Source organism: Quercus suber, unplaced genomic scaffold, assembly GCF_002906115.3.
Source record: "Quercus suber isolate HL8 unplaced genomic scaffold, Cork oak 2.0 scaffold_446, whole genome shotgun sequence".
NCBI lineage: Eukaryota > Viridiplantae > Streptophyta > Magnoliopsida > Fagales > Fagaceae > Quercus > Quercus suber.
In genome coordinates this window covers 121,334-193,422 of record NW_027069897.1, presented here as the reverse complement: position 1 = coordinate 193,422, position 72,089 = coordinate 121,334, and the positions used below count along the sequence as shown (strand labels likewise).

The window sequence follows — 72,089 nt, the reverse complement described above, 5'->3', positions numbered from 1 at the left end:
AGAGGGAATTATCCTCTGCACACGCTGCATAAAATATATATATTCGTTCAGTGTCTCAGCATTTAATCACAAAACAAATCCTAACTAATAAATTTAACTTAAGTAAATGTCTAGTGCACTTAGTACACACACATTTTAAAAGAAAAGGGAAATTGTGACAATTTTGAATTTTGAAATCATGACTTGAGTTTGCGATTTCTCTGGTTTTGGAAGACTGTGTATACAATATGTATACAGTCCTTTAACTTATTATTTTGTGAATGTTGGCACCAATCAACTATTTTTTTTTAGTTGGGCAAAGGAGGATTCAAAACGAAAAATTGTACACTTGCTTTTGAGTTATAAGACTGTTGACATGACACCAATCACATTTATTATTACATAAGTTTGCAATTTTTATAGTAAAATTGGTAACAACTTTTTTATTAAATGGTAATTAATAGTTTTTGTCATTTTACAAATGTAAAATAACATAGGCATCAAGATTAATACACCAGATCATACCTAACATAAAGTTTTTAGTTCTTCAAGAGTTTAGTAAAATACTACTTCTCTCTTACGTGAATAATGTTATTATAAATTTAATTAATGAGATCCACTATTATATAAGGAAATAAAATATCATGTCATTATAGTCCCAAATAAGTACTCATGGCTAAGAGGTATATGATTCTAAATTAGTGGAGTTCAAGTAGGTGCTATAAAAATTCTAGATTTTAATTTGTATTTAAAATTTTTAATTGAGGATTCTATTGTAAATATCACTTAGATAATGTTATCAATTTGGCTCTTACACTTTTAGTTTGGACAATTTAACTCCAAGACTTTTTTTTTTTTTTTTTGAGAATCAAATTCATAATTTAGACCGTCTGTTAATATTTATTTGTAACATAAGGGTCCAACCATATGATATGATGTGCATTGGTAGGTGGTAGGATTAGTATTTTAAATTTTTTGATGATGGGACAAAATCTTTGTACACATTGCTTGAAATTGTATTTCTAAACCTAAAGGAATAAGCCAAATTTGGTAATCTCGTATTCACGGAAATCTTCTCACATTCAAAAGCATATTTTGAAGGGATAATTACAATTTACCCACCTGTGGTTTGACCCGATTTCTATGTGGCCTACCNACCTCTCCATTTTCCGTTACTCTAACACAGAATAAGTAAAAAACAAACCTAAAACGGATCAAAAACTCTCACTCAAATCTTGAACATGAAGAACATTAAGAATATACCCAAATTTTGAAACTTGAGTTGGCTCACTAAATCCAGAACACGAAGATTAACCAAAAACTAAACCCAGATTTTTCTGATTTTCATATTCAAACTAATTGTACCCAAACTAAACCCACAATCATGTTTTGGGTTTAGTGAGTCTGAAGAAAAGTAGAAGAACATACCCAAAAAACTAAACCCAGAAATCTTGAAGATTAACCAAAAATTAAGTTACAAATTTTAGAAATCTAAAATCACAAAGAAAAAGAAAAAAAAAACAAAATAAAAAATGAAACAAATCAAAAAACGAAACTGACCTTCAGGCTGATCATTCTCGGAGAACTCCTTCTTGAGGACTCGATCGAACATTTTGGCTATGCTACCATCGCTGGAATCTAGCATTGTCTCCACCCAAAATATTAAAGTATAACTGGTACTTGACGAGGTCTAAAAAATAGACGTCTGGCGGAAAAACATCCCGTTTTACATTCTTGAGTTCTTTTATTACATCTTCATCAATGTATGGGTTAGTGATATTGAATTCGCCACCAAAAAAATACAATTTGGAGCCTAATTGAACACAGCACATGCGGTCAGGGTATTTGCCGGTTTTAAGTGTGAGAATAGGGCTGAGTGGGCTTAGCTTCAGGTCTTGGGATGCTGGAGGAGGTTGGGGACGTCTTGGTATGTCAATTTTATATAAGGTATACATGACTGGACTATATACGTGCCAGAAAAATAAATAAACCTGGTTCGATATTGCTGTTGATGGTGGATCTGCGAAATGCGATTGTGGCAGCGTCGACTTGGATTTCGATGGTAAATGTGCAAGAGACAAACGTGGGCTCTTTCTCAATTTTTTTGCTAATGGCGCTTCTAGTGTATCTGACGGCCGTGGCTGGGCTTCCTTCATTTTCGAATTCATCTTCTCCGACAAACGAAAACCTCTTGTTTGATCTGACAATTAGTTTGGGTACAATTAGTTTGAATATGAAAATCAGAAAAATCTGGGTTTAGTTTTTGGTTAATCTTCGTGTTCTGGATTTAGTGAGCCAACTCAAGTTTCAAAATTTGGGTATATTCTTAATGTTCTTCATGTTCAAGATTTGAGTGAGAGTTTTTGATCCGTTTTAGGTTTGTTTTTTACTTATTCTGTGTTAGAGTAACGGAAAATGGAGAGGTGGGTTACGGCACACTCACGGTGAGAACCACAGGTGGGCAAAGTGTCAAAGTTGAAACCACGGGTAGGCACATATTTTTTTACTTATTCTGTGTTAGAGTAACGGAAAATGGAGAGGTGGGTTACGGCACACTCACGGTGAGAACCACAGGTGGGCAAAGTGTCAAAGTTGAAACCACGGGTAGGCACATAGAAATCGGGTCAAACCACAGGTGGGTAAATTGTAATTATCCCTATTTTGAAATAATGAATATTATATATGGAGTTCAGTACCAAAAACAAGGACATACCTCGAACCATTGCAGCTCTTCTTGCAATTGGAGAACAGGACCAGGCAGGGTACCCCCTTTGTAATACTTCATGATTCCAACATGGTGCAAGATGGTGCACTGATCCTCATCAATCCGTCGAACTAATCTGGCCATTGGTATGTCCATCTTCTTCACAAGATGAAAGATTTCCAATTGACGATGGCTAATGGCCACATGCAGTATGTTCCAGCATTTATCAGGAGTTACGTGATCAACCGCCTGGGGATACACTCTGAGTATCTCCTCAACAATCTCTACTATTCCTTTGCTTGTTGCCATAAGCAAAGAGGTAAGACGTTCAGCATTCACTACAAAAAAAGGGGTCTATAGCTGCGTTTAAAAAACGCGGCTATAGATCCCAAAAACGCGGCTATAGGATAGAGCTGCGTTTCCTATAGCCGCATTTACAAACGCGGCCTAATCACCGCAGCAACAGGCCTATGGCCGCGTTTTCGAAAAACGCAGCTTTAGGTATGACCTATAGCCGCGTTTTTCTAAAACGCGGCCATAGGTCATACCTAAAGCCGCGTTTTTATCCCTGTAAGGTGTATTCAGCCCTATAGGCTTATGGCCGCGTTTTAATAAAAACGCGGCTAAGGCTGCGGACCTATAGCCGCGTTTTTAAAAATGCCGCTATAGGTTGTCTGAAAAGGGTTCTATAGCTGCGTTTGTACAGAAAACGCGGCTTTCAAGCTACATTTGAACAACCTATAGCCGCGTTTTTTTTTTTTTCTTTTTAGTTTTTCCTACCCCCTCCAAACATCACAACTTCCTGCTATATATATACAAGTTCCCAACACAACTCCCTGTTACATCCCAACATCATAGGTTCCAGGAACAAGTTCCCAACAGCAAATCAAGAAGGATATATACAAGTTCCCAACCCAAAATTGCCAAAAGAATATTCTTCAATGATTTTAATTAACTAATAATTGAAGAGCAACATGGACATGAAGTAAATTAAGCTTTCAAAATGTGTACACCACAATCTAAGAAGCCCTAGCTCTGAAAGAAAAAAAATTTATCATCATTTCACCACAATCAAGAGGCTCTGCCTGTTTGGTGAGCATTGTTACTCAAATGGACAAAGGTAGATAGTTTTTTCCCATTAATCCTTGCAAAGATCTCTATTGATTAATTTTGTTGCATCAACCACCAGGTACTTAACACTTTAATTTTTTACCACAAAAAAAGTAATCATCATCAAAAACATCTACTTGGCCACTATCACTTATTAGTAAATCAAAAGCACACAATTTGATTTAAAATATCAGTAAATGGTAAGGGACATGATGTGGATCTTCTAAAGAGGCTTACCTCCTGTCTTGTCAAACTTTTCTCACTTTTAGCCTTTATTATGGGTACAAGCAACTCATTCACGAGCTCTAAGCAGTCTTCTGTTGGAGTCGCCACATTCATGACATGAGAAAGATATCTACAAATAAAGCCAAGGTAAGTGAAAGCATTGAGAGGCTTAGAGCTCAGTTTAAAATTTATTAGTTACTTCTTTAAAAAAAAAATGTGAACTATAATTAGTAACTTTGAACTGACTTGACAGAATTTAGATTTGTGTAGTACCTCAGCTTAGTATATGAAGCAGAAACACCATAATAGTCTGCAAATTCAGTCAACAAAAAATAGAATTAAAACAGGTAATCGGCCAACTTAGTATTAAAGCTCGAATTAAAACAAAAAAAAATATAAAAATTAATTTTCAAAAATTGCTTAATTGTAAGAAATGTGTAACTATAGTATGCAATTCACATGGGTTCTGATAACTCTTGCAGATTGACATGATGACTCATAGCATAGAAAATAGTGGAATGCTTCCCAGCCATAAACGTGTACACTTTGGACTTTGGAGAAAAATATTAAATTTTTTAAAAGTCTAATAAAATGACCTGTGGTGGTGAGTATGACTAAAGAGTGTTTAGCTCCAATTCCTTAGAAAAAAGAAAAAGAAAAAAGAGAGGTTATGATAAATGTTTATCCCACTTCTAGCCTTTTAATGCTTTAGTTAGCATTTTTATTGTATTGATTTGCAATAAAATTTTAAACCAATAAAATCAACTGAACTTTATCTTCACTACAAAAAACGCAAATTAGAAGAGCAACTTTCTTCCTTCAGCCTACCCATATTTCTTAAGTCTTGTTCATTTTCCTTTTCTCTTGGAACCACTAAATCAAGCCAAAGAGAAAATAAGACCCACATATCTGCAACTTCTTTTTAATTAGATACATATCTGTAGCTTCTAATGGAGAAAGAAAATAATTCACCATACATTTCATGTCAACAACTATACATAAGCATATATCCTATTCCTCATCAAAACCCTATTTCCAGTAATAGTATTGTTTAATATTCTCCTCTGCTACTGTAGACTTCAACACGCATTTGTATTGTCTTGCTCTATTGCACACATCCTAAACAATGAAAATTTGTTCTCCCTTACTTTGTAAAAGGTTTTGTTCATTCTATTTTTCATAAACATGGCAAGTCAAGGTTTTAAGTCCTCATCTCACAATTCCATCATTCTCATTAAATAGCCTATGTAACCACTAATATACAATATGTGAATTAAAAATTGTATTTCACAGAAACTCTTACAAGACAAGAATAAAGTACAAATAATACAAGACAAATATATATACTATTTGTTGTAAATTTCTTGACCTATTGTGGTCTCTTCGAATTGATCACAATATTGTCTCTTGCTATTTCAATAGTTCAACTTCCTACTCCAGTGAAGATTTGGAGTACTGAGGCAAATGAAGAGGCCAAGGTGACCGAATATTCCAGCAAGAGCTATTGCAGGTAGGGGCTGTCCTAAAAGGAGAAAATGTCTTCACAAGATTCCCAGAAAAAATAGGGAAGGGAATGAATGTTCAGCAAGGGAAGGAGTATGTAGATGATGCTGTAAAACGCTTCTTTGAGGCTGGCCTTTATGCCAAGAAAATGGGAGGTGATGAAGAACAAATTGTCCAAATGAGGCCCTCTCTCACTACAAGGCCATCAAAATCTCCAAGCAAAAATCCATAAAGAGGATGATGCTAAATGAAAAAAAAAAGTGATAGAAATATTTGTTGAGAAAACTAGTAGTGTATCATTAGGTACATATGTACAAAACCACTAATAGTTTGTATGTATCTATTCAAATTAAAAGAAAGGTGAAACATAATTCTCTTTCCATCCCAAACATAATTAAGGAGTTCAAAATTCTTGATTTTGCAAATCATTCCTCATTGACTTTCCAAACTCAAAGATATACATGACAAAACAATTATTATATCCCAAAAAATTCATTTGTAGACAATCTGCCAAATCCTATATGTATCCCACAGATCCAGAAATTTTTGTCAAAGACAGAAATTCAAACTTGAAGCTCCACTTACCACTTAGGTGTCCTTGTAGCCACCACTTGCAAGGCCTCCACTCCCCCATCCCCTGGACACTCCATGTGTCCGATTTCCCTCTGCATTCATAAATTCATATATCAAATGAAAAAAAAAAAAATCAATAAAACTGCTTATTAATGATTTCTTGAGAAAACTAGTAGTGTATCATTAGGTACATATGTACAAAACCACTAATAGTTTGTATGTATCTATTCAAATTAAAAGAAAGGTGAAACATAATTCTCTTTCCATCCCAAACATAATTAAGGAGTTCAAAATTCTTGATTTTGCAAATTATTCCTCATTGACTTTCCAAACTCAAAGATATACATGACAAAACAATTATTATATCCCAAAAAATTCATTTGTAGACAATCTGCCAAATCCTATATGTATCCCACAGATCCAGAAATTTTTGTCAAAGACAGAAATTCAAACTTGAAGCTCCACTTACCACTTAGGTGTCCTTGTAGCCACCACTTGCAAGGCCTCCACTCCCCCATCCTCTGGACACTCCATGTGTCCGATTTCCCTCTGCATCCATAAATTCATATATCAAATGAAAAAAAAAAAAAAAATCAATAAAACTGCTTATTAATGATTTCACCCTTTATGTTTTTTTTTAGAAGAGATTTCACCCTTTATATAAAGGCTTTATCTCATTATAAAAAGGTCCAAAATTGCAGAGTGATGATGGAGATATTACATTCATTGCTACATCAATTTAAGTGCCTTATGTGGTAAAATTTATAATACCTTTAGCATTTTTCAAGATTATATGATAATAAGTGTTCAAAATTTATAGAGGGAATTTCAGATACAATTTAGATTAGGTTGGAGTCAGATTTATTATAAAAAAAATTAAAATTTTAAATTAAAAAAAATATCTTTGACTGGGCTCCTGAGGGCCAACTACCATGTTGTTAGCTCTATGGGCTGGGCTTAAGCAATAAAGTGAAAGAATTCAACGGAAAAACAATTGGATTTTCCACACTCATTCAATCCCAATCACAAACCCATATTAAGCATGCGCACAAACCCATAGTTCGTTCTTTGCTTTATACTTTTTCTGATTAGAAAAACTGAAAGCACACACCCATCACCCATGTGTCTCTTAAACAATGACAACCTTTACTAATTTTAAAAGCATTTTCTTCTAACTACATAGTGACATTATCTTCCAATAAATTAGGCCATATCATATCATGATATTTTGTGCATGACAATTTTGACAATATATCTTGTTAGTTTCGTGCATGACATTTTCTTTTCCTTTTTCTTTTTTCTTTTTTTTCACTAGATAAATCATCAAATTATTAAAAGAGGGAAATTGCCAACTCCTTGTCAGCCATGCTTAGAAAATATGCCTATAAGTACTATAAAGATAAGACAATTAATAAGGATAAAGAAGACAACCATTGCAGCATGTACACCTACTGAATTTCAAGAAACCATCAAAGTTCAGAGGGGAAAAAGAGACTTACCTTTGGGGTATGAGTGCTCCACTTGTAGAGTTAACAATATATACATTTCTTTTTACACACTGAAATAATATTTTTATGTAACCCAACCAATTAATTCAAAGTTTGAAATGACAAATTTGACCGACAAAAGATATGATCTCAAAGGTATGGTCCCCGTGCTGCAAAAAGAGGCTATAAGTTGTAGTCCAGATAGCTAACTACCAAATGTCAAATGCACCAAAGGGAGGAGGTTCCTTCAATGGTAAAGGGTGTAATTTGAAATAGAATTTTGAGATTTGGCAGGAAACTAAGAAATAATGAACATTGTTAATATCTGAGATTAGTATAACAAATTCAGAAATTAATCTGGAAAGTAGCACAAACAAGAATATACTCAAATGAATGTGTGCAGAAGGAATAAAAAAAATTGTAGTTTTCAAAGTATCAGAAAGGTCACTATAATATCAACTGTAGTTAGTATAGAAATTCCCATGAATAATTAATTACTTGAATAATTCACAATAGTGATGGAAGAACCATCCTCAAATGAAAAATATTTGCATTTCAATTTGGAATTAATAAATCAAAAATTAAACATTTCACCAACTGACTAATAACTACATTCTAACTGCCAAGAGGACAAACCTCAATACTTATTTCCCAATGGATACAGTATTTTCCAGCAAGTAATATACATTGGAGGAATATAAACAAAACCTAATGCAAAAACATATAAATCTGCCAAAAATATTAAATATACTTTAGTTAACCTTTACCAAGTGTAGTTATCACATTATCCTTAAAGTTAGACTTCATTGAGGAATTTTTCCTTTGGATAACTCCTTGGCCCTGCATCCAGGGAGGAAGGAAACCAAAAGCAAAAATGAAAGGAGTCAAACATTTCAAAAGGAAACAAATTATATCAAAACTAAAGGTTCCAATCAATTGATAGCCAATGGAACTAATCCAGAAGCCAAGCTCATGAAACGCAAAGAAGCCATTCATTTACCCAGTCAAATATTAAAGCTTTGAGTTGTTTCCCTGCATTTAAACCAAAACTTAAAGTTCCAACCAATTGATAGCCAATGGAGCTAATCCAAAAACCTAGCTCATGGAACAAATGGAAGCCATTCATTTACCAAGTCAACTATTAAAGCTTGAGCTATTCCCATATAAACATCACTTAAACACCAGATTTTACTTCTTTATTGAAACGCATAATTAGAGTAGGGATTTCAGCCAGCGTAAAGCCAATCTAATCAATCTAAACTAGCCCTCTTTACTTTGCTACATGTCAAAACCTTATTTGGTTGCAGCAAATCATCATAAGGCTGATAAAAACCCTGATGAATTCTCCAGTAAAACAATGTAAACTCAAATTAAGGCTTGACCAATTGAGAATAAAAAAATCCTACCATGAACCATGCACAAGCTAATACATTAACCACAGCACCAAAACCAAACACTTTGTGACAGATAAACAAAGCAATAAAACAAGAGACTCGCTTAAACGATTAAACTCTCCATCAACAATGTAGTATTAAGCTAAAGTTCAATGCAAAGTCCCATTTCTGAATTAGTGTAGAAGAAAATAAAACCAATATACCTGCAAGATGAACCACGCAGGCCATCTTCTGTGGTGGCACAAACTTGGGAGTAAGGAAAGCAACCCTTGCATCGTGGCACTCAAGAGGCAATGCACTTAGGAGCTGCTCATTCTTAAACAAGCAGTCTTGGTCTCCCAAATTGTGTTCCAAACAGGTTTCACCATGAGAAACCCAGAAAATTCTGACCAACCACTTATGAGAAACCCAGAAAATGTTATTCACAATAGTGAATTAACAAAAGAAAATTTTGGGTTAAATGTCTATCTAAAGCTCAAAACTTTTACAAACAAACAATAACAACCCATTAGTCAGAGTATGAAAAGAATCAGATTTTTTGAGAATTTCTAATTAATTAGTAGATCTAGTCAATCAAATATGACATAAAATTTTGAGAAACCGAGTGAAAGTAAAATGAAATCAGATAAATCATAGAATGAATGAGAAATTCAAATTCGAATCCAAGAATAAAAAAATATACCTGTAAAGCATAAAAAAATTATTTATTTATGTCCACTTTCACGCCAATGTTTTGGAAGCAACAATGAAAACCACGTAATAACATTTTGATCTCTCAGAAGCAAGATCTTCAACCAAAATATGAAAAGTTTATTCAATCTTTCAATTTAATTGGCATGACATAATTGGCATCCACTACCAAACTACCCCATCTAAACATTCAAGACACAAAAATGAATACCAATTCAATTTTCTCAGTACAGTTCATAACACAAACTGATTACCCTTATCTATCCACATAAATCCCAGCCAACTCAAGCAATCCAATAAAGTAAAAATCAAAGCAGAACCACCAAATAATAAATTTTAAACTAATCTAATCAAATAGAACTTTCAAAGCTTAAAAAAACCAATCTTTAACAAATCCCATAACAAAAATGCTTTAAAGATTATAGTATAAAGAGAACCACCAGACGCAGCCACCAAAACCCAACACCGATCTCACAACTAGAATCACGCCAAATTAGCAACCACCAGACCCACGCCGATCTCGCAACCACTAGACACCATCATGGCAACAACCCACCCCACAACCACGACAACACCATCAGAAACCCTAAACCTAAAATCGAAACCCTAAACCCAAAATCAAAACCCTAAATCGAAACCCTAAACCAAAAATGGAAACCGTAAAACAAAAATCAAAACAAACAATTTAAAAAACTTACTGTTAGTCGGCCTTGTGAGTGTCTTGAGTGAGATTGAGAGTTGGAGAGAGAGAGAGGGAGAGACCCAAGGCAGCGCCGGTGATGGAAGACTGGGCTTTGTCGGCGCCGGTGAGTAGGATACTAGGATCGGTGGTGGAGATTGTTGGGAGTCGCTTAGGGTGTTCGAAGGGCTTAGACAAAGAGTGTTTTTTTTTTGGGTAAAAATTAGAGTGTGTGGAGTATTTATGATTTTTTTTTTAATTTATAATAGATCTTTAAGCTGCGTTTAACCAAACGCAGCTCCAGACATATTCGAAAAAAAAAAAAAAAAAAAAAGAACTCCAGTTGGGTCTGTAGCCGCTTTTTAAAAACGCGGCTTCAGTCCAGGGAGGTAAACGTAGCTCCAGCTTCAGAAAACGCGGCTTCAGACCTGGTCTATAGCCGCGTTTTACAAACGCGGCTATAGACCGGTCTGAAGCCGCGGGGCTCAAAAACGCAGCTCGAAGTCTTACCTAGAGCCGCGTTTTTCAAAAACGCGGCTAAAAAACGCGGCTCAAACCAGCGTTTTTTGTAGTGATCCTGGAGGACAGCACATGCGAGATGTGTAGGCAAGGTGCTGAAACTGTTCTTCATGTCTTGTGGGAATGTGGGTCGCCCAAGATGTATGGGCGGGTAGCAAAGTTTGCTTACAGAAGTGTACGACGGCTAGAGGAGATATAGTGCAGCTGATTGAGGATTTGATGGCTCTACTGAATGTGGAGGACATGGAGTTATTCTTTGTTCAATGTTGGGTGATATGGAACCAGAGGAATTCGGTGTTACATGGAGGCCGTATACAGGATCCTTCTCGGCTGGTTCGACGGGCAGAGGACTATCTGAAGGAATATCGGGATGCTCAAGACCATCTTTCGGTTCGGGTGTCTAATGAATTAGTGCAGCAGCAAAATAAGTGGAATCCACCATTGGGTTTAGCATACAAAATTAACGTGGACGCAGCTGTTTTCAAGGAGTTGAATGCGTCGGGATTTGGTGTGGTGGTTCGCAATGACAAGGGTGAAGTTATGGCAGCTTTGGCAGCAAGAGGACCCTCTGTGCAGGACAGTGAAGAGACCGAAGCACTGGCGTGTAGAGGGGCTGTGGAGTTTGCAATGGAAGCGGGATTTACAGAGATAATATTGGAGGGGGACAATGTTACTGTCATGTCATGGAAGGANGTTGAAATAGCATCAATTACATTATTTATTACCTTAATTTATAAGTTTTTTTTTTTTAAATAAAATTTATAGTACTAAAAATTTTTAATACTCAAAAGCACACAATAAGAAGTTGGCTTACGACTAGGTATTGGCTGACAATTTTTTATTTCTCTCTCTTTGAGGAAAAGGTATTCGCTAACATTTAGGATCTATTTAAGATCCGCTTATTTGCTAAAAACTGAAAAATAAAAACAATAAAAATTTTACCGTTCACTCTTTTTACTGTTCATATGCCTTGGTGCACTATTCAGCGCTGGTCTTTAAAAAAAAAAAAAAAAAAAAAAAAAAAAAAACGAAACAAAACACAGACGTAAAATGTGCTACGTTTCAGCTATCACAAACCACACCTTAGAGTTGAAATCTATATAATTACTAATGACACGAAACGTTTAACTTTTAATCAACCACACTCCTCATTTCGTCACATGGCCTACATAAATTGCTGACACGTTCACTTAAAACATTAAACAATTGTAATTTTGTTAGTTTCGCTTATTTAGTTTCAGTGGTAACTATTTTATTATATGTTTATATAAACTGTTTACTTTTGTTGTTTTCTTCTTTCCATTTTTCCTTTTTATTTTTTTTCCCCCTCTGTCAGAGACAAAACCCCAACGAAGGTTGTGGACAAAAAACAGCAGTACCCTGACGCTATTGCTATTGAATTCTTTCTTTACAATCATGCTATTTTTTTCTGTTTTTAAATTTTAATTTTTATAATAACAAACATTTATAACTAAGCATTAAAATATTTGTGCACACCATGTGTTTGAGAAAATTTGTGCCAAGTAAACCAATTGCCGATAAAGTGTTTTGCCCTTGTCATATTTGCTGTGTTTGCTCTGTGTCTGAGATATTTTCCAACCATTGTATAAGTTGTTTTGATGCTTGACAGTAGTGGTGGGATTAATTAAATTATATATTATTAAGATATTTGTCTTCTTAAATCTTTGTTTGACTGAGCATGGTCTATATATTTGCTGGTTTGTGCGTATTGTGCCTGCGCTGCATTGTTTGGTTTTGAAATATAGTTGGCTTATAATATATTATATGATATTAAGCCTTTTGTCTGTTACGGTTTATTGCTTGGCTGGGCATTATTTAGATTATGTACTATGTTCGTACTGTGCTGCTCTTTTTCTGCAATTCGGTGATGAAGTCAAAGCAAATGTTTTATTTGCATCTCTTGGTAAGTGGTGATTGGTCATTGTAGTACATACACGACAGTATATGATAAGGCAATAAATAACTGCCTTAAGATTTTATGTTTCATACATTTTATGGATAGTTGAGAATATTTAAGATTTAATTCTACATTTTATTTTAAATTTAAGTTTGATTTTATTTTTCATTAAGTAATTTAACGTTTCATCTTTATACAAAATAATTTTCCTGTGTATCGCACGGATTAGCGACTAATATAATCTAAAATATGAGAGAAAATTTTATAAGGAATCTTAGAGGGTCTTGTAAATGGAGCCCGCAGTAGTGTTCTTAAACCGACTTTGGAGGAAACAGCTAGAAAAACTCTCCTAATAACTTTCCAAGAGAACCTCAAAGTACTCATAAACGCAACATACAAAGGGAACTGCAATAATGCGAAAACAGAGACTGGAAGGAATGCAGCGGTATAAATGAGCGTAGTAGTCCACCGCTTCTTCAAATGAATGATAAGTATAATTGTTGCAGCAAAAGCAAGCATAGTCACCGCCACTGAGAAGAACAGGAAGGTGAAGCCGAGTGTAAGTCTCTGTGGAAGAGAGATGCGAAAATCCCGTAGCTCAAATGGTGAGGTAAGGATAGAAAGGAACATGACTACGGAAGTCAATGAGCTTGCGAGAGAGAGGACGTCCATGACAGTGAAAACCAAGAAGAAAGGGTCTTGTAGTAGGATGGGAACCCCAGTGTCCTGATTGGAACCTCCAGGGACTGTGTAAGCAGCTGCAAAGGCAACAGTGGCAATAAGGACAGCAACAGCAGAGCAAGCCTCGGAGGTTCGCTTCAGCCATTCTTGTGCATCCTTGAGAAGTACTGCATGGGTTTTTCGAATAACTCTTGAGCGGTTTGTCCAGTTTCGGGGTCTTCATCGGTTTGTTGGGTTTCAGTGGCTTCATCAGTATGATGGGTTTGAGCTATTTTTGCAGGTGCAGGCGTGTCCTTAATCTTGCAGCGGTACATCTCGTAATGAGAGGGAATTATCCTCTGCACACGCTGCATAAAATATATATATTCGTTCAGTGTCTCAGCATTTAATCACAAACAAATCCTAACTAATAAATTTAACTTAAGTAAATGTCTAGTGCACTTAGTACACACAATTTTAAAAGAAAAGGGAAATTGTGACAATTTTGAATTTTGAAATCATGACTTGAGTTTGCGATTTCTCTGGTTTGGAAGACTGTGTATACAATATGTATACAGTCCTTTAACTTATTATTTTGTGAATGTTGGCACCAATCAACTATTTTTTTTAGTTGGGCAAAGGAGGATTCAAAACAAAAAATTGTACACTTGCTTTTGAGTTATAAGACTGTTGACATGACACCAATCACATTTATTATTACATAAGTTTGCAATTTTATAGTAAAATTGGTAACAACTTTTTTATTAAATGGTAATTAATAGTTTTGTCATTTTACAAATGTAAGAATAACATAGGCATCAAGATTAATACACCAGATCATACCTAACATAAAGTTTTTAGTTGCTTCAAGAGTTTAGTAAAATACTACTTCCTCATCTTACGTGAATAATGTTATTATAAATTTAATTAATGAGATTCACTATTATATAAGGAAATAAAATATCATGTCATTATAGTCCCAAATAAGTACTCATGGCTAAGAGGTATATGATTCCTAAATTAGTGGAGTTCAAGTAGGTGCTATAAAAATTCTAGATTTTAGTTTGTATTTAAAATTTTTAATTGAGGATTCTATTGTAAATATCACTTAGATAATGTTATCAATTTGGCTCTTACACTTTTAGTTTGGACAATTTAACTCCAAGACTTTTTTTTTTTTTTTTTTGAGAATCAAATTCATAATTTAGACCGTCTGTTAATATTTATTTGTAACATAAGGGTCCAACCATATGATATGATGTGCATTGGTAGGTGGTAGGATTAGTATTTTAAATTTTTTTGATGATGGGACAAAATCTTTGTACACATTGCTTGAAATTGTATTTCTAAACCTAAAGGAATAAGCCAAATTTGGTGATCTCATATTCACGGAAATCTTCTCACATTCAAAAGCATATTTTGAAATAATGAATATTATATATGGAGTTCAGTACCAAAAACAAGGACATACCTCGAACCATTGCAGCTCTTCTTGCAATTGGAGAACAGGACCAGGCAGGGTACCCCCTTTGTAATACTTCATGATTCCAACATGGTGCAAGATGGTGCACTGATCCTCATCAATCCGTCGAACTAATCTGGCCATTGGTATGTCCATCTTCTTCACAAGATGAAAGATTTCCAATTGACGATGGCTAATGGCCACATGCAGTATGTTCCAGCATTTATCAGGAGTTACGTGATCAACCGCCTGGGGATACACTCTGAGTATCTCCTCAACAATCTCTACTATTCCTTTGCTTGTTGCCATAAGCAAAGAGGTAAGACGTTCAGCATTTTCAGCTTTTCCCGGGTCCTTGGTTTTGTCATGTGTTTGATGTATACTGTTTTCTGGACTTCTTGTCCACCACAAACGATCTTTTACTATTAGCAACTTGGCTAGTTTGAAAGCTGATTCATGCTTTCTCTTTTCTCCATAAAGTCTTGCCATCATTGGCCATACTGTTAAAGTTCAAAAAGTAAGACAGGCGTACGGGTTTAAAGAGGGGATAAGGATTTGTTTTGAATTGGTGAGATTCCAATTATTTTTCATTAAGTTGAACGTTAATAAAGCACCACATTCTTCATTTTGATGAAATTTGAAATGGCCTAAAAGTATCTACACTTTAAATTCATGAAAAAGTAATCTCACCATAAAATAAATTCTCTTCATTTTTATTTTCATCTATAAGAAAGAAAGAGAGTATTGTACCTCGACAAAGAAATCCCCAAATTGATATGTTTATCTTCTTTGCCACTGCCAAATAAATCCCTTATCAAACTTTAATAAAATGAATACATATACTCGGAAATGAATGGTATTGAAAAGTTAAAGGCTGATAAATTTTGGATAAGATATTCTATTTTGACTTTATTTGAGTTTTGGGTTTGCAATATAAGTTAACCCTCAGGGATTTTGATAGAGATGATAGAGGAGGTTAGTTTATGGAACTTGATGCAATTCAAGCAAACGTGAAAATTTATTAATAAATGGCATGAATTGAGTGCGCATAAATTGGCATCACATAAGTATAACCCAATGTAGTGATGATTTGACTTATGAGGCTAGGAAACCCCTCCCAACCTCTACTTGGTTTGTAGCCTTTATATTTTGCCTATGAAATTCTACTTGGAAAAGTTCTATTAGCGGACTAGTAGTCTAGTACTCATATATGAAGTCTAAAAAAATGCGTGCCTTTTGATTTATATATATATATATGATGCTTTGGTTAGGAAAATAGGTGCGGGATGCATGAGTGAGAGGCATCTTTGAAGGGGTTTGTATGTAGTGAAAGTCTACAGACAAAAGTTTTGACAAAAAAATTTACACTAGCTAATGTGTCAGATTGTTAATGATAAGAAAAAAATGTGATGTTACCTAAATAAGAATTAATAAAAACTTATCAACTCAACAAATATGTAAAAAGTTATCAAATTTTTTATGAATGTAACAATACCCATTGCATGGGAAAGAGAAAACTTGTCTTTATTCAAGGGAAGGGAAAACCTGTCTTTCTTTTAGGTACGTCATCGAACTTTGTATTAACCTCAAACTTTATAAAAAGTGACAAAACTCTGTAATTTTTTATAAAATAATTTTTGAGTTTTGTGAGAGTGCATTTACATTATTTTGTATTTTTTAAATTTGTGAATGAAACTTTTTCTTGTCACCACCCATAAATAAGGGTGTCCACGAAACCACACAAACTGGAAAAATCGCACCAAAATCACTTACAAAATGGCATAATCGCACCGCACCTCAAGTAACAGTACACTGCACTGCACCACACCTTCTATATATATTAATATATTTATTTTTTAATATTAAATATATTATTAATAGTTTAATAACCCTGGTTTTCAAAAGAATAAATAATAGTTTAATAACCCTAATAAGTGTTGATTAGGAAAGTCAACTCAAAATAAAGAAAAATTAGCTCAGTAGTTAAAAACTTGGTCCAAAATAAAGGGAAAAATTAGCTTTGGGCTAGGCAAGAAAAGCCCAAAATTTGAAAAATATATCGGCTTCAAACCATTCAAACCGCATCTTAATTACTGCACCGTACATGTGACTGCAAAAATAAAGTGTAGTACGGTTATAATTTTGGCTAAACCGCACCCACACCACACCGCAAACATCCTTTCTCGTGAACATAGACCAAAAGCCAAATCATGAAAATTATTGGTGTTCTTTTATGTGTATTTGTGTTAATTTTTCTTTTTAGTCCGCTTTGTTCCTATTATTGATTTTGTAGATCTTTCAAGCCCATGTAACAACAAGGACAACAGCGAATTTCTTGCCGACAATCTATCATTTTTATTCTAAGTGGCATTCAAAGGATAGTTTCCAACACCCAGTTTTCAAACCGGCTAAAAAATAAATTATGCAAAATGAAAAGGTTTTCATTTTTAATTTTTAATTTTTAATTTTTTCACGTGTTTAAAACAGGAGCGGACTTAGGATTTCAAATAGGTATTCATATCTATTAACAAACTAAAAACTAAAATAAATACACAAAATCACTGTTTCTTTATACATTAAAATGCAATTATCTACCAACAACGACAAAAAAACACAAAATAATATTGTTTTTTAAGAACATCAGCTATTGCAAAAAAATTTGTTTTCACAAACCAAAAATTACTTTTGTTACTTTAATATAGCATTTGAAATGTCTCGTACAATAGTGTTTTTGATATTTGATATTCTAAATGTTAAATATTTAGCATTTAGAACAATTGATGCTAATACTTTAATACTGGGCCGATTAAGATTTTTTATTTTTTTATTTTAAAGTTTTATTTTTGTTAAGTTTTTGAATTGAATAATTGCTAGTTGAACTAAACTAATTAAAATGGAGGGGATCTAAGTTTTTAGAAAGGGGAGGCGCAACTCTAAAATATATATATATATATATATAAACAATAAATAAAAAAAATTTCTTCTTTTTCTTTGAGCGGGGGGCCCAAAATTATTTTCCTTAGAGAGAGAGAGAGAGAGAGAGAGTTTTTTTTTTTTTTTTTTTCTTTCTTTCTGTTGAGAGAGAGAGAAAGAGTTAAGTGTGGCTACGAGAACGCCCTCATTGGCGAATATATAGTATTATAGTTCCAGAGGACAATGGCCCACTGGACAGTTACGCCCTCATTGAATAAACATTTTTTTTTCTTTCTTTCTACAGTAATGTTCTTAGTAATTCACTTTGTTACCTTTAAAAGTATGAAGCAAAGAATTAAACGTAACCAAAAAAGAAGCAAAGAATCATGTGCATATAACTTTTATGAAGAAAGCGAATTGTACATTACTGGAACCTCACTGTATCTATGATCCCATTGGCGGAGGATAATAATCCCAGAGGGAGAGGACCATGGCCTCCCCAAAATTTCTAAAACAAAATCTTGCGATTCTGCTAAAGAGGGGAATCTCTTGCAAAAAAAAAAAAAAACCAACCGTCACCCTCCTCTTTCTCTTTCTTCTTTGCCACCACTTTCCCTTTATTTCCTCCTCAGCATAGGCGGCTCAACAGTATAGGCAAATGACGCCATCCCCTAAAGCCCTCAAGTAAAATAAAGCTTTCATATTTTATCAATAGAGTTTTTTTTTTTTTTTATATTATAATAGAATTAATTAAGCCTAAATATTAGCAAATAAATAAAGCAATATTTTTTTATCAAATGGAAAAAAAAAATGAGAGAAATATTATGTCAACAATATTTTTCACAACAAATTTTAAATAACAGGTTCTTATTTGCTGTTATTGGTAAGAAAAAAATTTAGTTGTGAGTTCAAATTAAAATTAGTAACAACTTAACACTAAAAATTTGTTATAAGTATTGTGACTATAGTACTTCTAAAAGAAAAAAGAAAGAGCAATACACAAGTCTTAAGTGACAAGTTGTTATTAGCTGTTAATGGTGGACAAAAAAGTAATTTTAGTGGTGGGTTCAAATTAGAATTAGTAAAAACTTAACATCTAGGATTGTTATGAAATGTTATGAATGTAACACTTTCAAAAAAAAAAAATATATATATATATATATATATATATTATATATAGATAAAATCTTCACAATATTTTTCACAGCAGTTGAGTTTGAAAACTTTTATTAGTTCTCATTTAAGTCCTTTGCTAACATTACATTTTTACTTACCACTATCAATCTATCACATCAACAAATGCGAAAAGTTTTATCAATTTTTTGTGTTTATAGACTTTCTCAAAAAAAAAAAATTTAAATTACGTGGTTAATTAGTAATTTTGCATCTAAAACAAGATAATAGAGTTTAAATAATATTTAATTTTTTTATAAGTCACATTTAAGTATATAAAAAGTCTCCATTTAACTTTTGCCTAAAGCCCTCAAATGCATCAAGTTGCCCTGCTCTTAGGCAATCTTTTTCTTCTGTCTCTTCTTGTATCACTCCCAAAATGCCCAAAGTCATAGACTGGCCAGCAAATCGCATGAGGAATACGTACATCAAGTTCTTTGAGGACAAGAAGCACAAACAATAATCCCACTCTTCCCCTCGCTAACAATTTTTCCTAGCTATCTATCTATCTCATTTCCAACCAAAGAGAATTTGGTTTTTTATTTGAGTATTTTTAATTATGATTTATTCATTGTTCTCCTATTTCCTGCAATATTCTAATCTTTTGAGTTCAATTTAGGTTCTTAAACTGCATTCACATAAATTTAGCATTTAACACTCTAAAAAATTATTTTATCTATTTTAACATACCACTTAATAATACACCCTACATCATATATCCTATTTTTTTACCACTTCATTTAAATATTTTTTTCTTTATTATTATTTTATTACCTTTAAAAAAAAATCTTTGAGCATAAAAAAGAGGGAGAATTGAATAAAACATTGTGATTTAATATTTAGCTTGTTGCTTAGAAACTTACTGTAGCAACGAATTAAAAAAATTTAATTATAGCTCACTAGGCGTAGATTATTTTTGGTATTTGGGGTGCTAAAATAGCAATGTAAAAACATACACATCAGTATTGCTAAAACTTTTAGCATATAGCACCTCAAGAACCAATTTTATCTATTTTAACTCACCATTTCACAACTCACCCTATATCAATTTTCTTACTATTCATTTATTTATTAATTTGTTTCTCACTTTCTCTCTCTTCCTCTCTGCCACAAAATGATAGGAGTTAGTTAGAGCAATTAATTGGCAAGAACTAAAAAAATTAGTAAGTTACAATGTCACGCCCCAAACCCAAAAGGGTCCAAAGCATGAGTAAAACATCTCAAAGGTACCTGTAGATTTTTCTTTTTTTGACAATTCAATCCAAATGATTCATAACAAGTACCAACATCAAGATTTATCATAATAATTTCATTGACAATACTCCCAAAGTAAGTCAGAGCTCTATGCAAAAATTACAAGGACCATTGGTCACAAAAGAATGAAGGTCAGAATAAATACAATTACATATCAATAACTTGTCTCATTAGTGGAAATAAAGTCATAACTACTATAATATACAAAAGAATGAGTCAAGTCTACTCTATGATGCACATTATCCAAATATCTTCATCACAAAAGTTCAGCCTCCATTAATAGTTAGTCTAACTACTACTAGCCTCCAAAGAGCTGTCTCAAAATGATTGTTACCTACTCTAAAAAGTTTGTAAAATAATGGGATAAGACAGAGCCCAGTAAGTAGCATAATTAATGGGGGTGATTGAAATTCAAGTTTCATGATGATGAACATATTACAAAATATGTTATAATTTGGGAATTTCCATTAGGATCACACATGTCCATTTTTCTTAATAAATTGACATGAATGATTAAAACAATGTAGCACCAAGCTTTCTCAAAATATTTCAACTTGAAACTACATACTATTTATTGCGAGTTATCAAAATGCCATTTTAAAACCTAAAAATCCAACCCAAGGCCACATGACAAGTCGCCATAAAGACGTTAAGTATACCATAAAGACATCAGTTATGTCACGAAGACATCAATTGTACCACAAAGACATCAATCCACCATAAAGACAGGTTGCCAAGATACCAATGTCATAAAGACTACAGCAACTAGCTGGGTAATCATCGACTAATCACATGTCACAACCAAAGGGTAAAAACATGAAGAGCTCACAGTTTACATGAAATCAAAACATGGTTCAATTTTGAGTAGTTTCACAAAAAACCTTTGAAATACCCAAAATATTCACAAGGTTCTCAAATTTTCTAAAATAATTTCTTGTTAATAAAATTTTCCAAAATAATTTCTTGTTAATAAGATTTTCTATCAATTTCCCACATATCATAGATCAAGATAAAACATCTTTAAAATTTGCAAATAATGCAATAAATCCATAAAATTCATTCCCAAGAGTTTTATAAAAGATGCTTTTCTTTTCCATGCTAACACCTCATACATTTTCCAATATACATTACCAAATATGATGCACTATTCATAAATAGTCATATATAATAGGGTCACAACACAATACTTTTAGGAAAACATAGTTCCACAAATAATTTTCCAAAATGTGTTTGACCCAAAAATGATGTTTATGCAATATGATTATTTTTGAAAAAAAAATCCGATTGAAAGCTACTTATCTTGCAACCCCCAAAGGCCTAATTCTCCAAGCTCTAAAGGAGATTAGCTAGAACCTAAATAATATCAAGCAAACCTATCACAATAAGCATAAAGTTTGAAATTGTATCTAGCTACAAATTAAGAATTTCCAAATAAGCAATTAATTAGACAAGCCTAGTATAACCTCACAAATAATGTATTCTACTCCTAAATTTTCTCAACAAATTAATTTACAAAGCATAGACCCAATTTATAGACGTAAATCATGTCATTCAAAGCCTTCTCCTTTATCATAAGAGATCCTAACACTTTATGAATTTCTTCCACAATATACATGTACTATTTTCAAGAGACCCAAGAAACAACAACATATATAACAATATCCACCATTACAAACCTAAATATAAAATCCTTCACTAGCTCCAAATAAACAATAAAAAATAGATTTACCAACTATCTCACATTAGCAAGCAAAAACCCCCGAATCCTTCTCATGGGTAAACTTCAAATGGCTACCATTGTACAAAATTCACAACCATTCACCAAATATGTCCACCAAAACAAAGCTCATATACATAAACACATGAATAACACTTCCAAAACGTAGATTAGAAGAACCTCTAGCAAAATATGAAAACCCACCAAAATATAAGAGCTCTTACCTTAAATAAGATGAGATGTAGGAGTTTAAGAGGTTCTTATGGAGTTTTTCCAACAAAACTCACCGGAAAAATTAGTGTGGAGGTGGTGGATACTGGTGGGACTGTGAGAGGCAGAGATATAAATGTGTGTTTTGATGAGTTCTGAAGGATCAGTGGGCTGAAAAATCTTCGGATGCTCTTGATCTTGAAGAATGAGTCCTGAAAAACCAAAGAAAATCAGAGAAGACCAGGTGGAGCCGGCCTTTAATTCTCCGATGGTAAAGTTAGTAGATAGAGGGAGAAAGAAGAGCCCTTAAAGACTTAACTTTTATCTAGAATTCCAAAAGAGAGAAAAAGCCCCCTTACCTCTGCGTAGAAGGGTCTTTATATAGTGTTAGAAATCAGTTATTTCTCCTAATCGTCGTAGAGTTTGGAAGATTCAGAGGGTAACTTTCTTAACTGTCACAAGAGTCACCTCATCGGGACTTGTGTTGAGATTCAATCAATGTGACTCTTGGTTGAAAGTATGTCAAGTGTAAGCCTTGGTGAACCTCACCCGTCCATCATTAAGGAAGGACGAGATTCATTGCTCACTCGTCCTTCATTGGACGAGCAAATGGAGAATGAAAGAGGACGGTTATGGAAGGACGAGTGTACCAACCATTCGTTCTCCGCTCTGTACATTGATATGGACGACCATATGGACGAGTAATTGACTTGGGATGGACGAGTAATTGACTTGGTGCTTTTCTTACACCATCAGTTGCCCCCTTGTCCATGTGTCGTCCAAGAAAATATAGCAATTTACTCCTCTGGATGGACGAGTTTTTCTAACGATCAGAGATGCCACGTGTCACAATCTAATTGGTGATTCATTTCGTCGATTCATTTTTTCGAGACGAAGACCACGTGTCAGCGTCTGATTGGTCGTGTCGTTTCATATACTCAAGTCAACCATCTATAAATAGTGGAATGCCCCCATTACCCTCTTACTTCTGAGATTTTTCCTCCTTGACATTCATCGTCTAGAGCCTTGTCTAAGAGTTTCCCGCGTCCATAGTTTCAGTGCGTCCTAAAGCCAGGTATTCCCTCTCTCCTCGTCTTTTAGGTTTTCAAAATTTTCTTTTTTGGAAAATGTCAGGAATCACTATTTCCTCGTCTAGCGATAGTACAGAAAAAGCCATAGACGAGTACTATGACGAGAGTAGTGATAACTCTAGTGATACTAGTAGTAGTAGTAGTAGGGGAAACACTACTAACGAGGAGTATGTCTCAGGGGTCCCTGGGCTTCCTTTAGAAGAAGTACAAAAACAACTTAGGAAAACAATAGGGTCCCATGTAGGTACCTCGTCTTCCATCCCTCCGTCCAATCCTTTGGACAAGACGGAGGTAACTGTATATAGCTGTGCTGTAGATATTCCTTCAAAAACGGATGAGGAAAGATTAAATAACCTTAGGGAGTGGTACCAAATCCCAGACGAGTTTAATCCTAGATTACCCGTCCGTGGAGAGTGGTGTTGCAACCCTCATTTTGGGATAGGTGTATACGAGGCCTACCTTCTTGGAGGTCTTAGATTTCCTTTAAATTCTTTTACTAGAGAGTTGTTAGTTAGGTTAGGTTTAGGGGTATGTCAGTTCAACCCAAATGCATGGAGATTAATCATCTCTATGCAAATTTTGTGGAGGGAAGTGTTTGGAGGGGACCGTCCTATTACCGTGGACGAGTTCCTCTACTGCTATAAACCTTCAGAAATTCATCAATCTCCTGGTTTTTATCAGTTCATAGCTAGGAGTAAAGATTGTAGGCTAGTGAAATCCTTGGCCTCGTCTGACAGAAAATGGAAGACGAAGTTTTTCTTCGTCTCTGGATTCTAGGCTGGAAATTCCGTAAACGTTGGCCGGGATTCTTTTGGCCGTTTTACTGGGGACCTAGGGAACCTTCGTCCTGAGGGTAAGTCCCTTAGCTTTCCCCTTCTCTCTTACCTTTTACTTACTATTATCTCATCTAACCTTTGTTTATTCTATTACAGCTGTTGGACGACCCACTTTGAGCAAGTTGCACCGTGACCGCGTCCACAAGGCTCGTCTACACTTAGACAGGGATTTCCATTCCTTGGTCAACCTCAGACGACTAGCTAAGTGGGGGTTAGGTCCTAACCCGTCTGACATTGCACTTGCCCACGAGATTACAGTGAGAAAAAGTAAGTATAAAATTTTTGTATTCCTTGTATCTTTTATTTTCATCTTTTATTTTTATTTTTCTAAGTAAATTCTCCTCGTCTCTCTATAGGAATGGCTACCATGAGAGGTAATAAGGGGAAGGAGGTAGGTGTTGAGGGGAGTCGTCCTGTTGCTGGGGAGAAACGGAAAACCATCTCCAAACACTTGGATTTGGAGAACCTCCCCAGCAGGCGTGGTAAAAAGGTTAAGCATGTCTCGTCTCAGGTAAACAAGCCCACTCCGTCGTCCCAGCAACCTACCACAAAAGTCTATGACGTCGACTCGTCCACTCCTGTAGAGTCTACTCCATCCAAGACTCCACCGTCCAAAACCACGCCCACCTCGTCTCAACCATCCCAAAGGGCCCTTTCAAACATCATTGAAAATGAAGACTTGGCCTGGGAGCGTTTTAAGAACGCTGTGACGGACGAGGATATAAACGTCTGCTATGACATGTCCCTCAAGGACTTCAAGCACTCTGGTGTTCATGACCTTTTCAAGGTAATATTTCTTCCTCCGTCTTGGCCAAAATGTACATTTTCCTCTTTTCTTCTCTTTTTTTTTTTAATTTTTTTTAATTTTTTTTTAACTTATATCTGTTGTTGACTTTTTCAGGGCATGTCTAAGTTTATAGCCGCATCCAGACAGGCCACTGGGTTGGACAAGACGAGGATCCTGCTAGAGACGAGGATACAGGAGTTGAAGGAAGAGGCTAGGCAATGGGCTGAGGTAGTTGCCAAGACGACGAACGAGGCGAAGGACCTTAAAACCTCGGTTGAGGAGTTGAAGGCTAATGCTGCAATGAAAGATGCTCGTCTTGAAGACTTGCAAAGGAAGAGCGACGAGCAAAGCATTCTCCTTTCCAAAGCCAAGGAAGATGCAGTGGCTGAATTCAAGGCATCCAAGCAATACACAGATGCTATGGACACCAACCACGCAGCAGGGTTTGAAGACTTCAGGATGGACGCTGCTGAGAAGTTTCCTGATGTGGACTTCAGCTCCATCGTGCTCAATTTGAACCCTGCCACCACTAGCTCTCTCCTTGGTCTTGACTCTGAGGACGCCAATATAGAGGACGATGCCACGACTCAGCCTCAGGACAACCCCATTCCAGATGCCTCAATTTAGAACTTTGATGATTTAGTTCATTTTTTTTTTTTTTAAGAAAATATATGTAACTCAAGTACATTCAATTCGTCCATGTTTAAGGACGAATTTTGACAAAACAGTTAAAGGGTGTTTAGGACGTTTCTTGTCCGCCCTTGAAAAACAATTTAATGTGAACTGTTTATTTTATGTGCATGGACGAGTGTTTATTTTCTATACTTGATTTCCTGTTTTACTCGTCTACATTTTGATACACATTCAAACCATTTTTATTGGAATTCCCACTTGAGTGTGATTTGTCCATGTGAAATGGTAACAAAAACTTCGCTTGAAATGGTTTAAGTAAATAAGCACTACTCGTCCTTAAACTTGCCTGTGCTTTTGTCTCGTCCATGAGATGTCCTCTTCTTAAAAGTAGGTAATTTAAACAAGTTCAAAATGCCCATGTTGTCCCTCGTCCATGGTATGGTTGGGTATTATCTTCTACCCTGCCCCATTCTATGGACGAGCATGCCTTGGTTTTACTTGTAATTTGATCTGTGCCAGCTCTATCTCGTCCTTCGCTTTGGACGAGAATGCTTTATTTCATCCTTTGCTTAGGAAAACTTGAGATTACATCTCTGCGTCCAGAGAATTTTCTCGTTTTAAGCTTTTCAGCTATATTCAACTCAATATGAACAAAAAGCAGTGCTTGAATTATGGATTTACGCAACATTATGTACATTCCACAAATATTGTTCACAATGCATTGTTCATAGACGAGGCGTGTTTTAAGAAACTAACGCCTGCCTTAAAAGAAAAACAAACACAAGCCAAACCATAATCTTTTCCTTAACATAATAATAAGACAAATTAAATAAACAAAGTCTTTTATGTAGAATAGTTTGTCTCCAGACTCGTCCGAAGTCATGTTTGTCTAAGCTTGCATTTTATTGATAGTACTTCCTCAAGTGCTCTACATTTCAAGGATGCTCTAACTTCCTCCCATCAAGGGCTTCCAAGTAATAGGACCCTTGTCTTTTGCAGTTGACGACTCTGTAGGGGCCTTCCCAGTTTGGTCCCAACTTCCCATGAGCTGGGTTTTTTGTTGCTAAGGAAACCCTTTTTAGGACGAGGTCCCCTACGCTGAAATGCCTTGGCTTCACCATTGCATCATACTGCCTGGCCATAAGGTTTTTGTACCGTGCCATCCTTTGTTCAGTGTCCATCCTTACCTCGTCTATGAGATCAAGGTTCAAACGGAGTTGCTCCTCATTATCTTTGTCTTGATACGCTGCCACTCTATGATTAGCCATATGCACTTCTGCAGGTATGACCGCTTCTGTTCCATAGGCTAGCTTGAAAGGAGTTTCCCCTGTAGGAGTTCTTGCTGTCGTTCTATATGCCCACAAAACACCTAGTAGTTCATCTGGCCATACTCCCTTAGCCCTCTCAAGCCGAGTCTTGATTAATTTTAGCAAGGATCAGTTTGCAACTTCTGCTTGGCCGTTAGCTTGTGGATGGGCTGGTGAGGAGTAATGATTTTGAATTCCGAAATGCAGGCAAAAATCTCTAAAAAGTGCATTATCAAATTGTCGTCCGTTGTCCGATACCAACACCCTGGGTACTCCAAACTTGCACACAATGTTCTTCCACATGAAGTTTTTGACATTCTGCTGTGTAATGTTAGCCAAGGATTCCGCTTCTACCCACTTGGTAAAATAATCAATACCAACTACGAGGAATTGTTCATTTGTCTCACGCCTAGTGGAAATGGACCTAGAATGTCTAGTCCCCATTGTGCAAAAGGCCAGGGGGCCGTCATTGGAGTCAAATACTCTGATGGTTGCCTGGGGACATTGCTAAACCTTTGGCATTGATCGCAGACCTTGACATAAGCATTAGCGTCAGCTTGCATGCTTGGCCAATAATATCCTGCATGGACGATTTTGTGGACGAGTGACCTGGCTCCTGAGTGATTGCCACACGCTCCTTCATGAATTTCCCTTATTATGTAGTTTGCTTCGTCCAGTGCCAAACACCTAAGATAAGGCTGGGAAAATCCTCTTTTATAAAGAATCTCGTCCATAAGAACGTAACTGGCCGCCCTTACTCTCAGCTTTTTTGCTTCGTCCTTCTCTTCTGGGAGTCGTCTGTCCTTTAGGTATGACACAATTGGAGTCATCCAACTTGGCCTACCTTCCACCTGTTGTACTTCTGGGATGTCTATACTTGGCATATATTGTATTTCATCAACTTCATCTATGGCTTCAATCACTGAGGCTTCTTTCGCCAAGGCATCAGCTTCCATATTTTCCTCCCTTGGAATTTGAACGAAGTTAACTTCCTCAAACTTTTTAATAAGGCGCATCACTCTATTTAGATACTTCCTCATCCGCACTTCCTTGGCTTCAAACACGCCATTCACTTGGCCTATGATTAGCTGAGAATCTCCCAAGACGAGGAGCAACTCTGCTTCAACGGACTTGGCCAATTCCATTCCCTTGAGAAGAGCTTCATATTCAGTTTCATTATTAGTTGTCTGGTACTGCAAACGAACTTTGTGTTTTAATTTATCCCCCTCTGGAGATTGTAAAACCACACCTACTCCTCCTGCATACTGCGTAGATGAGCCATCCACATAGACTTCCCACTTAATATTTTCCTTCTCACCCACCTCGTCACAATTTAAAGTAAACTCTGCAATGAAATTTGCCAGAGCTTGAGCTTTTATGGCACACCTCGGTTGATACTTTATGTCAAACTCATTGAGCTCGACGGCCCATTGGATCTAATGTCCTGCAGCCTCTAGTTGTTCATTGCCTTTTTGAGTGGGTGATCTGTCATAACATTAATGACGTGAGCCTGAAAATAATACCTTAGTTTTCTAGAGGCTGTTATCAGTACAAAAGCCAATTTCTCCATCAACGGATATCGTCCTTCTGCTCCCCTCAGTGCTTTGCTGGTATAGTATACAGGTCTTTGTACCTTGTCTTCTTCCCTCACTAATGCTGAACTCACGGCGTGTGGGGTGACTGCCAAGTATAAATACAACTCTTCTCCTTGCACGGACGGGCTTAACAAAGGGGCTTTAGTGAGGTATTTCTTCAAATCTTCAAAAGCTTTCTGACACTCGTCGGTCCATTCAAATGCTTTTTTAAGAACCTTAAAAAACGGCAGGCATTTGTCAGTAGCTTTAGAAACAAACCTGTTGAGGGTGGCGACTAGCCCGGTGAGGGACTGGACTTCTTTGACACTGCTGAGAGGCTTCATATTCAATATTGCTTGAATTTTGTCAGGGTTTGCTTCGATTCCCCTGTAGAAGACCATAAACCCCAGGAATTTTCCTGATGATACTCCAAAAGCACATTTGCTAGGGTTCAACTTCATGTGATACTGTCTCAGTGTATTGAATGTTTCCTATAAGTCTTCCAGATGCATATCTTCGTCCTAAGTTTTCACCAACATATCGTCTATATAGACTTCCATATTTCGCCCGATCTGTGGACGAAACATATGATTGACCAACCGTTGGTATGTTGCTCCAACATTTTTCAAACTAAAAGGCATCACTTCATAACAGAACAATTCCTGACTGGTGACAAAGGACGTCTTCTCTTAGTCTGCTTCATCCATCCTAATCTAATTGTATCCAGAGAAATCATCCAGGAAACTGAGTAATTTGTGGCCTGCAGTAGAATCTACCAGCTGATCAATGCATGGTAACGGGTAACTATCCTTGGGACAAGCCTTGTTTAAATCAGTGAAATCAACGCACATTCTCCACTTGCCATTCGTCTTCTTGACCATGACTACATTGGCCAACCACTCAGGATAGTATACCTCTCGAATGAACTTCGCCGTAATTAGCTTTTGAACTTCCTCCTTGACTGCATTGTCTCTCTCTGGGGCGAACACCCTCTTCTTTTGCCATACTGGTTTGTAGGAAGGGCATACACTCAGACGATGGGTAATGACACTAGGATCTATACCCAGCATGTCTTCGTGACTCCATGCGAACACATCTCTGTTTCTTTTCAAAAAATAAATGAGATCTTCTTTGATCTTTGCTTCCAAATCTGCTCCAACCCTAGTACACCTCCCAGGGTTATTATCATCTAAAGGAATATCTTCCAACGCTTCAATAGGTTCTGCCATAACTTTCTTTTCTTCGATACTCATTGTTTGAATTTGCTCGTCCGCAGCCAGCATGGCCAGGTAACACTCTCTTGCTGTTAGTTGGTCTCCCTGTACTTGGCCTACCCCATGTTCCGTCGGGAACTTAACTGACAAGTGGTAGGTAGATGTAACTGCCTTCCATCTATTTAGGGTTGGCCTCCCAATTATTGCATTGTAAGAGGATGAACAATCGACCATAAGGAAGTTTACCTCCTTGGTAACTTGCTGCGGATATGCCCCCACTGTCACTGGTAACAAAATGCTGCCCACAGGTTGTATCTTCATTCCACCGAAACCCACTAGAGGGGAGCTCGCTTGTCGCAGCCGATCTCGTCGTAACCTCATCTGCTGAAAGGCTGGATAATACAAAATATCAGCCGAGCTTCAGTTATCTATCAACACCCTTCTGGTCTTGTAATCAGCGATAAGGAGAGTGATAACAATAGCATCGTCATGAGGATGGTGGATTTTCTCTGCGTCCTCGTCCGTGAAGGTGATCGCCTGCTCGTCCGTAGTTCTTTCACTTGGCAATCGTCCAGAGAATTGAACGTTCTGTACTGCTTTCAAGTATGCTTTCTTCGACTTGGACGACTGCCCAGTAGGACTTCCCCCTAGGATGATCCTTATTTCTCCAAGCGGTGGTCGTGATGACTCTTCTACCTTCGCTTTCAATTTCTCATCCTTGTGGTCTCGTCCAAGGAAATTTTTCAACTTTCCTTGCCTGATGAGATTCTCAATCTGCTGCTTCAAATCAAAACATTCGTCTGTATCATGCCCATGATCCCTATGGAAGCGACAATACTTATTCCTATTGCACTTGTTGGGATCTCCCTTCATCTTTTCTGGCCACTTCAAAGAAGGCTCGTCTTTAATTTGCATAAGAACTTGCTCAAGTGGCACGTTCAAGGGGGTGTACTGTTGATTTCGCATTGAAGGGCCTGCTTTCTTTTCTCGATCCCTCTTATCCTCCGTTCGTCCCTTCTTTGGACGAGGGCCTTGCTCCGACTGACGCGATGTGTTGGCTTCAACCTTCTCAACTCTCTTCCTCTTCTTGGCTATGATAGCATCCTCTGCATTCATAAAGTTCTGGGCTGAATGAACTAGCTCAGCCATAGTTTGAGGCGCCTGCTCATATAGCTTATGGATAAATAAATTGAAATGAACTCCATTATAAAATGCTATCAGGAGGAGTTTATCATCCACCTCGTCCACCGCTAAGGCATCCCTGTTGAAACGCGTGATGAAGGACCGCAAACTTTCATTTTCCCCTTGCTCTATAGTTAGCAAGCTAGACGAAAGCGTTTGTGCCTCTGCCCTCCAATAAAATTGTTGACAAACAACTTGCTTAACTCTTCGAAGGACGTCACTGTATTAGGAGGTATTTTGCTAAACCACACCCGTGCAGGTCCTTTGAGAGTTGTAGGAAAAGCTCTGCACATTATTTCATCTGGAACTCCTTGGAGATGCATAGTAGTTTTGAAGGTGGCAATATGGTCAAAAGGATCTCGTGTCCCGTCATACGAATCTAAAGGAGGCATCTTGAACTTAGGTGGCAAAGGATAGGCATTGATGGATGCCACGAAGGGGGAATCAGTCCTGTGAACTAAGTCTTCCACAGGGTTTGTTTTCCTTATGTTTTCCCTCATCTCGTCCATGACCCGTCTCATTTGATCCATTTCTCTTTCTAAATGAGGTACCCTCCGTGAAACGGTACCTCTTGATTGATTTTCAGTTTCAACATTCCTTTCCTCCTCTTGACTCTGGGCCCGTTCTCCAACATTCCATTCACGAGGTTGTTTCCTTAACTCAAGTTGTCTAGCCAACTCTTGGTTTTGACAAGTTAACTCTGCCATAGCAACGGCCATGGATTGCATATGTTGGAATGAGGGTAGTTGCATAGTGGGTGCTGACTGACGGTCGCGGTGAGGGTTACTAGATGCGTCCCTGCTTTGTTGAGGGCCTGGACTCGTAGCCCTAGATCTTGTCCGAACTATTTCAACCCTTGATTGGAGAAAGAAACTATAGAACTTAATAAACTATGTTCCAAAGACAACAAATTTCTTACGTTTCAATTCCCACAGACGGCATTAACTGATGAGTTCTAAAGGATCAGTGGGCTGAAAAATCTTTGGATGCTCTTGATCTTGAAGAATGAGTCCTAAAAAACCAAAGAAAATCAAAGAAGACTGGGTGGAGCCAGCCTTTAATTCTCCGATGGTAAATTTAGTAGATTGAAGGAGAAAGAAGAGCCCTCAAAGACTTAACTTTTATCTAGAATTCCAAAAGAGAGAAAAAGTCCCCTTACCTCTGCGTAGAAGGGTCTTTATATAGTGTTAGAAATCAGTTATTTCTCCTAATTGTCGTAGAGTTTGAAAGATTCAGAGGATAACTTCCTTAACTATCACAAGAGTCACCTCATCGGGACTTGTGTTGAGATTCAATCAATGTGACTCTTGGTTGAAAGTGTGTCAAGTGTAAGCCTTGGTGAACCTCACCCGTCCATCATTAAGGAAGGACGAGGTTCATTGCTCACTCGTCCTTCATTGGACGAGCGAATGGAGAATGAAAGAGGATGGTTATGGAAGGACGAGTGTACCAACCATTTGTTCTCTGCTTTGTACATTGATATGGACGACCATATGGATGAGTAATTGACTTGGGATGGACGAGTAATTGACTTGGTGCTTTTCTTGCACCATCATGTTTATGTTAATGTGAAAAGAAGGAAAAGAGAAAAGAAAGAAGGGTATGGCCGGCCAAGGGAAGGGAGAGATATTCTAGGAGAAATGAGTGGTGGGGAATAAGGGGTAGGTGGGGGTCATGTGTGACTCCATAAAAAAATCTAATCCTTTTTTTTTTCTTCCTTCAAAAGTTCTAGGATGCTACATACAATATTTATTTCGCAAGAGCTAAAGAAGTTAGTTAGAGCATTTGTAGCAGTGGTGATATAAAGCAATAATGCTATATTTTAGCTCCATTTTCATTAAAATGATGCTCCAGCAGTGGAACAAAAGAAAAAAAATTTAGCTGATTTGCTACAGTGCACATCGAAAGATAGATGTGCACTGTAGCTCACGGGTAAAAAAAAAAAAAAAAATTTATTACACCCTCTCTCTTCTCTCATTAAATATACATTTGCCATTCTCTTTCTCTCTCCGGCTTCTCTCCTTTCATCTTTCTTCCTCCATTTTCCTCATCTTCTCTCTTCTTCCTCCACCACCATCTCGATCTCACAACCTAGCTGCCAGCCCAGCTTCGACCCATCACCGACGCTGACCCATCTTGCCGATCTCCCCGCCTATTCCACCAACAAACCCATCTCACCGATCAGACCCAAGCTCTGGATTTCGGATTTCGTGGGTTTCATTCGTCGATTCAAGCTCTGGGTTTCATCATTGAATCCGCCACTACCTTCCTCCGCCCATTGCTTTGGTTTTCCATCGATCCAAGCTTTGGTTTTTTTTTTTTTTTTTTTTGCATTGCGTGAATTTGATTGTTTTTTCATTTTTTTTTCTTGCTGTGGATTGGTGGTGGTGGTGGTGGTGGTGGTTGTGGGTGTGGGTGTGGCTGATGGTAGAGTGGTTGTGGTTGGGGCTGTGGTTGTATTTTTGGTAGTATGATATTTTATTTTATTATAATATTTATATTATTTTATTGTGATGTGTATATTATTTTATTGCGTTGAAAGTTAAAATAGATCCACTGCTGCAACATGTGTGTAGGTAAAATAAATAAAGTGGCTTTTTGTATAACTAAATAGCTAAAATTTTGCCTTCACTGCTATGAATGCTCTTATGATGATTGGATTCAATTGATCAAGACAATGAAGATTAGTTAGTTAGCCATTGATGTAACTAGTTGTAATTGATTTTAACTAATTGTAATTAAGGGTCTGTTTGGTTCGAGAAGTAGAAAAGTAGGAGGATGGAAAATAGAGAAGGGGTAAAAAAGTAGGAAAATAGAAAAGATTTAATTTTCTTTCATGTGTTTTATTTGGAGGGTAGAAAAGTGGAGAGATGAAAAACTCTTTTATTTGATTGAGAAGAAAAATAAGAGAATATAAAATAGAGTTTGTATAAATTTACTATTATGTCCAAATGAGGTAAAACAAAAAATAATACATTAAATTTTTATTAAAAAATTATGATGAATGATTACTTTATTAAAAAAATATAATGAAAAGAGGATAAGAAGTTCAAGAACCCAAAACATTTTTCTCAAAAAATAAAAAAGAGAAAAGAAAGGATGAGCACAAAACAAAAGAATTTAAAAATAAATAAATAGAAGAAGGGATAAGAAGAAGAAGGAAAAAAAGAAAAGAAAAAATAAGGATCTCCGCACATCTTCCCATAAATAAATAAAACCACATATAGATATAAGACCACAACTAGGAGGGTAAATGTGTAATTCAAGAGGTAAGCCCCTCTTTTCTCCTCTTTCTTCTCAGTTTTCCTCCCAATATCGGAAGGAAAAAAAATTTTGGGCCGGGGTGGAATTTTTTTCCCCTTTGTTTTTTCTATCCTCTGTGTTTTCTCTCCTGAACTAAATAAGGGAAAACGTCAATTTCTTCCCTATTTTCCTCCTTCCTTTTTCCATCCCTCATATTTTCACTCCAACCAAACAAAGTTTATGTAGAGAATTATATAAAAGAGATGATATTCATTGTAAAGAGATCATATTAGAAATAAGAAAGCTATTCTTTCCTCTCATTCTCTTCTTCTCTCTATTCTTACTTTTCACTTCCTAGGAGGCCTAGTTCCCTTGAAGAACTACTTCAATCTCGTAAGAATCAATGATTCTTATCAATTGGTATTAGATCCAATTTTTTCATCATGAAAAAAACTTGATCCCTAGTTGCTCTTAGTGTCCGATTGGGAATAGCTTATTTAGCTGAAATTGAAAACTTGTTGCTGAAAGTACTATAAATAAAGGTGAAAATTGGCTAAATAGTGCAGTGGAACCCATAAATAGTAGCAAAAATAAACTGAAAGTGGAGATAAGCTAAAAAATTTAGCTCATCCCAAACAAACACTTAATGAGAAAGTCAACATCCTTTCATTGACGACTAACCAACATAATCATGAATTACGTGAGATTCACCAGAAATTATGGGTGGCAATGGGGAGGGGCAAGGTCTAAGGATGGGATCTTCAACCCCGTCTTACATGGTTTTGTCTTTCCTTATCCTCGCCCCACCTCATATGATAGGAAAAATGTCCTTACCCCATCCTTGCCCCTTAGGGCCATGCAAGGACCCACCCGGCCCCTATAAAATTCTATTTTGTGCTAATTTGCATCACAACTTTTACAATTTTTTTAAAAATAAAACATGTTTCATCAATATATATATACTTGAAATTACAACTAAATTTATCCTACCAAATCAAACTAATTTTTAATAAGAACTGAATAATATTATCCAAGTGTTTAACAAAACAATATCACAACAAAAATAAATATCTTAATATACATGCATTTAAATAAGCTAATGTTGATAAATAAAACATGTTTCATCAATATATATATACTTGAAATTACAACTAAATTTATCCTACCAAATCAAACTAATTTTTAATAAGAACTGAATAATATTATCCAAGTGTTTAACAAAACAATATCACAACAAAAATAAATATCTTAATATACATGCATTTAAATAAGCTAATGTTGAATTTTTTTTTTTTAAATAATAGGGATTTAGGGTATGAAAAATTTACAAATATAGGCTTTATCAACGCGAGGTGGAGGGGGGATGGCAGATAGGGTAGGGCTAAAATGTCTAAATCCATCTCCGCCCTATCCCATGGTGGAGGTTAAAATCTCGCCCCACCCTCACCCCACCACCGATGCGGGTGGGAAAAACCCACACAAGGTAAAGCGAGGAGGGGCAGGGCAAAATTGTCATCCCTACAGAAATTGGATGTTGTGACTGTAGGAGACAAAATTTTAAGCCAATTATAAAATGCCACATCAAAATTTAGTGAAAAAATTTAGATTAGTATGTCATTAAATTAATTAAATTAAATAATGACATGTGTCATCCAAATTGATATTACATTGGCATATTGAAATTTGCCATGTGACACTTGGCCCACAAGATAAAGATAAATTTCCTATTTAAAGTTTATAGATATATCTTTATTAGAATAAATAAAATAAAGATAAAGATAAAATTTCTATTCAAAATTGATGGATAATTATCTTTGTTGATCTTTATTAAAATATAATCTTTACAAAATAGATAAATAGAGATAATTATCTCTAAGTAAAATTTGGGCCAATCAAGAGTCTACTACATATTTTCAAGTATATCAATTCAAAGTGGAGCTTATTCTTTGAAACCACTATAAATAGAGGACATCCCCTCTCATTTGCATGACCAAGTTTTCAAGAATTCTTTGAAGAAATTATGTCTCAAGTATCTTTGAAGAAATTAAAGAACATTGAAGGACTTGAAGAACTTGAAAGACAACAAATCTCTAACAAGCTCAAAGCCAGAGATTCGTTGTAAAGACCATTCGATCCATCTTTCAACCAAAGTGAAGGAAAGTTTGCGTTCGAGTCAAGACCAAAACGACGATAGAATCGAAGAAGCACTTTTTGTATTAAAAAAAATATAAATAATAATAATAAAATAAAATAGAAACCATAGATTGTACTCACTACTTGATTAATGCAAAATTATATTTGTGGAACACCTTTTTCAATTTGTTTGATTTTCTACTATTGAAAAATTTGTGCTTAGAGTGACTTCTATGTTAAAAACATTCACAAAAACTGTGCAAGGTTTCACTAATGCTGGAAATCAATTGCAATGAAGGACCTCATCTTCAATCCCTATTACAACAACTCAAATGGATTCAACTTTAGCAATTCCAAAAATAATGAGACTGGAGTTTCCCAAATTTAGAGGAGAATCCTACAAGTTGGGCCTATAAGGTGCATTTTGCTGAGAGAGTTTGAGTCAGAGGAGAAGAACAAGGAAAAAAGAGATAGAAAAATATTTTGAGAAGAAGAAGAGAGAGAATATGAACTTTTTTTTTTTTTTTTTTAAGTTTGCTGTTAACTTGATGGAAAAATATACACCACGTAAAAAGACCTAATTGCCCCTCTTCTCAATCTTAAAAACAAAAGAAAAATTACACTTTACCACCCTAAATATACTCCTTATTAAACTTTGAATTTCCATCCAAGTTAACAGCAAATTTAATGGCAAGGTGCAAAGTGTAAAGGAGTCATAATTTAGGGTGCAAAACATGCATTCGAAAAGTTTAAGGTTAAAGTATAACATGAGTATAGTTTAAGGTGGTAAAGTGTAATTTTTCCTTATATATATATAACTTTATACTACAATAAGCTATCATCTTTGGAGTTTACTGTAATTTGGGTGCTAAAAGTTTTAGATATAGCTCACACTTATTATGCAAATCATTGCTATTTTATGTTTTTTTTGCTTCATTTATCTTGTCAATTAATATATGATTTAATGTTTATGCACATCATTTGTCATGATAGTCATTTTCTATAAGTGAGTCGTCAATAGGGACTAACTTGAAAAAAATTAAAAATAACAAAAACTAAATTGATGCTTAAAAAAAGTAATAATTTCACCTAATTGACTACTAAATTGAAAATAACCCCAAAATATAAGAACTAAAATAATAATTTCACCTAACTTATATAAGAAAGTATAATGTTGGAATTTACGTTTCTGAAATTTATATATCTAAAGAACTTGTGTGTACAATTTAAGTTGAAAACCTCATGTATGCGAATGTGCCCAACCCAACATTTTACAAGTTGCCAATGTGGTTAGTCTTTACATTCATGATCAAGAAACTTGTCATTAGCAGCTAGTATTTGATTTTAGGGAAAATTACAACTTACCTACTTGTGGTTTGACTAAAATTTAAATTATCTACCTATGATTTGAAATTTGACACTTTATCTATTTGAGTTTGACCATAATTTAAGTAGCATACCTGTGGTTTGAAATCTCATAATGCAAGTGTTCCACTGATTATTATTGGTATTATATTTTTATATTTTTTGTGTTTTTAGAAGAGAGAAACATAAAAGTGGAGCAAGATTACATATTTAGCCCTGTTTTAAAAAATATGTGGGTTACGGAACTCTAACTAAGCTAACCTTAGGTGAGTAAAGTGTCAAATTTCAAACCACAGATAGTAACATAAATTTCGGCCAAACCACAAGTGGGTAAGTTATTATTTTTCCTTATTTTAACATTTGAGAGGAACAATTCTGTTTGAAGAAACTTTGTGGTTATGTTAATTTAGATGATGCTAGTGATCTAGATAAGCATCATTCTACTACAAGCTTCTTGTTTCAATCTATTAAAACTCTAATGAATTATAGTGTTAGATTTTAGACCCTTAAAAAAACAGTGTTTAACCTAATTGTATAACCAAGTTGATACTTAAGTAGTTATGTAGATCTAGATTAAACATGCATCACACATCATGCAATTGAAAAATAAATAAGGCACAGATATGATGACACAAGAAAACTAATGAAACAAACCAATTTCAAAGTGAAAAACCTAGGGAGAACTATCCAAAATAACAATCCACTATATTAGATAGAAGTTTACAGTTAAGAATATTTAATTCGTAGTAAACTAAATTATGATTATCAAACCTAGCTCTAAAACCCTCACACTTCTTTGATGTGGATCTGCTCCAACACGAACCTCTAGTTCATGCCTTTGATCTTCAGTACGCCTAATATTTGAAACTTGGGATACAACTTTATTCCACTGGTACTTGTAGTATGTGAGTGAACTCTGTAGATACTTGAAAGTAGAAGGAACAAAACCTCTTAGATCTCAAAAGAGTAGCTCTTCAAGAATTGAAAAACGTGCTTTAGGGTTTTCTTTATATACCAAGTAACTCTAGACTGAAACCCTAAACATTTAATGGGCTAACGAGCTTTAATTAAAATCTACAGATCACGTCTCGATCAATTAAAGTTTTCTCTCGATCGGTCCAACTCTTCAGCTTTTTAATTCTTTTTTCTACAGCTTGTATGTTCTTGAATTCTGACTTGTAGCACTTTGAGTAATGTCTAAAACACTTTATAGACAGTAAGATCTATTCCTAAATAAGTATATTTACTCTGTTTGCCAACACACAAAACATTTAGAACCTAAACATTTATATCTAGATATTTAGAATTTAACATATAGGTTGAGACAAGAGTCCATGGTTACATTGTCAACCATTAAGGTTGAATCTATGGTTGTGACCAAAGCCATCAAGTAGGGTATTTGGCTTAATGATTTTATTATTTTTTATTTTTTGAAATCTTAGGGATTCAATGGCAGCACATCTGGGTATTTTGTGACAATTTGAGTGTCATTCTACTAGTGATCACGGTAAGCATTATTCTACTACGAGCTTTTTCTTCAAAGATTAAGATTATAGATAATCTAGCAAATATTATGACTAAGTTAGTTCCTTTGCATTGTCAGAATTGGGCTTCCATTTAAAATGGGTTGGATGTGACTCAATTAATATACCTAAAAGGCCCGTTAATATGCTGTGGTCAAATTCAGTATTGGCCTTGGTACACCTTGTTTTATTAGGCTTATACCATAATCTGATGTGAGGTAGAGTGTAGGGTTTTAAGCCTAAACTATGATGGGTGAATATTTAATGTATATAATATAAGGCGAGGCCCCTCTCTACTCTGAACATTAGACAAAACACTAGATCTCATATTTTGGAGATTAGGATGGCTTGCCCCATCAAAAGCAGTCATGAAAGGAGGAGCATGGAGAGGAAGATCTGCCTAAGCCATGTGTCGAGTGTTCACGTGCGTGTCTATTGCTATTGGTAATCTATTCAGGTTTGCTCAAAGTATTTGGAGTTACGCCCCTTAATCTTATAGATTAATTGATTATCTATCTTCTAATATTTAGTACGTATATATCTTTAATTCTTACATGCATATGTTCAAGCACTATTTGGAGTTTTGACTTGATTGGTGTTGTAATTTGAGATAGACCTTAAAGGCTTTAGCGGAGGTAATAAAGAAATTTCTTTTGCGAGTCTTAATTTAATTCCAGCAAAGTTGAAGATTCGCTATATGTGGCTTGAATCTAATTATCATTGAAGTCGGTTTATATAAGTTATACCAGGACTCCAATTTAGGTATATATACTAGGGTCCTTCCTTAGTGCGGCAATATATATATTGATAAAAAAATCTCAACTTTATTGAGAAGAAGATAAACACATGCAACTAGCTTTTTGTTTTGTGTTTAAGCAATAAACCTTAAACTTTGGTGGCAATATATAAATATGCAGCTAGCTTTTAGTTTCGTCTTAAAGCGATAAACCTTATATTTGTGAGATAGTTTTTTGGATTTGTGAGAGTACTTTTATAGTTTTATGTCATTAGTGTAATTTCCTTAATTTCTTATTAGTAAAGTTTTCTCCTCATCTCACTTGTTGACATAACCTATTAACAAACCATGGAAATTATTAGTGTTCTTTTCTTGTATGTAGCATGTCTCTTTTTGTATTTTTCATTGCTTCTTTTTATTGTTCGTTTATAAAAATTTTAGTTTAGTCCATCATAATAATGTTCAAAATCAATCATGAATTTCCATTAAAAAAAAAATTTCCAAAAGCCGCAGAACGAATATGTGCATGTGGATGTGAAAAATACTTCATACTGTATAGGTAGTTAAGGAAGGATAATTGAAAATCTCCATTGCAACCAAAATTTGCCTATTGAATGTGCAAGAGGAATTTACAATCTTTAGTTCTTTACAAACAAACATTTTAGACATAGTCAACAACAAAAATAAAATGCAGACAGGCGACAGGCAACAAAAAAAACAAACTCTGCAACTACTTACACAACTTCATTTTTTTCATTTGTTTTTTTAACAACTTGTTTAAGTAGTAAGTTTTTAATAGTTGACAATCATTTTCAAAAAGCTTATCGATATCATTGTCATTGATATAAACTTTATTGTTCACCACTCATTATTTGTAAGTTGGGATCATAAAACTATAAAAGTTGTATTGGTCAACTTATTCTAGAACAGGACATTTTATGAATAGCTACTCCACAGAGCTTACATTTCCCAAGAGGAAGAGAGTTAACGAGACTCTGCAGCACATCACACAGAGTAAACCACGAAATATTGAGATAGAGACGGAACTGAAGCGCAATAAAAATAGTGACTGGGCAGCAAGTGACGGTGTAAATTGGAATTGCAGCCCAATGTAGCCTCTCTCGCATCATAAGCACTAGTGTAGCAGCAAAAGCAACCATCATGGCTGCTACGGCATAGAACAATGTGGTCAGTCCCAAGCCTAGCTTCAATGGCAGAGACCTCCTGAAATCCTTTTCGTGCATTCTCGATGTCATAATGGAAAGGAACACGACCACAGAAGTCAGGGAGAAACAGAGAGATACCGCATCTGAGATTGTGAAAACGTNGGTGTGGAAATTACATTTTACCACCCTAAACTATACCTCATATTACACTTTACACCATAAACTTTTCAAATGCGCTTTTTGTACCCTAAACTATGACCTTTATTACACTTTACACCCTAATGGTAAGTTTGCTGTTAGCTTAGATGGAAAAATATAACACCACGTAAAAAGACCTAATTGCTCATCTTCTCAATACTTTAAAACAAAAGAAAAATTACACTTTACCACTCTAAATATACTCCTTATTAAACTTTGAATTTCCATCCAAGTTAACAGCAAATTTAATGGCAAGGTGCAAAGTGTAAGAGGAGTCATAATTTAGGGTGCAAAACATGCATTCGAAAAGTTTAAGGTATAAAGTATAACATGAAGTATAGTTTAAGGTGGTAAAGTGTAATTTTTCCTTTATATATATATATATAACTTTATAGCTACAATAAGCTATCATCTTTGGCAGTTTACTGTAGTTGGGTGCTAAAAGTTTTAGATATAGCACCACTAATGCAACATGCTTTTTAGTGTTTTAGTGCTAAAATTGCATTTAGCTATTTTAGCACACAATGTGAACACTATAAATTCTCTTATGCAGTTACCCCCACTCCACAACTTCATGTTCAATATCTGTGTGTACCTAGATTAATTTCATGCATTTTTGGATTTAATTCCTTTTTTTTTTTTTTTTTTTTGTCTTTTCATTCTTTAAAATAGAGATTTTTTTTTTTTTTTTTAAATTTCAAGTGCTGATGTGAATTTTTTAATGTCAATAAAAATATTATTATTTAGTAGCCACGTAATCTTCAAAAGTGTTATTATGCACATCATTTGTCATGAGGCATTTTCTATAAGTGAGTCGTCAATAGGGACTAACTTGAAAACAAATTAAAAATAACAAAAACTAAATTGATTGCTCAAAAAAAGTAATAATTTCACCTAATTGACTACTAAATTGAAAATAACCCCAAAATATAAGAACTAAAATAATAATTTCCCTAACTTATATAAGAAAGTATAATGTTGGAATTTATGTTTCTAAATTTATATATCTAAAGAACTGTGTGTACAATTTAAGTTGAAAACCTCATGTATGCAATGTGCCCAACCCAACATTTTACAAGTTGCCAGTGTGGTTAGTCTTTACATTCATGATCAAGAAACTTGTCATTAGCAAGCTAGTATTTGATTTTAGGGAAAATTACAACTTACCTACTTGTGATTTGACCAAATTTAAATTATCTACCTATGATTTGAAATTTGACACTTTATCTATTTGAAGTTTGACCATAATTTAAGTAGCCTATCTGTGGTTTGAAACTCATAATGCAAGTGTTCCACTGGATTATTATTGGTATTATATTTTTATATTTTTTGTGTTTTAGAGAGAGAAACATAAAAATGGAGCAAGATTACATATTTAGCCCTGTTTAAAAAATATGTGGGTTACGGAACTCTAACTAAGCTAACCTTAGGTGGGTAAAGTGTCAAATTTCAAACCACAGGAGGAACATAATTTCGGCCAAACCACAGTGGGTAAGTTATTATTTTTTCCTTATTTTAACATTTGAGAGGAACAATTCTGTTTGAAGAAACTTTGGTGGTTATGTTAATTTAGATGATGCTAGTGATCTAGATAAGCATCATTCTACTACAAGCTTCTTGTTTCAATCTATTAAAACTCTAATGAATTATAGTGTTAGATTTTAGACCCTTAAAAAAACAGTTTTAACCTAATTGTATAACCAAGTTGATACTTAAGTTAGTTATGTAGATCTAGATTAAACATGCATCACACATCATGCAATTGAAAAATAAATAAGGCACAGATATGATGACACAAGAAAACCAATGAAACAAACCAATTTCAAAGTGAAAAACCTAGGGAGAACTATCCCAAAATAACAATCCACTATATAGATAGAAGTTTACAGTTAAGAATATTTAATTCGTAGTAAACTAAATTATGATTATCAAACCTAGCTCTAAAACCCTCAACTTCTTTGATGTGGATCTGCTCCAACACGAACCTCTAGTTCATGCCTTTGATCTTCAGTACGCCTATATTTGAAACTTGGGATACAACTTTATTCCACTGGTACTTGTAGTATGTGAGTGAACTCTAGTAGATACTTGAAAGTAGAAGGAACAAAACCTCTTAGATCTCAAAAGAGTAGCTCTCAAGAATTGAAAAACGTGCTTTAGGGTTTTCTTTATATACCAAGTAACTCTAGACTGAACCCTAAGATACCGCATCTGAGATTGTGAAAACGTGAAATGGAGTTTCTGTGTCGAGCAATGGAAGTCCTGTTTTTGAGTTGGAACCGCCAGGGATGGTGTAGGCACAGGTAAAAGCAACGGTTGCTATTAGGACGGCAACTATAGTGCATGCCTTTGCTGTTCGCATTAGCCATTCTTGGCCATCTGCCACCAGTTGCTTATGTTGGATGGTGAACAGTTCTTCAGCAGTCTGACCTTCTTTATTTCGGTTTTTGATCAAATATGGAGGTACAAGTTTCTGCACTCGCTGTATTGATTGAAATCTAATATCATTATGCAATTGGATGACAATTAGTTCATACTTGCATATATATATATATATATATTGGTGTTTTACCTTAGATTCCTCGATTAAATTCAACCATGTGGTTAGACTCACCAATAAACTATATGGTTGAATTTAATTGTTTTTGGAGAACATAACACTATTTGTACTATTGTGGTCAATGCAACTATATGGTTGAATTTAACTAAGGAACACTATAAATAAGTTTTGCCCATTTAGAATATACTCTTATAAATTAAGGATAATTATTGTAAACCCACCTGTGATTTGACTTGAATTCACATTGTCTACCTATGGTTTGAAAAATGTCACTTTACCAACTTAAAGTTTGCTCCATTTGTTTCCCTTAACTCACATATGTTAAAAATGAAAGTACATATGTATTTTTGCTCCCTATTTTATGTTTCTCTTCTCCCAAAACAAAAAATACAAACAAAACCCTTACTTCAAACTCCAGTATTAGGCTAATCAACAAGGCAAGCAAAAAATAATTAGAGAGAGAGAGAGAGAGAGAGAGAGAGTCAGATGTTATTAATTTTAACAAAACCCTAACTTTTTGATCTTGTTTTTATTTTTTTATTTTTTTATTTTTTGTATGTGTTTTTTGTTTTGGGATAGAGACATAAAAGGGGCTAAAAATTCATATTTACCCTTGTTTTTAACAATGGTATGTTACAGAGGACAAACAGAGGGAATCTCAGGTGGATAAATTGACATTTTTCAAACTACGAGTAGACAATGTGAATTTGGACCAAACCATAAGTGGATTTACTGCATTTACCCCTATAAATTAACATATTTCAAAAACTTTCTATCATATTGAGTTTTTAAATCGAACTGAAATTCATGTACTTGTAAAATTGTAAACACCCCTGCTTGAGAAAAATACATTTATGAGATGTAACAGAAAACCCAAAATTTGATAATTAGTGAACGGAAGCAAATTATCAAAAAAATAGTGAAAAGTATTAGAAACTTAGGCCCCCAGGATCCAAGGGCTCAAGGCCCAAACCATATCCTGTCTATGTTCTGTGTATCAGCACTACGTTTGTATTGCTGTTGTACCTCTGTACTACGTCATGTAAAATTAGATCTCTTCTGTATGCCAATACAAAGGTCTCCTATGCATAGTTTACACACAATAAAATAAAGATATTCAGTATTTTCAAGAAGGAATGAGGGAAATGCAAGCAAAATAAGCACCTTGAACCATTGTATCTCGGACTGCAAGCGGAGGGCTTCCCCTGGCCTGTCCCTCAACTTATGCTCACCCAAGTATGCAGCTTGATGCAAAATGGTGTCACCATCGGCATTGATCAATATTTTAAACCTCGATATTGAAACAGGCAAATGCTGAAGAAGATCCAAGATTTCTATCCTTCGATATCTTGCTGCAATGTGAAGTATGTTCTCATTTTTTTTATTTCTGTGTTCAATTGCTAGAGGATTCCGTTTAAGAATGACCTCTACCATCTCTGTGATCCCATTTCTTGCAGCTGAAATTATTGGATTATTAGAAGATGAAGTAGAACGGGAAGGTTGCTGATCTTTCTTACTTTGATCTTCTTCTTTTCTTTCATCCTCAAGCTTTTTAACTATCCATGTCTCGTAATTTACAGCTAGAATTGTAGCAAGTATCAACGCTCTCTTTTGTTGCTTTTTTCTGTCCCAAATTCTTTTAATTGCTGGCAATCCTATTAACATCCCATTACAGAGCAAGATGAGACTAGCTTTCCACAAAAACCATTAAACGTCAATTCTAGGCATAACACTTTGACAGAAGCAAATATAGATTTAAATTGACTTATGTTACAAAGCCACCAATTTTTTTACATATTGAATGACAAGTGACAACTGGTGATTAGTATTTTATACATTTGAAATTGTATCAAAATTTTGATTTGCACTGAGAGTGGCAATAGTGCATTGGAATGAATATATGTAACCAAAAAAAAGCAGGTTGTACCTTGAGCTATGGACCTCCAAACAGTGCGGTATATCCTTGATATGGCTGCAATTTCGTGTAACTCAGGTCATTAAATAAAGGCATGTATCGGATAAAAAATAAGAAGAGCATCATAAATTAAAATAACAGAATGCTCTAAGCCTCTAATTGAGATAAATAGAAATCTAGAATGGTATGACTTCAGGTATCATATGGTTTGTTTTTCATCAATGATGAATTATCTAGTAGTGCAAAAAAAACAGCCCAGTTTCAAATTTTGCTACCATACTCTTTTTGCAAGAATTTGATGACTAACAAAAACGGGGTTTGATCAGACTTACTTGCAGCAGGTGCGTCCAATATCATTTTGAGACTTGTAAAAAGAGTACTTAGAAACACAAGCTTCATTTTATTGATGTTCCCCCAAGGTAGTTTCTTTAGGGTCATGAATATTTGGAAAGATCAAGTCCATCTTAATTAGTACAAAGTGTGTATCTAAACTTTCAAAAATCGAGACAATGAATACTCCTTTAAATTTGTAATTTTATTGTAAACTATAAACAAATTTATTTCAAATAGAAATGATCTTAATTTCCCGATGAATGAAAGTACATTGGGAGCAAAGTTTCTTCTGTATTGATTACCTTTATGGTCACCTAAGCAGCCAAATGGGCGGGGACAACTCCAGCCACGGCCACATTCAAGATCCTCTATTGGACTTGAAGTGTCACTGTGAAGATGAAGATCATCATCATTTGGAAGCCCTGTATTGGACATGCAGGTTCAGTTAGCCCCTGTGTACACAGTAGGAAATTTTAATTTTTGAAGCTGGGTAACATATATATTTTGTTTGGCATACAAAGATAGATTAGTCCCTCCAATATGCCCATGGGATGTCCACTCTTGAAAGCAGAAGGCATCTTCGCTAGCAGTTGAAAACATGCCGGGCCAAAGCGTAGAAGAGATTTATCCCAATATAGTAACCCCAAAGCTGTATCTGTAATTGAGAGAGAGAGATTTTAAGATTTAAACCCCAAAAAAAAAAAAAAAAAAAAAAACAGAGAGATTTTAATCAACATATATAATGAAGAGAGACAAAAGTCTACCAATGTAGTTGCCAAGGATAGCTATTTCAAGAATGGATTTGGAGTCATTTCGTGTGCAGTGACTTTCCTTAATCGGGTTGCTTTTCCCAGCATCCACAATCAAAAACTTAACCATTTCTGTCTTACCAAATGCAGCGGCTATAAACAAAGGAGTTTCACCACTATTGTTTTTTACGTCAAGTTGGCTTTCGCCAAAACTTAGTAAGTGTTCTGCCATTTTGACAATCCCAGCTGCTGCCGCTTCATGAAGTGCTGTGTTTCCAAGTTCATTCCTAATATCAGACAAAAATGGTGCAACTGCAAGATCAAGTAAAAAACTAATCAATTCCTTGTTGCCGGTGTACACTGCAAAATGAAGTGCAGTGTCCCCGGTGTCTGTCAGAGGATGACCCACGTTTTCATTCTCCATGTAGTATCTCTTCACGGCCTCCAAATCTTTTCCCATGATTGCTTGATAAGGTTTCGTCAATATTTCAAAATTATCCTCCCTTTCCATGTCTCTCTCCCTCGGGCTATGTAAGCAATCATGCGTTGTTCCATAGACACTACTCACAATTTAAAGAAACTTACTGGTATCTACCTTGCTTGCGCGAATACCAAAGGTAAAAAAACAGTTCTAGGCTGTAATTTTTTCCCCCTTTCGGCAATGCCCAACCTTTTTTCAATGGATTAGCTTGGCTTTCCTTATAAGAAAGTATGGACTCAATAGTTTCTATTTTTCAAGTACAGAATTTAAATTGAGAACTATGATTTAAACACTCTTTAATTGTTAAACTCTCCTACTAAACAAGTTTTTTTTTTTTTTTTTTNCACACTTTTTTTTCTTCTTAACTACCTATGTCTCCTACATAGGGCATATGTAATGTAACATACTAACATATCTCTCACAATAAGTGAATCCCACCTGGTACAAGATAATTAATTATGTGTCAGATTGGATTGTCTTTGACTCTCTTCCAACATTGGTTGTATTTGGAACTTGGTATGGTTTTTATATACTTGTTCAAAGCTTTGAAGTTTGAATGCTGTAACATTTTTCACGCTTCATCGATCTCATACTCCCGTGCCTCTCTCCCTCTCTCAAGCCATGAGAGCAACCATGCTTTGTTTCAAAGATTGCTTGAAGGCACCCGTATCAACTTCGCTTGGTAGAGTAATAAAGGTAAGCATATAACCATAAAGAAAAAAAGTGTTATGCTGCATTTTCTTTTCCTGTTTCAGCTTTATCCTATCCTTTTTCAACTAATTAATTATTATGGCATTGGTTTTCCATGTTTCTCAATCTCATACTCCCGAGAAAGCACTCCCTAACACAGCAAATAAACATCATAATTATGTTTATGATGCAGTATCAATGATACTTGATTACCTATACTGTTTACCGACTACCTCCACAATCCAAGATAAAAGTTCCACCCAATCATAGTTAGTACTTAAGGCGGAAATTTGATATCTCTAATTCTAAACTAATCTATATATATATCTATATATTACTAAAAGCTGAAGCATAGCGTTTAATGTTACTATGCTCACATTGTGACACATCATTAGCCACGTCATCATTTTTTATTTCCAATTTTTGTTATATATATATTTTAAACATTTTCTCATTTAAGTTGACTTAAAAACTCCATTATTTAAAATTTAAATATCTTTTAACCATTATTTTTATTATTAATTTTCCAAAACTCTCCCTCCCTTTTACCTCTTCATCTCCCCACTACTTTCTTCCTTAATATCATTTTTTCTCTACCTTTTTGTTTTCCTTTATTTCGACTATTCTTATTCTCAACATCTTACTATAAATTTAGCATTTCTCTTATCATTCTATGCATAGTTTTCTACAAAAAAAATGTTACCTCTCTCTCTCTCTCTCTCTCTCTCTCTCAATTTGTTTTTCATTTTTTGTTTGAATTTTTTTTTTTAATATTTTATTTTCATTGCATCAATCCTTTAGGTTGATGAATTTTTGTGTTAATTAGAATTCTATTTTAGGTTGATGCAATTTAGTTTTGTATTTTAAGTTGCTATCTTTTATACTCTATTTGATTAAATATTATCCTACTGCGTTATACATATAGTACTATATAATAATATAATGTTATTATATTACATAGAATAACTTGGATAATTTGATGTTTACTGCTATATAGTTTATTTTTACTCTTTTTTCTTCTCATCTTATTTTATTCAACATTTGAAACCAGTCACATCCTCCATACTATTAAATTATGCAGCACAAATCAAGAAAATGGCTAGACACAAACCTGCATTCCTTTACCATACATTAGGGGAATCAATATATTTGTATGACAAAGGGTCATATAATTTAGATAGCACCATTTGAATGTGTCTAGGCCCATATATTATGTATCATCTTTTTAGGATACCAACAATATTGATCTTATGGGAAAAGTTACATAAAATATTGAGAAGCAGATTTATCCCAATATAGTAACCCCAAAGCTGTATCTGTAATTGAGAGAGAGAGATTTTAAGATTAACCCCCAAAAAAAAAAAAAAAAAAAAAAAAAAAAACAGAGATTTTAATCAACATATATGATATGAAAGAGAGACAAAAGTCTACCAATGTAGTTGCCAAGGATAGCTATTTCAAGAATGGATTTGGAGTCATTTCGTGTGCAGTGACTTTCCTTAATCGGTTGCTTTTCCCAGCATCCACAATCAAAAACTTAACCATTTCTGTCTTACCAAATGCAGCGGCTATAAACAAAGGAGTTTCACCACTATTGTTTTTTACGTCAAGTTGGCTTTCGCCAAAACTTAGTAAGTGTTCTGCCATTTTGACAATCCCAGCTGCTGCCGCTTCATGAAGTGCTGTGTTTCCAAGTTCATTCCTAATATCAGACAAAAATGGTGCAACTGCAAGATCAAGTAAAAAACTAATCAATTCCTTGTTGCCGGTGTACACTGCAAAATGAAGTGCAGTGTCCCCGGTGTCTGTCAGAGGATGACCCACGTTTTCATTCTCCATGTAGTATCTCTTCACGGCCTCCAAATCTTTTCCCATGATTGCTTGATAAGGTTTCGTCAATATTTCAAAATTATCCTCCCTTTCCATCTCTCTCTCCCTCGGGCTATGTAAGCAATCATGCGTTGTTCCATAGACACTACTCACAATTTAAAGAAACTTACTGGTATCTACCTTGCTTGCGCGAATACCAAAGATAAAAAAAACAGTTCTAGGCTGTAATTTTTTCCCCCTTTCGGCAATGCCCAACCTTTTTTCAATGGATTAGCTTGGCTTTCCTTATAAGAAAGTATGGACTCAATAGTTTCTATTTTTCAAGTACAGAATTTAAATTGAGAACTATGATTTAAACACTCTTTAATTGTTAAACTCTCCTACTAAACAAGTTTTTTTTTTTTTGTGTGTGTGTGTGGGGGGGGGGGGGTGGTGTATATGTGCTAACATTTGAAAAATATTGTTTATACTCTCTAACCAAACTAAACCTTATACACCTTTCCTCCCACCTCTGCCCAAGATAATTGTCTTTTTCATTTTTTTCATACTTTTATATATTAAGTATCTAAGATTATTTTTTCCCAATAAAATGTTTCTAAAATTAGTTTCTAAAGGGCATTGGTTTACATTTTCCTATTTTATATTTCTATTACAAGTAGTAACACACTTTTTTTTCTTCTTAACTACCTATGTCTCCTACATAGGGCATATGTAATGTAACATACTAACATATCTCTCACAATAAGTGAATCCCACCTGGTACAAGATAATTAATTATGTGTCAGATTGGATTGTCTTTGACTCTCTTCCAACATTGGTTGTATTTGGAACTTGGTATGGTTTATATACTTGTTCAAAGCTTTGAAGTTTGAATGCTGTAACATTTTTCACGCTTCATCAATCTCATACTCCCGTGCCTCTCTCCCTCTCTCAAGCCATGAGAGCAACCATGCTTTGTTTCAAAGATTGCTTGAAGGCACCCGTATCAACTTCGCTTGGTAGAGTAATAAAGGTAAGCATTATAACCATAAAGAAGAAAAGTGTTATGCTGCATTTTCTTTTCCTGTTTCAGCTTTATCCAATCCTTTTTCAACTAATTAATTATTATGGCATTGGTTTTCCATGTTTCTCAATCTCATACTCCGAGAAAGCACTCTCTAACACAGTAAATAAACATCATAATTATGTTTATGATGCAGTATCAATGATACTTGATTACCTATACTGTTTACCGACTACCTCCACAATCCAAGATAAAAGTTCCACCCAATCATAGTTAGTACTTAAGGCGGAAATTTGATATCTCTAATTCTAAAATAATCTATATATATCTAAAAGTTAAAGTATAGCATTTATTATTTCTACACTCTTGTTCAGCCACATCAACAACCACATCATCTACCTATTTTCAACATTTCTCTCTTTTTTTTTTAACTTTTTTTTTCTTATTAATTTCTCATCTTATTGTTATACTTTCTCTAACTTTTTCCCTCTCTTTTACATGTTCATCTCCTCATTACTATCTATCTTAATATCACTTTTTCTTTATCCATGCATCTTCCTTTAGTAACTACATTGCATATTTGTAGTCTTCTTAAAGTAAGATTTTTTTTTAAAAGAAAAAAAATCGTGAAACCATAAATAAATGCAAAAGAGTAACAGGACCATGAAAATCAACTAATTTGTATTATGTTCACATATTTCATACCATGAAAAAGTATGCCCAACTCTCTTATCGTTTTTCACTCATCGATAGTGCGACATTAAGACATGGTGTGGGCAAGTGTGTATGCATGTGTCTTATAGATGATTTAAAATTAAACCATACTAGAATATGGCTTTACATTGAGCATCAAATTCCTCAAATTCCTCTTTCTCTCTCTTTCAAATGTTTTGTTAGTTTCAAGTTTTTTTATTTGGTAATATATAGTGAAATAGTGTGTTTATTTAACAATTCACAACATTTTTGTGTCTCTCTATCTCTCTCCAAGGCTTATAGATGATTTAAAATTAAATCATGGTAGAATATGACTTTACATTGCACATCAAATATTCTCTCTACCTATATACCCAAAACAAAAACTATCCAACCAAATTACCTAAACCTAAATCATATTTAAGCCCCTAATTTAAAAAAGACAAAATGAAAGAAAGAAAAAAATTACCCGTCAGAGTTTCGGCGTCTTGATGGTGGTGGGAGGCTAGTATAATGGAGATGGTGATCCCTCAAATTCATCTCTCTCTCTCTCTTTTACAAATGTTTTGTTAGTCTCAGGTCTTTTTTTTTGATAATATATAGTGAAATAGTGCATTTTATTTAACAATCCACAACATTTTTGTATCTCTCTATCTCTTTCTAGGGTTTTATCTGATTAGTTATTACTATTAGTCCTTACTTTTTTATTTATTTATTTTTTTAAACACTAAAATAGTAGATATGCTAAAAGACATGAAGAATAGAGAAATATGTGGTGTAAACTTAAGCAATTAATGAGATATTAATGAGATAACAGTAAAATAAGTTAATGTGAACTTTTGGGCAATAGTAAAAAAACTTAATAAAAAAGGTTAAAAAAAAAAAGGCTAATAGCAAAATTAGAATGCCACTTGGCAGAACCTCATGCACTCTCACATGAGGTCTCTGCTTTTATATATATATTGATTTACAATTCCCACACACACAACAAGTTTTTTCTCTCTCCCAAATTTTTTTTTTCTCATTTTTGGTGGATTCTATTTTACTTGCATCGATCTCTACTTTAGGTTGTTGAAATTTTGTATTATTTGGAACTCTACTTTGAGTTGATGTGATTAAGTTTTGTATTTTTAAGTTTTTATCTTTTTTAGTCTCTTTGATTTCTTAGATGTTATCATTTTGCATTATAAAGATAGTATATAAGAATATAATGTTATTTTATTACATAACATGACTTAGATAATTTGGTGTTTATTACTATATTTTTTATTTTCCTTTTTTCTTCTTATATTATTATTTTCAATAAATTTCTTATTTCTCTCGCTCACATTCTCTCTTGAAAANTCTCTCTCTCTCTCTCTCTCTCTCTCTCTCTCTCTCTCTCTCTCTCTCTCTCTCTCTCTCTCTCTCTATCTCTCTCTCTCTCTCTCTCTCTCTATTGCAACTCTACTTTATATATTGATGAACCATTGTGATTTTTAAAACTCTATTTTGGGTTCATACGTTTTGGTGTTGTATTTTTTAGTTCCTCATCACAAGTAGTCTCTTTCTCTCTACAATAAAATTCAAATAATAAATTACAAATATTTAGAATAAATTTGATATGAGTTTCAATTATTATGAGAAGCTTTTTAATAGAATGAATAGGTTGAATAATTTATTTAAATAAAAATTATACATACATACATACATATCTATCTATCTGTCTATATATATATATATATATTAAATTATACATACATATATACCTATATATAATATGAAAGCGAAAAAATTGACTTTTTGTTTACTACTCTTTATTGCATCACATGGCTATATAAATTTTTGTCACGTATATATTTAAAAATACCGAACAGTTGTGCCTTTTCATTTTTCAATAGGCATATTTTTGGTCTATATGCATTTTTTCATTCAATGAGCACATTTTCGATCAATGGGCACATTTACATTCAAAATACACATTTTTCATTCAATAAGCATATTTTCAGTCAACAGACACCTTTTGGTATATCCAATATGAAAGGTGTAGGAGGGAAAGGCATAGGAGCCCATATCTATGTATATATTGGGCCAAGGGCCCAACCCGAGGACGCCAAACAATCCGAGGATGGGTAAAACACTTTTATAAAGGTCTGCATTAGTAAGTGAAGAGAAAAATCCTATTAAAGCCACCCAGGGGGGTACCCCGAGGAAGAATCCCTCCTCAGCTGGGCGAGGCCAAGGTCAGAGGGTATGGTCTGCCATTAAGAGCAACGCTCCGGACCATTCCACTATAGAGGATAGGTATCAAGAAGGAAAAGGACAAAGGAGAGCTATGAAATATATAAGAAAAAACAGCTAACATCGCATTGAATGCTTTACAGCTGACTGAGCAATGTTTTTTAGCACTACAGCTACCCCCAAAGACTTTAGGGAGGGATTGATGGGATAAGTATCAATACTATCAATCCAAATCTATACGTGGAAGGATGAAAACAAGGGGATGAAAATATAAAACTGGAGGGAGACCCTCCATGATAGGGGGGGAAACAGGGAAAGGAGACTGTAACAATAAAAATCGCACTTGTACTTTGTTTAGTGGATTTATATGAACACTTGCCTCCTCGGACAAGAAGTTCGTCCATATCAGTATTTCTTATTTGTGTATGATTGCCATCCAATTCCATATTAGCTGTTGTCCAATTCATTAGGGCCTAGTTCTTTGACCCATTCTCTACAAATTCATTGTTTTAGGCTTTTTGAGCCTAAGTCCACTCATCCTAGACTTAGCCACAAATCAAGTCCTTACAATTGGCGCCGTCTATAGGAAGAACTTGTGTAATAGTGGATTTAACACTTAACTATGGTAGGATTAGGTCCACGCCAGGCAGAGTATTTGGGATCCTAGCATGGCGATCCTTTTGTCAGTCTTGAGCAAAGAGGTGACCGTAAAGGAAGTATGCATACTACACATACTGATAGCAGTCAACTTCGATTAACACAGGGAGGATTGCTTGAGGGGGCACAGTTCTAGGGGCTTTTGACATCAAGTACATGCCTTGTACCTCTACCAAGGCCAGGTCCTCACGAACTTGGTGGGCGAGTTCACTAAACCTCCGTCAGAGGAAGTGGCAGTGACATAAATCATGGATGGAAAATTGCAAATCAAAGGGGCTCCGGAATGGGGCTAGTGCTAGTTTCTCCATATCTTTACAAGAAAGCAAATACATGCCTTGTACCTTTGTCAAGGCCAGTTCATCGCGAACTTGGTGGCCGAGTTCGCTAAATCTCCATTAGAGGAAGTGGTAGCGACACAAATCATGGATGGAAAATCGCAAATCAAAAGGGCTCCAGAGTGGGGCTAGTGCTGGTTTCTCTAGATCTTTACAAGTGTTCAAACAGAACCCAAGTCATACTTGAAGTCCTCGGACCAGATGCTTGGGGGAAATTAAAATTATGACATTTTTATAAAGTGTTCAAACAGAACCCAAGTCATGCCTGAAGTCTTCGGACCAGATGCTTAGGGGAAATTAACACTATGACATCTTTATAAAGTGTTCAAACAAAACCTAAGTCATACCTGAAGTCCTCGGACCAGATGCTTGGGGGAAATTAACATTATGACATCTTTATAAGTGTTCAAACAGAACTCAAGTCATGTCTGAAGTCCTTGGACCAGATGTTTAGGAAAAATTTATACTGTGACATCTTTATAAGTGTTCAAACAGAACCATAGTCATGCCTAGAGTCCTCAGACCAGATGCTATGAAGAAATTAACACAAATTAATATTTTTATAAAGTGTTGAAACAGAACCCAAGTCATGCCTGAAGTCCTCGGACTAGTTGCTTGGGGGAAATTAACACTATGACATCTTTATAAGTGTTCAAACAGAACCATAGTCATGCCTAGAGTCCTCAAACCAGATGCTATAGGGAAATTAACACAAATTAATATTGTTATAAGTATTCAAACAAAACCCAAGTCATGCCTCAAGTCCTCGGACCAGATGCTTGGGGGAAATTAACACTGTGACATCTTTATAAGTGTTCAAACAGAACCTAAGTCATGCCTGAAATCCTCGGACCAAATGCTATGGAGAAATTAACACAAATTAATATCTTTATAAAAGGTTAAAACAGAACCCTAGAAGTCCTTAGACCAGATGCTAAGGGGAAGTTAAAACACTATGACATCTTTTATAATTGCTTAAACTGAATCTAAGCTATATACAGCTCCCCGGACCGCGTGCCTTGGATGATTTGACATTTTCTATTTATTTTTGCTAAGTATTAAAACATGTCCCAAATTATATCCATCTCCTCGGATCACTTGCTTTGGGTTCATTATTCTTCATTGGTTGCATAGTTTGCAGTATATGCACATGATCATTTTCCTTATTATTTTTGCATAGTTAATTTATCTAAGTTAGCAGCAATGCATTACTATTGGCGTTGATAGAGTTAGGGTGACAATGTTTCGTTACTATCAACAACATCAGTTTAAAGTCCCGTTGGAGGGAAAAATTACAGCACCAACATCCATGAAATATTTATTGCAAAGGAAGGAAAGATTCATAAAGTAAAAAAAAAAAAAAAATGCAACCCTTTTTATTAAATAAAGGAAAGGTACATTATACGTAATAGCAAACTTCCATCACAGAAGGGGAAGACCAGGGTGATGAAGAAAAAGAGAAAATCACTCGTTGAGATCGTCTTTCTCCTAGCTGCAAGATGTTCTGCTATCAAGGCTGAAAAATGGGAGACTTGTCTATCCTTTTTCTCCTAGCTGCAAGATGTTCTGCTATCAAGGCTGAAAACAGGAAACCCATCTGCCCTTGTTCTTGTTAATTTGCTTGATCAATCTTGGTTTGTTTTTACATTTGTGCATGCATGATACATGTTGCCAGGTGAAACCTAAACTTTGTCGCACCAAAAATCTGATGCGATCCGCACTTGCCTTGGGCCTTGGCTGTAGAAGGAGAGTCTTCTTTCTTGCTCGACTTAAAAACAAGAGCATCTTTGGCCTCCGCTTCCTTCGCCTTGACTGCATCCTCTTAGGCCTTGGCGACATCCTTGGTTTCCTTGCCCTTGCCTTTATCCTTGGCCACCTCATCCCCTAGACCTTGATCACCATCTTGGCTAGATCCTTTTGGAAGCCCCGAAGGTTTGAGAATTTAAAGTTTCTGGAGAACTAGAGGATTTGCAAAGTGAAGAATAATGATTCCCCCGAGGTGCCTTATATAGAAAGCGAAGTCCACTGGGAGTTATCTCGCTCGAAATCCAAAGAGAGAGTTACAAGTGGGAAAAATCCCGCTCAATTTCCAAAAAAATCTTCAGCCGCTAGATCCACATCACGTCATAGAACATAGGGAACATGGAGCTGCAAAAATTTATGAAGGCGTGCCTGGTGTACCAAAGCGTCAAGAGCATGTTTTGGGAAATCAAAAAGACACCTATACAGTCAGAGGTGATGAAAAATGGGCACAAAGGAACTATCATCATATCGAAATCCTCCTTTCTTCTTGAGGAATCAGAAAGAAAAATCTCGAGGGGCTATTGTAGGGGGGAAAGGCCCAAGAGCCCATATCTACGTATATATTGGGCCAAGGGCCCAACCCGAGGGCGCCAAACAATTTGTGGACGGGTAAAACACTTTCATAAGGATCTGCATTAGTAAGTGAAGAGAAAAATCCTATTAAAGCCACCTAGGGGGGTGCCTCGAGGTAAATCCCTCCTCGGTTGGGCAAGGCCGAGGTCAGAGGGTATGGTCTGCCATTAAGAGCAATGCTCCGAACCATTCCACTATAGAGGATAGGTATCAAAAAGGAAAAGGATAAAGGAGAGCTATGAAATATCTAAGAAAAAGCTGCTAACATCGCATTAAATGCTCTGCAGCTGGCTGAGCAGTGCTTTTTAACCTTACAGCTACTCCTAAAGACTTTAGGGATGGGCTAATGGGACAAGTATCAATACTATCAATCCAAATCTACACATGGAAGGATGAAAGTAGGGGGATAGGAATATAAAACTGGAGGGAAACCCTCCATGATAGGGGGGGGAACAAAGAAAGGAGACTGTAACAATAAAAATCGCACTTGTACTCTGTTAAGTGGATTTATATGAACACTTGCCTCCTCGGACAAGAAGTTCATTCATATCAGTGTTTCTTATTTGTGCATGATTGTCATCCAATTCCATATTAGCCATTGTCCAATTCATTAGGGCCTATTTCTTTGACCTACTCTCTACAAATTCATTGTTTTGGGCTTTTTGAGCCTAAGTCCACTCATCCTGGACTGAGCCACAAATTAGGTCCTTACAAAAGGTTATAACATTTCAATATGCACCTTTTGGTATATCTAATTTAAAGAATTATGACCTTTTAATAGGCACCTTTTGGTATATATATTACAACATATCTTATATATACCTATATATATAACACAAATTAAACTAGAGACACAATATTTTGTCTCTTATTCCTTCCCCTGAAAAACTAATAAATAAAACAACATTGTTTTCTTCTGCCTAACTAATAAAACTTTGTGCTATTTCTTTCAATATCATTTTTTTTTTTTAATTTAATGCATTTTTTCTTACTACTCCAACTAAAAAATAATGGCATTTTTTTCCCTGAAAGTCTGAAACTCATCTAGTAGCTATTCTCGTGCATCGCATTGGTTAGTGACTAGTCTCTGTGTAAGTGTGTGTGCATATGTGTGTGTGTATATATACACACACACTCGTACACACACACACACACACACACACACATATATATAGTGGGATGGGTAATTAAGTGTAGTAAGACAGATATTGGGCCCATTTAACATCAACCCAAAGAGTGGAAACAAACCCAGTGTTGATTGGCCCATTTTGACAATAAGTCGTCCCACAAATATCAAGCCTCAGACTATTGATCAAGCGTAACGCTCTCCCAAGCCCAAATACCAAGGTCACATCCGAAGCCTATCCAAGCTACCAAGGTAGAATCCCAGAGAAGGCAAATTTCTCCAAGGAAGCTTTCTACCTGATGATTCCACTGTAACCTCCACATTAATAAAGGTCACCTGCCTAGCACCACCACATTTAATGCAGAATGACAAGCCTGAACAGTAAAAAGAAGCCCTAGAAATCTCCCTTCATAATGAAAAACAAGGAACAAAGATCCCGATAAGACAAGAAGTTATCCAAGTAGACGCCTGAACAATAAGAAGAAGTTTTAGAAGTCTCCATTCATGGTGAATAACAATAGCAATTTACCTTGTAAATCTTAGAGATCCATTACGCCATGTTTGGATTGGGGAAAGGTGAGAGAAAGGAAAAGAGAATGAGGGAAGGGAAGCCATTTTTCTTATTTGGTTAGATGAGAGAAGAGAAAATTGGGTTGATTTGGAGTGATTAAATTTTCATAGGGCCCACCATTTTGCTACCATCCGAAATTGGGTGGAAAGAGAGGAAAAGAAAGAGGAATTTTGGAATTATTAGAACTTTTTATTAATAAATTACCAATATGACCTTCTATTCTTTTTTTAAATCATATATTTAAGGGCATAGAATTAAAAAACAATTATTTTCCTTTCCATTTTCTTTGAAACCAAAACAAATGAAAGATTTTGTTTCCTTTCTTTTCCCTCTTACATCCAAACACACATAGAGGAGGATATTTTCTTTTTCCTTTCCTTTTTCTTTCCTTTCCCTTGGTATTTTCTTTTCTCTTCCTTTTCCCTAGGTGCAACCAAACATAACCTTAAGATGTAAATGTTTTTCTACATCTCATGGGCTTTTGTCATTTTTATTCATATTGATCGCAAAGTAGGCAATTTGTGTTCTTCTCAAAAAATTAAAAATAAATAAATAAATAAAGTAGACAATTTGTGTATACTTGTTAAATTTTATAAAGATGATAATTTCTAATCATATAGAAAATATATTTTTAAGTACAGTCACTCCCTAACATTAAATATCCTTAATGTAGTTATTTTCATTTAACATTTTGTGACTAATTAGTATCTGTTTGGAAACAGTTTATTTAGCCGAAACTGAAAACTTTTTGCTGAAAGTACTGTATATAAAACTAAAATGTAGTTGAAATAGTACATTGGAATCTATAAATAGTACCAAAAAGTACAATGAGACTCACGAATAGTAGCAAAAATAAGTTGAATAGTAAAAAAAGTTGGTTTTTTAAGTCAATGCCAAACGCACACTAAATCATGTATTGACAAACAATTTGAAACTTAACAACAACAATAAAAGGCTTACTCCCAAATAAAATAAAATAACTCCAAAAGAAATTTTCTTTTATTAAAAACTTACTTTTTGAACTCATCAACCAAAACTTACCAATTAAGAGGGGAAAAAACTAAAAAGAACTAGTATTGTTATTGGTTACAAGGTGGATAGTTTGTTATTATTAACAACTATTTTTTGAAACCCAACAATTAGTTTTTCTATTCATTTTTTGCAGGGACAGCTCTTATTTTTGGAGGGGCCAACTATTAATTTTAAGGTCTATTATTTAAAAAGAATTGTAAAATATATATACATTAGGAATTTTTTTAAAAAAAAAAATTGGGATGGCCATTACTACAAGAAAAAAGCTCCATTGCAAAAAAAAAAAAAAAAAAAAAAATATTCATAAAGTAAAAAAAAAAAAAAAAATTGCAGCCCTTTTTATTAAATAAAGGAAAGGTACATTATACGTAATAGCAAACTTCCACCACAGAAGGGGAAGACCAGGGTGATGAAGAAAAAGAGAAAATCACTCGTTGAGATCCTTTTTCTCCTAGCTGCAAGATGTTCTGCTATCAAGGCTGAAAAATGGCTGACCTGTCTATCCTTTTTCTCCTAGTTGCAAGATGTTTTGCTATCAAGGTTGAAAAATAGGAAACCTATCTGCCCTTATTCTTGTTAATTTGCTTGATCAATCTTGGTTTGTTTTTACATTTGTGCACGCATGATACATGTTGCCAGGTGGAACCTAAACTTTGTCGCACCAAAAATCTGATGCGATTTGCACTTGCCTTGGGCATTGGCTGTAGAAGGAGAGTCTTCTTTCTTGCTCGACTGAAAAACAGGAGCATATTTGGCCTCCGCTTCCTTCACCTTGACTGTATCCTCCTGGGCCTTGGCGACATCCTTGGTTTCCTTGCCCTTGCCTTTATCCTTGGCCACCTCATCCCCTAGACCTTGATCACCATCTTGGTTAGATCCTTTTGGAAGCCCCGAAGGTTTGAGAATTTGAAGTTTCTAGAGAACCAGAGGATTTGCAAAGTAAAGAATAATGATTCCCCCGAGGTGCCTTATATAACAAGCGAAGTCCATTGGGAATTATCTCGCTCGAAATCCAAAGAGAGAGTTACAAGTGGGAAAAATCCTGCCCAATTTCCAACAAAATCTTCAGCCGCTAGATCCGCATCACATCGTAGAACATAGGGAACATGGAGTCGCTAGAATTTATAAAGGCATGCCTGGTGTACCGAAGCGTCAGGAGCATGTTTTAGGCAGTAAAAAAGACACCTATACAGTCAAAGGTGATGAAAAATGGGCACAAAGGAACTATCATCATATCGAAATCCTCCTTTCTTCTTGAGGAATCAGAAAGAAGAATCTCGAGGGGCTATTGTAGGGAGGAAAGACTCAAGAGCCCATATCTACATATATATTGGGCCAAGGGCCGAACTCGAGGACGCCAAACAATTCGAGGACGGGTAAAACACTTTCATAAGGATCTTCATTAGTAAGTGAAGAGAAAAATCCTATTAAAGCCACCCAGGGGGGTGCCTCGAGGAAGAATCCCTCCTCGGCTGGGCAAGGCCGAGGTCAGAGGGTGTGGTCTGCCATTAAGAGCAACGCTCCGAACCATTCCACTATAGAGGATAGGTATCAAAAAGGAAAAGGATAAAGGAGAGTTATGAAATATCTAAGAAAAAGCTGCTAACATTGCATTAAATGCTCTGACTGAGCAGTGCTTTTTAACCTTACAGTTACTCCCAAAGACTTTAGGGATGGGCTAATGGGACAAGTATCAATACTATCAATCCAAATCTACACATGGAAGGATGAAAGTAGGGGGATGGGAATATAAAACTGGAAGGAAACCCTCCATGATAGAGGGAACAAAGAAAGGAGACTGTAACAATAAAAATCGCACTTGTACTCTGTTAAGTGGATTTATATGAACACTTGCCTCCTCGGACAAGAAGCTCATTCATATCAGTATTTCTTATTTGTGCATGATTACCATCCAATTCCATATTAGCCATTGTCCAATTCATTAGGACCTATTTCTTTGACCCACTCTCTACAAATTCATTGTTTTGGGCTTTTTGAGCCTAAGTCCACTCATCCTGGATTGAGCCACAAATCAGCTCCTTACAAAAGGTTATAACATTTCAATATGCACCTTTTGGTATATCTAATTTAAAGAATTATGATCTTTCAATAGGCAACTTTTGGTATATATATTACAACATATCTTATATATACCTATATATATAACACAAATTAAACTAGAGACACAATATTTTGTCTCTTATTCCTTCCCCTAAAAAAGAAATAAATAAAACAACATTGTTTTCTTCTGCCTAACTAATAAAACTTTGTGCTATTTCTTTCAATATCATTTTTTTTTAATTTAATGCATTTTTTCTTACTACTCCAACTAAAAAATAATGGCATTTTTTTCCTTGAAAGTCTGAAAGTCATCTAGTAGCTATTCTCATGCATCGCATTGGTTAGTGACTAGTCTCTCTGTGTATGTGTGCATACGTGTGTACACACACACACACACACACACACACATATATAGTGGGATGGATAATTAAGTGTAGTAAGATGGATATTGGGCCCATTTAACATCAACCCAAAGAGTGGAAACAAACCCAGTGTTGACTGGCCCATTTTGACAATAAGTCGTGCCACAAATATCAAGCCTCGGACTATTGATCAAGCGTAACGCTCTCCAAAGCCCAAATACCAAGGTCACATCCGAAGCCTATCCGAGCTACCAAGGTAGAATCCCAGAGAAGGCAAATTTCTCCAAGGAAGCTTTCTACCTGATGATTCCACTGTAACCTTTACATTAATAAAGGTCACCTGCCTAGCACCACCACTTTTAATGCAAAAGGACAAACCTGAACAGTAAAAAGAAGCCCTAGAAATCTCCCTTCATAATGAAAAACAAGGAACAAAGATCCCGATAAGGCAAGAAGTTATCCAAGTAGACACCTGAACAGTACGAAGAAGTTTTAGAAGTCTCCATTCATGGACAATAGCAATTTACCTTGTAAATCTTAGAGATCCATTACACTATGTTTGGATTGGGGAAAGGTGAGAGAAAGGAAAAGAGAATGAGGGAAGGGAAGCCATTTTTCTTATTTGGTTAGATGAGAGAAGAGAAAATTGGGTTGATTTGGAGTGATTAAATTTTCATAGGGCCCACCATTTTGCTATCATCCGAAATTGGGTGGAAAGAGAGGGAAAGAAAGAAGAATTTTGGAATTATTAGAACTTTTTATTAATAAATTACCAATATGACCTTCTATTCTTTTTTTAAATCATATATTTAAGGGCATAGAAGTAAAAAACAATTATTTTCCTTTCCATTATCTTTGAAACCAAAACAAATGAAAGATTTTGTTTCCTTTCTTTTCCCTCTTACATCCAAACACACATAGAGGAGGATATTTTCTTTTTCCTTTCCTTTTTCTTTCCTTTCCCTTGGTATTTTCTTTTCTCTTCCTTTTCCCTAGGTGCAACCAAACATAACCTTAAGATGTAAATGTTTTTCTACATCTCATGGGCTTTTGTCATTTTTATTCATATTGATCGCAAAGTAGGCAATTTGTGTTCTTCTCAAAAAATTAAAAATAAATAAATAAATAAAGTAGACAATTTGTGTATACTTGTTAAATTTTATAAAGATGATAATTTCTAATCATATAGAAAATATATTTTTAAGTACAGTCACTCCCTAACATTAAATATCCTCAATATAGTTATTTTCATTTAACATTTTGTGACTAATTAGTATCTGTTTGAAAACAGTTTATTTAGCCAAAACTGAAAACTTTTTGCTGAAAGTACTGTAGATAAAACTAAAATGTAGCTGAAATAGTACATTGGAATCCATAAATAGTACCAAAAAGTACAATGAGACTAACGAATAGTAGCAAAAATAAGCTGAATAGTAAAAAAAGTTGGTTTTTTAAGTCAATGCCAAACGCACACTAAATCATGTATTGACAAACAATTTGAAACTTAACAACAACAATAAAAGGCTTACTCCCAAATAAAATAAAATAACTCCAAAAGAAATTTTCTTTTATTAAAAACTTACTTTTTGAACTCATCAACCAAAACTTACCAATTAAGAGGGGAAAAAACTAAAAAGAACTAGTATTGTTATTGGTTACAAGGTGGATAGTTTGTTATTATTAACAACTATTTTTTGAAACCCAACAATTAGTTTTTCTATTCATTTTTTGCAGGGACAGCTCTTATTTTTGGAGGGGCCAACTATTAATTTTAAGGTCTATTATTTAAAAAGAATTGTTAAATATATATACATTAGGAAGTTTTTTTAAAAAAAAAATTGGGATGGCCATTACTACAAGAAAAAAGCTCCATTGCCAAAAAAAAAAAGAAAAAAAGAAAAAAAAATTATGTTGCAATAAAGTCTGTCGCAATAAATTATTGAGACAAAAATTTTGTTGCAATAGCATTTCATTGCAATAAATAAGTTATCGTAACAAACAATTTCAATGCAATACTTTATTGCAACAAATTGATTTGTTGCGATAAGATATGATATAATTTATTGCAACAAAAAATATTGTTGCAATAAATTATATTTATGATCATTTTTAATATTATCATGTTTAACGATATAAACAATAACAATACATTGTTGCCCCAAAAGCAAGGAAATTGTCGTTTTTAATGTTAACCTGTTTAATGAAATTAAATTCTTTATAAACTTATATAAGTGTAGCTCCGCCCCTATTCAGAGGGTCTTGTAAATAGAGCCCGTACTAGTGTTCTTAAATCGACTTGGGAGGAAACAGGTAGGAAGAACGCTCCTAATCACTTTCCAAGAGAACCTCACTGTACTCATAAACGCAATATACAAAGGGAACTGCAACAATGCGAAAACAGAGACTGGAAGAAATGCTGCGGTATAAATGAGCGTAGTAGTCCACCGTTTCTTCAAATGAATGATGAGTATAATTGTTGCCGCAAAAGCAAGCATGGTCACCGCCACTGAGAAGAATAGGAAGGTGAAGCCGAGTGTAAGTTTCTGAGGAAGAGAGTGACGAAAATCTTCGAGCTCAAATGGTGAAGTGAGGATAGAAAGGAACATGACTACAGAAGTCAAAGAGCTTGCGAGAGAGAGAACGTCCATGACAGTGAAAACCAAGAAGAAAGGATCGTGTAGTAGAATGGGAACCCCAGTGTCCTGATTGGAGCCTCCAGGGACAGTGTAAGCAGCTGCAAAGGCAACAGTGGCAATGAGAACAGCAACAGCAGAGCAAGCCTCAGAGGTTCGCTTTATTATTTTGGTACCAAATAAAATATCCAAAGTTCAAATCTGGTCTACATAAAAAACTAAATAATTTATTACCTTAATGAAAAAAGAGCAATCATCGTAAAACAAACTCTCTTAAAAATTAAAATTATATCATATCTATATTTAATAAATAAATAAATTATCATATTTTATGGAGTGGAATTAAATTTTATAGATGTAACAGATTTTTTTTTTTTTTTTTTTTTTTTGAGAACCATGATTTAACAGAACCTACTCCTCTAAATTCATCATGCCAAAGTAAATCTCACCACAAAATAGGCTCTATATTTTAAATTCATGGAACAGTAAATCTTATCATAAAAATAAAATAAAAAAACTCTTAAATTAATTATTAATATTATTATTTTAACAATTATTCTCTTCATTTTAAAGCAAATGGAGATGATTTTTCCCCAAATATGAGAGAGAGAGAGAGAGAGAGAGGATTGTACCTTGACAAAGAAATTTCCAAATTGATATGTTTATCTTCCTTACCACTGCCAAATAAACCCCTTATCAAACTTTAGTTAGATGAATATATATATACACACACTAAAAAATGCATGATAGTGGAAATTTTAAATCTTGACAACAATAAAATGAATCAACTACTTTCATTTCGTTTAGAACAATGAATGTGTGNACAGAAGTCAAAGAGCTTGCGAGAGAGAGAACGTCCATGACAGTGAAAACCAAGAAGAAAGGATCGTGTAGTAGAATGGGAACCCCAGTGTCCTGATTGGAGCCTCCAGGGACAGTGTAAGCAGCTGCAAAGGCAACAGTGGCAATGAGAACAGCAACAGCAGAGCAAGCCTCAGAGGTTCGCTTTAGCCATTCTTGTGCCTCCTTTAGAAGTGCTGCATGGGTTTGTTCGAATAACTCTTGAGCGGTTTGAGCAGTTTGAGAGGCTTCAGTGATTTGAGAGGTCCGTTTCAGTAATTCTTGTACTTCCTTCAAAATTCTTGCATGCATTTCTTGAAATTGTTTATCTTGAGCAGTTTGAGGGATTAGTGGCGATAATTCAGAGATTTCATGGATTGGAGGAATATTTTGAGAGGCTTCAGTGGGTTGAGCGACATGATGGATTTCAGCAGCTTGAGCTTCTAGATCAAATTGATGGGTTTGAGCGGTCTTTTGCTTAATCTGGCAACGGTGCATCTCGTAATGGGAGGGTATTATCTTCCGAACACGCTGCAAAAAATTAATAAATAAAGATATGTATAAGGTTGATACACATAAATCAAACATTGTATGAGATTATTTATTCCTTCAATGTCTCAAAGTGGAGCACCTTTGTTATTGAACTACCAAACTATTGGCGCATATGACCAATTACTTTCATTATCACGTAAGTTTTGTAAGCTTTCAATATATATTAAGTTTGCAAGAATGACAAGCATTGGTCAAGGTGAATACACTAGATCATACCTAACAAAAAATTATTAAGTACTTAGTCTTGTAAAGTGGTATTCCTTCCTCCTTACATAAATAGTAAATTCTAACATAAATTTAAATAGCGAAACTAGCTGTTATGTAATAGGAGAAAATGCCACATTATTATGGTTTCAAAAAAACTGAGCTAAGAAATGTATCATACCTAAATTAGTGCAGTTCTAGTAGGTGCTACAAAAAATTCTTGGTTTAATTAAGTTTGTATTTTAAATTTAAATTGAGGATTCTTTTACAAGTAGCACTTAGAAAATGTAACTTGGCTCTTAAACTGTCAATTTGCACAAATAAGCTCCGAGACATGAATCTATAACAATTTAGACCTTGTGTTAATATTTATTAATAATTAGTATAATGGATTTAACTGTGTGATGTGTATGGGCAAAGAGCAGTAATAACAGTTTAAAATTATTGATGATGGGACAAAGTCTTTGTACACATTGCTTGACATTATAATTCTGAACTCGAAGAAATAAACCGAATTTGATGATCGAACCTCCCCCCATCCCCACCCCCACCCCCACCCCACTTTATATAAATAGTAAGTTTTACCATAAATTTAATTAGTATTACTCACTATTATATGAAAGAGAAGCATATATTTACTTTGCTCTTGAAATACTAAATAATTACACTAAGAGGGTTAGATTCTAGTGTCTCTCCAATTATTAACTAGGGATGGCAATTTTACTTCTCCCCCCTCCAACTCGCCTTGACTAGCCCTATCCCATGTGAATTTCGAGCAGGGTAGGGATAAGTTTAGGCTACATCGCCCTGCATATATTTACAAAAATAACTATGTATTATTAATATTTCACAAAATACCCTAGGGTTTGTTTTATTACTAAGTATTTAAATGCTTGGATATAAAATTTTTTATTTTTATTGTGATATTTTCTTATTAAATATTTTAGATTATATTATTGAGTCTTTGATAAAAACTAGTTTGATTTGATGTGATCAATTTAATTTTAATTTCAAGTGTGATTTATATTATTGTAACAAGTTTGTTGTTGTAACGGGTTTTCTAAAATATATAAAAAATAAATAATAAATAAAAAATTGTAACAAGTTTAGGGTGGGACAGGACTAATTATAACAAGGGGTGAGGTTTAGGGGCAGGGCAGCTACCTTGCGGAACGAGGATGAAATTTAAAAGGGTGGGGAGGATTGGAAGGCTATTTCCTTATTGTTTAAACCCATATATATATATATATATATTCCAAGAGTTTTGGTTTCTGCTGCACCCTTAAAAAGTTTTCAAAATGAAAATGAACAATAGTTGAAGTTTCGAATGCATGTCAGGTGGTAACAAAAGTAATAGTGTGATATCCAAATTTTTGGGATTTCATTGTAAAAGGGGGTGTTGTATATAGGATTGTAAATGAAACTTGGTTCAAGAAATTTTTTTTTTTTTTGGTTTATTTAGCCAAATAAGCTAAGTTCAAGCTTAACTTAAGACTCGAATAATAAATAATCTTGGCTCAAATATAATAATGCATTCATGAACATGTTCAGAAGTATGAGGCCTGATTTGATTATATATAATATTATATGTTTATATGTATACATTTATAAAAATATATTTATATAAACTTAAGATTGAATTGTGTAAGTTTATAAGATTTCAAATTATTATTTAAAACTTATTGATAATGTAAATAGAAAAGATTGTATATAATTTTAACAATACAAAGTTGGTGAATCTATTTTTTATATGTTTATAAACAAAAATCACTCTATCTAATTCACTCAAGTAACTTGTGAACAAACTTGAAATTATTTTGTAAGAAAATTAACCAAACTTAAATATATAATCTAGTTTGCTGTTGAGTTTGAGCTTGCTGTGTTCAAAATATAAATAAATAAACAATCTTATAATTTTAATATTCTGTTTGGATCAACCCATTTATAGCCCTAGGTGTAAATATATATATATATATATATATTTTTTTTTTTTTTTGAATCCTACGTTAAGCTTATACTAAGTTGATATAAACAATATATATAATAGATTATAAAAACCTCCCAATGTGATTAGTTGTTTTTCTTTTTCTTTTTTCTTTTTTTGGGGACAACACAAATAAAAATAAATCCAAAATGGGGCATTAATTTTTCATTTTCCTGATCAAACCGAAATAAGTTTTTAGTACAGTGTGTGCGTGTGTGTGATCAAGGTAGTAAATATCATTCTGATATTGTCTGTATCGAAAATATATACTATGTAGGCCATTAAATTGGTATGGTGCTCTTCTGAAACATACTTGATTAAATATCAAGTTCTACCCATCTGTATCAGCTGTACCAAAGATGTTTCGAGTGTTTTGCCTAGTACAATAAAATATATTGTCAATCATGTCATTTGAACTAATACACTGGGTTAATGTATTTAGCCTAATATTTGGGCTTCTAAAAAACTTAGATTTTAAATTATATTTTTATAAACATATAAATATATACAAATAGCAATAATCCCGAAATGATACACTGGTATTAAATGTTATCAAAATATTTTGTTCTTCTAACTAAAATAAAACGGCCTCCAATAGTTGATGGAAAAATAGTCTTATCATCAAATAGTTGATGGAAAAATATGGTGCGACTAACATAGCTTAATTTTATAAATTACTATTCTTATATATTTTTTGCACAATAGTTATAGCTTTTGTGTACCTGAAGTTAGTGCATGTACTACCGTGAAGTAGAAGTGCAGACAAATGATGTGCATGGGAGGCAACTCGGGGCCTTTTCGTCGAGGACTATCTTCTTTTACCACAATGTCTTCACTAGGGATGCCTGGATAATAGACACGACACCAAAAAGTTTCCAAGAATTAGTCAAAATTAAACTAGGATGAAAATTTTATTTTCTTATTAATAATTTTTTTTATAAAAAAATTAGAAGAATAAATTCTAAGATCTTAACAAAGATGTTACCTTACTTTGGTGGCAAAATCTCACATGTGTAGCTCCACTTAATTCAGTTTAAAATTCAATTCATGCAAAACTTACTCTCTCTCTCTCTCTCTCTCTCTCTCTCTCTCTCTCTCTCTCTCTCTCTCTCTCTCTCTCTCTCTCTCTCTCTCTCTCTCTCTCTCTCTCTCTCTCTCTCTCTCTCTCTCTGGGTAGGTTTGTTTTGCTAATGACCAACTAATCTAGTAATTCCTTATAAAGAAGAGACGAAAATAGTTGACCATTTTAAATAAAATTAAAGGAATGTTCCATAATAATTGTTTTTAATCATTAGGCTAAAAGCTTAAAACACTAATTAATTTTTGGTATAAGCAAGATTTGAACCACATAGTAAAATGATTGCTCTTGATCATTAGGTTGAAAATAAAAACTTTTACTAATTGAACTAACTAGACATCGATACTTTTGTAAGATTCTTGACTTCTCAAATAAATTAAAGGGTAAGTTAAGAAAATTACTAACAAACTTACTAACAATATATATAATATTGATTTATCAAAACTGGCAGTATTTTGGAACATTCCAAAAAATAATAGAAGATTCAATTTTTTTAGATAAATATTTCTTAATACATCGTCTCTCACTCTCTGCACAATTTCCCCACTTGGGACCCAAAACTCACGTAATTAAATCCGACTACGAGCACAAAAAAGAGAAATAAGCTTATTAGAGTTGGGGAAGAATCATACAGTAATAGATGAATCTCTTGAGTAATCCATATTTCCTTCCACTTTTGAATGCTGATGAATTGTATGAGAGGAGCTGAAGTCCTTTCATCCGATCTCCATCTTCTTTACTAACTAAGTCTGGATATTTCATGGCTATTTTCAGTGCGAGGTCTGTGTTTGTATTTCAAACAAGGAGAAAGTATTTGTTCAGCATATAAGAAAAGACCATACACAAGACTATTGATTCATCACAATAGTAGGAAGACGCATTGATAGTATATGTAATGGTTAAGTAATTGGATTCATCATCTCATCACTGTTTAAATTTTTAAAACAAATGATAATTTATCATGATAGCTAAGAAAATGATCTTCAATTTAAACTATGTCTCCGCTCTCTCTACCTCTTATTAAAAATGTTAAAAATATGATTAACCATAAAACTATGATTAATCAAGTCAAATGAATGGAGCCATTGAATAAATATTCAAAGATATAGATAACCACGTGAATGGAATGGGAGTACTAAATATGAATAAATGATTAAATTCATTAGTATTTTTTTAATAACTTAAAACTTATAGTATAAGTTGGTACGTACTTATCAGTGGTCCCAAAAAAAAAAAAAAAAAACTCACCAAAGAACTCAGAAAGAATTGCCATGTGAAGAATGGTAGATCCAACCTTGTTTGTCCAATGGAGCCAATCAGCCTCGCCTTTTTTACGCACCAACTCAGCTAGGAGCTCGAACATTTCAGTGTGGCCAAAGTGGGCAGCTCTGAAGAGAGGTGTTTCCTCATTTTTATTTTGTATTGACAGCAAATTTGGAGCTAATATTAACAAATCCTTGGCAAGGCTTGTCATATTGGCTGCCGCAGCCTCATGGAGAATGGTATCCCCTAGTGCATTTTGCTTAGTCAGTGGTGGATTATGTCTCATCAGGATTTCTCGGGCGATACTCTCTTGTCCCATGTAGATTGCCATGTGGAGAATTGTATCGCCGTAAATCGATAAGGCCTCACCACTAGACTGTCTCAACTCTGCATATTTTTCCATTACTTTGGACTTGTCCCCCTTCATAAGGCTTCTATAGAGCTCCGTAAACTTGCGAGACTCGTCATCCATGAGAGACACACAATGAGATCTCAATAGAAAAAGAGAAGGGATTTTTGTTTTGTGATGTATAAAAAAGAGAGTTAATAAGTGTGGCTACAAGGACTCCCTCATTGGCGAATATATAGTTCCATGGGACCATAACCCACTGGAGATTTGGACAGCATTGATTCCACTAATTTACTTTCTTACTTTTAAAAGTATTAAGCAAAGAATTATGTTTATTAAAAGCATTACCTTCTCAAAAAAAAAAAAAAAAAAAAAAAAAAAAAAAAAAAAAAAAAAAAAAAAAAAAAGTATTTCAAAGTATTGAACAAAGAATTATGTTGTGTTACTTTTGGAATTAAAAGCATTTCCTTCTCAAAATAGAAAATTTTAAAGTATCAAGCAGAGAATTGTGTTGTGTTACTTTTGAAAGTATTAGCATAATTCTTTGCTTAATACTTTTGAAAGTAAGAAAGTGAATCATACATTACTGGAACCTCAATGTAGCAATGATCCAATGCTGTCCTAACAGTCTAGTGGGTCTTGGTCTCGTGGAATTAGCTAAGGCTGTCCATCTTGACCCATCACTCAACCCACCCATGCAAACCGCCCCAACCCAGACCGCAAACCACCCAACTTGACACTAGCGACAATTGGCGGCTGATTTCCAAGTTCAGAATCTGTAACCGGCAGGTTAGTTGGCGGGTCTTCGCATGAAAAAACAAATCCAACCGAACCGACCAACCTCCACCTCTCTCAAACGTAGTTTCAGCAAGATCCAGTGAAATCTTGACAACATCCTTTGAGATCCAGCCAAGTCTCAACAATATCTGTCAAGATCTAGCCAGTTCTCGATGAGATCCGACCAAATCTCGATGAGATCCGTTGAGACTCGGCCAAATCTCGATGAGATCTCATTAAGATCTGGACAATTCTCA

At 34.8% G+C, this 72,089-nt stretch overlaps 5 protein-coding genes across 6 annotated transcripts; all 5 read right to left on the bottom strand.

Annotated features, from left to right (window-relative positions):
* Positions 1 to 13,143: 13,143 nt before the first annotated feature.
* On the bottom strand, positions 13,144 to 15,926 carry LOC112028792 (uncharacterized). 2 transcript variants are annotated; one of them, XM_065762190.1, is made up of 3 exons: positions 15,654 to 15,926; positions 14,913 to 15,403; positions 13,144 to 13,809 (listed from the first exon to the last, which is right to left on the bottom strand). In XM_065762190.1, the coding sequence occupies exons 2-3, from the start codon at positions 15,393 to 15,395 to the stop codon at positions 13,600 to 13,602; spliced, it is 693 nt and encodes a 230-aa protein (XP_065618262.1). In that variant the 5' UTR covers positions 15,396 to 15,403; positions 15,654 to 15,926; the 3' UTR covers positions 13,144 to 13,599. The 2 variants fall into 2 exon arrangements, with proteins under 2 accessions (XP_065618262.1, XP_023917251.2); XM_024061483.2 differs by lacking the exon at positions 15,654 to 15,926 and having other exon boundaries at positions 14,913 to 15,444.
* Positions 15,927 to 30,032: 14,106 nt separating this feature from the next.
* LOC136062732 (uncharacterized) lies at positions 30,033 to 30,761 on the bottom strand. Its single transcript, XM_065762185.1, has one exon. The coding sequence runs from the start codon at positions 30,759 to 30,761 to the stop codon at positions 30,033 to 30,035; it is 729 nt and encodes a 242-aa protein (XP_065618257.1).
* A 12,594-nt stretch (positions 30,762 to 43,355) lies between these two features.
* LOC112028790 (uncharacterized) lies at positions 43,356 to 47,252 on the bottom strand. Its single transcript, XM_024061481.2, has 6 exons — positions 46,731 to 47,252; positions 46,484 to 46,621; positions 46,269 to 46,388; positions 45,646 to 45,690; positions 44,883 to 45,373; positions 43,356 to 43,640 (listed from the first exon to the last, which is right to left on the bottom strand). Exons 1-6 carry the CDS (start codon positions 47,224 to 47,226, stop codon positions 43,356 to 43,358), a joined length of 1,575 nt encoding a protein of 524 aa, XP_023917249.2. The 5' UTR covers positions 47,227 to 47,252.
* A 2,086-nt stretch (positions 47,253 to 49,338) lies between these two features.
* LOC136062731 (uncharacterized) lies at positions 49,339 to 49,761 on the bottom strand. The gene has a single exon (XM_065762184.1). The coding sequence runs from the start codon at positions 49,759 to 49,761 to the stop codon at positions 49,339 to 49,341; it is 423 nt and encodes a 140-aa protein (XP_065618256.1).
* An 8,587-nt stretch (positions 49,762 to 58,348) lies between these two features.
* On the bottom strand, positions 58,349 to 71,258 carry LOC112028789 (uncharacterized). Its single transcript, XM_065762183.1, has 7 exons — positions 70,692 to 71,258; positions 70,076 to 70,225; positions 69,088 to 69,210; positions 65,418 to 65,462; positions 64,486 to 64,886; positions 60,419 to 60,644; positions 58,349 to 58,500 (listed from the first exon to the last, which is right to left on the bottom strand). Exons 1-7 carry the CDS (start codon positions 71,176 to 71,178, stop codon positions 58,349 to 58,351), a joined length of 1,584 nt encoding a protein of 527 aa, XP_065618255.1. The 5' UTR covers positions 71,179 to 71,258.
* Between the last annotated feature and the right edge of the window lie 831 nt (positions 71,259 to 72,089).

Bases quoted from the DNA above. Each gene is read 5' to 3' on its own strand.
- LOC112028790 (XM_024061481.2), bottom strand. From the start codon at position 47,226: ATGGAAAGGGAGGATAATTTTGAAATATTGACGAAACCTTATCAAGCA. The intron at 46,622-46,730 runs GTAGACTTTTGT...TCTCAATTACAG, and splicing joins TATCCTTGGCAACTACATTG to ATACAGCTTTGGGGTTACTA. The intron at 46,389-46,483 runs GTATGCCAAACA...TGTCCAATACAG, and splicing joins GGAGGGACTAATCTATCTTT to GGCTTCCAAATGATGATGAT.
- LOC112028792 (XM_065762190.1), bottom strand. From the start codon at position 15,395: ATGATGGCAAGACTTTATGGAGAAAAGAGAAAGCATGAATCAGCTTTC. The intron at 13,810-14,912 runs GTATGTCCTTGT...TATTTTATGCAG, and splicing joins AAGAGCTGCAATGGTTCGAG to CGTGTGCAGAGGATAATTCC.
- LOC136062731 (XM_065762184.1), bottom strand. From the start codon at position 49,761: ATGGGAAAAGATTTGGAGGCCGTGAAGAGATACTACATGGAGAATGAA.
- LOC112028789 (XM_065762183.1), bottom strand. From the start codon at position 71,178: ATGGATGACGAGTCTCGCAAGTTTACGGAGCTCTATAGAAGCCTTATG. The intron at 65,463-69,087 runs GTACACAAAAGC...TTTATTTGGCAG, and splicing joins AGTACATGCACTAACTTCAG to TGGTAAGGAAGATAAACATA. The intron at 64,887-65,417 runs GTACAATCCTCT...TTGCCTTTGCAG, and splicing joins TTGGAAATTTCTTTGTCAAG to CTGCTTACACTGTCCCTGGA.
- LOC136062732 (XM_065762185.1), bottom strand. From the start codon at position 30,761: ATGGCTGAGCTAGTTCATTCAGCCCAGAACTTTATGAATGCAGAGGAT.